This window comes from Schistocerca serialis, chromosome 1 (genome assembly GCF_023864345.2).
Source record: "Schistocerca serialis cubense isolate TAMUIC-IGC-003099 chromosome 1, iqSchSeri2.2, whole genome shotgun sequence".
Classification (NCBI taxonomy): domain Eukaryota; kingdom Metazoa; phylum Arthropoda; class Insecta; order Orthoptera; family Acrididae; genus Schistocerca; species Schistocerca serialis.
The window spans coordinates 1265280043-1265352131 of record NC_064638.1 but is presented as its reverse complement, the minus strand read 5'-3'; positions in this window follow the sequence as shown (position 1 = coordinate 1265352131).

The window sequence follows — 72089 nt, the reverse complement described above, 5'->3', positions numbered from 1 at the left end:
TTCTCGCTTCCCACGCCCGGGTTCCCGGGTTCGATTCCCGGCGGGGCCAGGGATTTTCTCTGCCTCGTGATGGCTGGGTGTTGTGTGCTGTCCTTAGGTTAGTTAGGTTTAAGTAGTTCTAAGTTCTAGGGGACTTATGACCACAGCAGTTGAGTCCCATAGTGCTCAGAGCCATTTGAACCAATGGCTGTTTTGATACAATAACGACGTAGCAACGGTAAAGTAATACAACTACAACACATATAGGAGCACTCTCTACTCTAAACTCCGTTCTTACAGGTCTCGAAAGAATGTAACGTTTCCGACCGACCGCCATGTTGTCCTCAGCCAATAGACGTCACTGGATGCGGGTATTGAGGGACGTGAGGTCACCACACCACTCTCCCGGTCGTTGTCAATTTTCGCGACCGGAGTCGCCACTTCTCTATCAAGTACCTCCCCAATTTGCCTCAAACGGGTTGAGTGCACCCCACTTACCAACAGCATTCGGCAGATCGGACATTCACCCAACCAAGTACTGGTGCGGAACCGGTGTTACCACTGCGACAAAACCATTGGCGGGCATTTCATCATCTGACCTATAATTCCAGTATATTTCATTATGGTTAAATCGATGTGTTCAGTAGTTTCTTGGCTGCCTTTCTCACTTATGACTTGAATATGTATAGCTCATGTATTTTATTCTTTCGTTCATTGGGTCCTTCACGACGAAAACAAATTGCATATGAATGACAAAATATTAACGTAGTATAATTGTGTTTGTGAGTGTCACTATGAATTAAATTCTACAATGCAAGGCGTCTATAACGAGTGTGCATTAGTTTATTCCCCTCAGCACATAGAAATTGTTTAAAATATACGACACTTACTATTAGAGCGTGTATTTGACTCAGTGTAAGTCCTGAAGTGATATAAGAATTTTGCAGGTAGAGACACCCATATTACCTGGTGATGCACTGGTGCACCACCATTGTACCATCTACTACTACCCTGCAATGCACTGAAACACTAACGTACGTCGCCTGTTGTTTCACGTAATAGGAAAAAGCTTATCACAGCACTGACTTCCAGTAAGGGAGCGTCCACGTAGATTCGTCAGCGATTGTGAACTTGATCTTGCACAGGAATACAAGAAATGCACTTATAGAGTGCATTTCTTCTAGAGTATTGGATGATGAGTTTTCAACTACTTATTAAGAGTGATGTACATCAAGATCAGTGTTACCGCTCATTATTCAGGTTCCTCCTGTTACTAAGTGCGACACTCACATTACGGTTCTAAACCATCTTTGAGGTATACCACGTTATTCCAGCAGGAACTGTGCAGAATATTCGACTGGGGTAGCTTGCAGTTCTGTAAACTAAAACACAATACGGTATTTGCAGTGTAAGCGACACAACTATATTTGGGATAATCGAGGACGACAATGTACCAGAATGCTGCTACAATTGTTAATTGCTAGATGTTTTGCCTTAACAATAGGTCTGTGTCGGCATTGTCGCTATCTTCAGGCTATCTACGGCCAAATACGCTTTGCTAATGTAAAAGTCTAGGAATTAACAATTATAGCAGCGTTCTGGTAGACTTCTGTCTTTTATTTTATTATACCGTTAGAAGACTTCACCGTGCTGCGGGCCCAAGTGAAAATAAATTATATTTGGTTTCCATGATACTGGCCTCTATGTAACATAATTGTTCTGACAGATGTATCCAAGACCACTGACGCTGATTTGAGGTACTGACACTGGATAGTAAGACAGGAAGTGTCTGTTATTCGAAACAATGTGAGCAAGAAGTGGTGCGCTTTTTTAAAGATGACTTGCTTTGTTGATGGAGTAAACTTGAAAACAATGTAATACAGACAAGAACTGTTGTAGCAGACTAATAGTTTCACAAAACGGTTTAATTAGCGGCTTAGTTTCGATAAATTACTGACTTTGCCAGGTAAGCGATTATTCCAACTTGCAGCAATGTTTATTGTGGCGAGACAAAGCGGAATGCGGCTGTGACCGAGATCCGCACGTGTCGCTTTGTACGTGCCTGACTCTCGTATATCGTGTTGTAGTGGGCTTTGATGCAGCGAGACCAGAATTCCGCTCTTTGTCAAATGACGCGCAGTAATTTGATTTGCTGTTCGTCGTGTCGAATGTACTGCTGAACATGGATTGACATGGAGAGCTATTGCAGCAGCATGCACAGCGCTAAATCATTCCTCTCTGTGTTCTGGTCTGTGCGAATCTGCTCCACCAATAGTCCTAATCCCTTACCATTTCCTTCCAACTACCGTCAGTATTTTACTTCCTATTACGGATCTTTGGGCATGTTTCATGTGGTAAGCATAATATACATCATTTTTCCAATTAGACCTTCTGCAGTTTTTGACAGTTTTCCAAGAGACAGATTTTCAAATGGCATTTCATTAGTAATTAGGATTATAGCAGGAAGTTTCATTTCAGTTAAAAATCAATGAAGAAGTAAATGTGAAATAAGGTCATTGAACCAAACGAAATATGAAACTTCTTAAAAAATTCTGAATGTTCTGCGTTAATAATATATTTTTGTACGCCATTCACACTGTCAGTGAAAAAACGCAAGAGAAACCCATTACTAAATGTTGTCATAGACACGAAATAACTATTCGGCAGTAAGTACCGTTTTATTCTTCCATCTGAACTGGCAAACTTTTGATAACAATTTGACTGGTTACCTCAAGTGTAATGCCTGTGATTATAATGAGGAAGAGTCCTATATTACAATAAATATTTCTCTGGAACGCCATGAAAAGATTCAACCATGTGTCACCATCAGAAAAAATATGTTCTGTGAGAGTAACACACTGTTACCACTTGAATGAGACGTTGGACGAGTCCGTTTACTACGACGAGAACATTACTGAGCTACAACGGACACAATTATACAGACTTTGAAAGTGATGTACAGTGTCGCTGTTAAATATGTATAGTGTTCATTTGCATGGCTGTTCACTGTGCACTACAGAATACAACAAACAGTAGACCACCTACAAAAAGATATTCTCAGGCTTACAGCCTCGTCACGTAGTTAAAATGCTACTTTGTTAAAGTAAACGACAATTAATGCTAAGGTTAAACCCCTGCGAGGAACTTTTGAGAAAGTTCTTACTGTAGGATAACCTAATGCGAACAGAACAATCAGACTAGGATTCGTTTCCGAAACCCTCCAGCGGAGCATAACCAACAATAAACAGGTGGATGAGGAACAGACGTTCTCCCAGCAAGAGGGCAAGTTGTAGTATTACGTATTAATATCGGTCGGCGCCTGAATAGTAATTCTTTTGCAGCAATGTAATAAAGCAGAAGGCAGTGCTAAGTCCAACCTAATCTTGCTTGACACACACTAAACTCTTTTCTTTGTACCTGTTCACACTACACACAGTAGCCTAACCTTGCAGATGAATGTACTACTAACTTGGAAGTCAGACAATCAAATGGCCAATAAGATAGCAAGCAGTAACATATGCCTCCCAATAACATGTACCTTAAATGAACTAGATGCAGCATTTTATAGAATAAATCACTAACACATATGAAACTAATAGCAATACGAAACAGAGAAGAGCATGGAATGATTCTGACTTAAATCAGGAGGCTATTAGTGATTATAATAACATCACTGCTTGATGCAGGTTCTCTATGCCTGTGCATTAACCAACTTGCAATGGAATAGTAACACAGCAAACACTTATTTCATAAGCTCAGTTTGAAGCAATTAAACAGAATGCAAATCTAACTACACTGGCTCTGAAGGAGCCCTTGCTTTGCTTCATTAACTAACTAGCCTAGCACACGAGGTCCCTTAAACTTTCATGCTTTGAAGAACTATGCTCATTAACAAAACTACACTAGTATGTATAAGAATTGATAAGTATTCTCATCAATAATTATTAATGAAGCACAAGAAAGTATAACTCTTTGAAATACAAATGTGGTTTGATAGGCAGTCTTTTAACCTCCCCAAAATATTGTTGGCTGTGCAAATGCCAACACAACTTTAAATTCAAGTTGGCGCACTTCCTCATGAAATTAAAACTGAGAAAACTTTGTAATTCTGATCAAAGTGCATAAATGCAGCTCTTAATAATCTTTTTCACTTCAGATCAATATCATAGTGGTTTTAACTTACAGCTTTGCAATTTAGGCAGCTTTTCAAATAAGGCAAATTATTTATGAAAGTGACTGCAGATTGATTTAAAAATGCACTGGAAGTGGAGTATTTCTCAAACAATAAAATTGAACTTTAAACACTCCACTTAAATAACTCCACACATTAGAAAGCAATCACAACTATTCTTACAGCTGCCGAATACTTCTTTCCGACCGGCCGGAGTGGCTGCGCGGTTAAAGGCGCTTCAGTCTGGAACCGCACGACCGCTACGGTCGCAGGTTCGAATCCTGCCTCGGTCATGGATGTGTGTGATGTCCTTAGGTTAGTTAGGTTTAAGTAGTTCTAAGTTCTAGGGGACTTATGACCGCAGCAGTTGAGTCCCATAGTGGTCAGAGCCATTTGAACCATTTGAACGTCTTTCCGTAATAATTAGGACACTCGGAATTAAATTCACTAGGATAGGATTCCTGTCCGGGTTTGTGATTTGGTATGATCACGGGTGTAAGATAGGAACACTACGATTTTTATTAAAATCGATCAAATTTCACAAATACCTGATCCATTTACAGAGTGCCAAATATAAAAAATTTAGTGGAGGGCTGGTGGCACTGGTGGCGAAATTTGCAGTGTCTGGTAACATGGCGGCGATGCACTGATGGCAGTACTGTTGGCCCCGCACTGCTACAGACCTTCTTCACGTCGGAATTATACTTTTATAGGGCCAAAAACCATGCCATGATAATAGTATCAACAAATGCAGCATGCAAGGCCTATAAATACTGCTCTTAAGTTCCTCTGGCCTCAACACTCATAGAATATGAGCCACAATGATTCGCTACTACTAGCAAAATATTAACCGCAGCATTGCTCAGCTAGACTTCTTACCCGTCATAAAGGACTAGTTGCCATTTGTGCTCCAACCGCAGCTTTTCCTCTCCGGCAGGCTACTTCCGTACCTGTAGGGCTTCCCCCCCCCCCCCCCCCCCCCCTACGTTCCCTGACTCTGGACTGTCATTTACATTACATTATATAACAATATTTTCAGTAGTTATTTAAATCCACAAGTACAGTTTAAACAAAATAGTTCAAAAAGTTCACATAACTGAAATATGTATACATAGTCAAAGAGTTTCCATGGCAGACACAACACTCTACGTAAGCAACACTACAAATTAACATAGAAATATCGATACATATACGAAAATAGGTCTTACAACTTGACGCGACTATAAGGCCGAAAGCATTTTATTCAGTGTTACCGCCGCAAATATTTCAGCTACTGGAAAATCTCGCCACTGAGTGTCGCATTGTGCTCGTTGAGTGATGTGTGACATCTGTTTCAGTCTCCCAGATGCACGCCGACCGTTGGTTTCTGACGAAAGCATGGAGTGAGATCGATGTTTCGAGCCGCGTATGAATTCAGTAGCTTAGCACGCTCGCTCATGAGAGGCGTGGCAGTCGAGTTGATTGAGATGAATTCGGATACGTGATTGGTTTCGTGAGATCGCGCCAATGCATTTTATTTGTGACAGGAAGGAATTTAGATTGCAATTTTCTATCTTTTACATTTAGAAATCTGCTCCACTGCAATTCAGTATTTTAATTTCTTTTTCCAAATTAAATGACTGCAAACATCACAGACAAAATTTACCTTTTGAGAGTCACATTGACGTCAGCCAAACGAACAGTGATGTGTGAGAGCCCATTCGTCTCTTTATTAACATTACTCATTGTGAAATCACTGTATTTTTTATGTTCCTTGTCTTTAATGCAGTGAAAAGCTACGGCATATATTGCATTTGACTTGGAAGCTCTTACTGAGTTTCTTTGTATCGATTCATGATGTCCTTGTCTCGCATCTACGGGTACTGCGACTACACATACTGTCATGTGTTACACAGCGTGCAGACAACAATAGATATGAGCATGAAATGTGTGTGATAAACTCCGCTTACCTCTCGAACGTAAATTCGCATCAGGGGGGTGGGGGGGGGGGGGGGGGGGGAAGTATTCACACTCATGTATTCTACTTACTTTCCGCTTGCAAGAAAGTTTTCAGTGAAATCGGAGGTCGAAGATTGCGAACACACCTAGACCTCGATACGGATAGAGAGAGATATATTGTCTATGCGCGCGACTGCTTATCTTATTAGGCGCAGTTATATTTTAATGAAATACGCAACATTAAGAATCGAAACTTCCAGGACTTTCTTACACCCTAAGATCATCGGTTTCTAATGAATCGGAATCTCTTGGTGGAATGATAATTACAAATTGTTTCTGAATCACCACATAAATACACAACCGTCGTAACATACTACTAATTCTGTTGCGGAATTTAGGTGCTTTCAGTAATCATGTGAAAGTGGATACAAATTATATGATAAAAATTGAAATAAAGAAATAAGTAGGAAAGGAGTACACTACATATGTATAGAATCGTAATCACTGTTATATTTAGGCAATGAAGATTGAGCAGAAATAGAACGGTGTTCGCAGTGGCTTAAAATTTGTGAAACTGGGAAAGCTTTAATTTTGTAATAAATTATTTATTCAGTGATTATTGTTGCAACATAGAGCAGGAGAATCTATTTCACGCACTGGAACTGTAAAAAATTGTTGCATCTAACAAGGGTCCATATTACTTCTTACAGTGTTTTGCTAAAAGGTATAACTGAAACCGCCGAATTAAGAAGTGGCGGTTATTTGTGCCAAGACCTAACCCATGACAAAAATCGACACTAAATAACGAAATTATTTTAAAGTAATTATGAGTTCATTTTGTTGTTGACTAGACGTGAAATGTCGCTAAACTTGTGCGTCTAAAATCATTTAAATCAATTGTAGGTTCATCGATCACATATATATTCAAAGACAATTGCTACAGGTCACAGAAAACACCTACTCAGAATCAATATCCCTAGTAGAAAAAATATAGATGAACTACTTACTGCTTGGTTCTGAACACTGAAGAAATTGCGATAGTTGTATTACATGTAACGATATGGCTAGAACTTCGATGATAACATTGTATATTCCGGTGCGAGGATCACATAACACACTATGTGATCAAAAGTATCCGGACACCTGGCTGAAAATTACTTACAAGTTCGTGCTTCCCTCCATCGATAATGCTGGAATTCAGTATGGTGTTGGCCTACCCTTGGCCCTGATGACAGCTTCCACTCCCGCAGGCATACATTCAATCAGATGCTGGAAGATTTCTAGGGGAATAGCAGCCCATTCTCAACGGAGTGCTGCACTGAGAACAGGTATCGATATCGCTCGGTGAGGCATGACACAAAGTCAGCATCCAAAAAAAACTAAAGGTGTTCTATAGAATTCAGGTCAGGTCTCTGTGCACGCCAGTCCATTACAGAAATCTTATTGTCGTGTAACCACTCCGCCACAGGCAGCGCATTATGAACAGATGCTCGTGTTGAAAGATGCAATCGCCATTACCGAACTGCTCTTCAACAGTGGGAAGCAAAAAGGTGCTTAAAACATCAGTGCATGCCTATGCTACGACAGTGCAACAGTTCCACGCAAAAAAACAACAATGAGTGCAAGCCCCCTTCATGAAAAACACGACCACAACGTAACACAACCTCCTCCGAATTTAACTGTTGTCACTACAGACGCTGGCAGAGGACGTTCACCGGGCATTCGCCATATCCACACCCTTCAATGGGATCGCCACGTTGTGTACCGTGATTCGTTACTCCACACAACGTTTTTCCACTTTTCAACTGTCCAATGTTTACGCTCCTTACACTAAGCGAGGCGTCGTTTGGCATTTACCGGCGTGATATGTCGCTTATCAGCAGCCGCTCGACCATGAAATTCAAGTTTTCTCACCTCCCGCTTAACTGTCATAGTACTTGAAGTAGATCCTGATGCAGTTTCGATAGATCTCTGCCTACTACGCATTACGACCCTCTTCAACTGTCGGCGGTCTCTGTCAATCAACAGATGAGGTCGGCCTGTACGCTTTTGTGCTGTACGTGTCTCTTCACGGTTCCACTTCACTGTCACATCGGAAACAGTGTGCCTGGGGATGTCTAGTAATGTGGAAATCTCGTGTACAGACGTATGACACTACTGACACCCAATCACCTGACCAAGTTCGAAGTCCGTGATTTCCGCGGAGCACCCCATCTGCTCTCTCACGATATCAAATGACTACTGAGGTCGCTGATATGGAGTACCTGGCATTAGGTGGCAGCACAATGCACCTAATATGAAAAACGCATGTTTTTGTATGTGTCCGGATACTTTTGATCACATAGTGTGTGTTCAAGCACCAGAGGACGTAAATTTTGTGACACACACTGCGCTGACTAAATCGTGTCAGACCTTCTTTTGCCCGGTATAGCGCTGCTGTAAATTGGCCATGTGGCAGACACGGAACTCCATCACCCATTGCGGAATTCGAATGTGGCTCTCTGCTGTGCGTGGGGAAGAGGATGGTGGAGGTGTGTCCACGGATGTCCCCTGATGACAAATTATCATTTATTCTTCAACTGCGATACATTGGTCGTGGGCCCTCAGGGCGAGCTTTGCTTGCGGTCGTAATATTCTCGGCGGCGACGGAGGTGGTCGGCACAGGCTCACCCAGGCGCCCGCTGCTGCGATTGTAGCTGCAGAGGAGTTAACTGGAATCTGTTGCCCCGTTGGCAGCGCTACGGCCTTGTCGGCTCGTATTGCGGCTGCTGGAACCACGCGCCGCGGGGTTCTGTGATGGCGGCTGCTTGGGGGCGTGGCAGCGCAACAGGTCAGCGCACCGCCGCAGGGACCATTTCCTGCTGCGGCTGTCTCGCGTCGGCCGGCCACCGGCCCTAGCTCCGACCCCGGTCATAGCGTTTGTGGAGGCAGCGACGAAGGACTATTGCGACAGTGCGTTACAACAACGCACTCCAGGCGACTACTCCAGTGACAGGCGGCTGCCTGTTGACGATAATTTCTGTGGAGATATTCAACCTATATATAGGATGTTACTAAAAGGTAGGCCAAACTTAAAGGAAACATTCCTCACACACAAATAAAGAAGAGATGTTATGTGGACATGTGTCCGGAAACGCTTACTTTCCATGTTAGAGCTCATTTTAGTTTCGTCAGTACGTAATGTACTTCCTCGATTCACCGCCAGTTGGCCCAATTGAAGTAAGGTAATGTTGACTTCGGTGCTTGTGTTGACATGCTACTCATTGCTCTACAGTACTAGCATCAAGCACATCAGTACGTAGCATCAACAGGTTAGTAATCATCACGGACGTGGTTTTGCAGTCAGTGCAATGTTTACAATTGCGGAGTTGGCAGATGCCCATTTGATGTATGGATTAGCACGGGGCAATAGCCGTGGTGCGGTACGTTTGTATCGAGACAGATTTCCAGAACGAAGCTGTCCCGACAGGAAGACGTTCGAAGCAATTGATCGGCGTCTTACGGAGCACGGAACATTCCAGCCTATGACTCGCGACTGGGGAAGAACTAGAACAACGAGAACAGCTGCAATGGACGAGGCAATTCTTCGTGCAGTTGACGATAACCCTAATGTCGGCGTCAGAGAAGTTGCTGCTGTACAAGGTACCGTTGACCACGTCACTGTATGGAGAGTGCTACGGGAGAACCAGTTGTTTCCGTACCATGTACAGAGTGTGCAGGCACTATCAGCAGCTGATTGGCCTCCACGGGTACACTTCTGCGAATGGTTCATCAAACAATGTGCCAATCCTCATTTCAGTGCAAATGTTCTCTTTACGGGTGAGGCTTCATTCCAACGTGATCAAATTGTAAATTTTCACAATCAACATGTGTGGGCTGACGAGAATCCGCACGCATTTGTGCAATCACGTCATCGACACAGATTTTCTGTGAACGTTTGGGCAGCCATTGTTGGTGATGTCTTGATTGGGCCCGTGTTCTTCCACCTACGCTCAATGGAGCATGTTATCATGATTTCATACGGGATACTCTACCTGTGCTGCTACAACATGTGCCTTTACAAGTACGACACAACATGTGGTTCATGCACGATGGAGCTCCTGCACATTACAGTCGAAGTGTTCGTACGCTTCTCAACAACAGATTCGGTGACCGATGGATTGGTAGAGGCGGACCAATTCCATTGCCTCCACGCTCTCCTGACCTGAACCCTCTTGACTTTCATTTATGGTGGCATTTGAAAGCTCTTGTCTACGTAAACCCGGTACCAAATGTAGAGACTCTTCGTGCTCGAATTGTGGACGGCTGTGATACAATACACCATTCTCCAGGGCTGCATCAGCGCATCAGGGATTCCATGTGACGGAGGGTGGATGCATGTATTCTCGCAAACGGAGGACATTTTGAACATTTCCAGTAACAAAGTGTTTTAAGTCACGCTGGTACGTTCTGTTGCTGTGTGTTTCCATTCCATGATTAATGTGATTTGAAGAGAAGTAATAAAATGAGATCTAACATGGAGAAAATGGTTCAAGGGGCTCTGAGCACTATGGGACTTAACAGCTGAGGTCATCAGTCCCCTAGAACTTAGAACTTCTTAAACCTAACTAACCTACGGACATCACACAACACCCAGTCATCATGAGGTGAGAAAATCCCTGATCCCGCCGGGAATCGATCCCGGGAACCCGGGCGCGGGAAGCCAGAACGCTACCGCACGACCACGAGTTTCGGACTAACATGGAAAGTAAGCGTTTCCGGACACATGTCCACATAACATATTTTCTTTCTTTGTGTGTGAGGAATGTTTCCAGAAAGTTTGGCCGTACCTTTTTGTAACACCCTGTATATATCTGATCTACCTGACACTTCGTCCAGAAAAGACTGCTATGCCGCTGACCTGGCTCTAGCCGTAAAACACGAGGAAATGAAGACAACAGAAGAGATTCTAGCCAATGACCTATCTGATTTGATGATTACTTCAAAATCTGGAGACTCCAACCCAATGTGAGTAAAACAGAAGTGTGTTGCTTCCATCTAAGTAAAACTGGAAGTAAGTTTCAGAGGCAAAATTATTCGTCGTAATTGGAATCCAAAATATCTTGGTGTCATCCTGGATCGTACACTATGCTTCAAACAACACCTTCTTAACTTAGCTCAAAAGTTGAGGACTGGAAACAACATCCTCCATAAACTATGCGAAATTACCTGGGGATCTTCAGCAACCACCCTGCGATCTTCAGCTCTGGGCTCGGTGTACTAAAGTGCTGAGTATTCTGCACCTGTTTGGACGAACAGTCATCATACAAAGTTTTTTGGTACCCAGCTGAATACGACAATGCGCATAAAATCTGGCGCAATCAGATCTACTCCAGTTTATTGGCTTCCACTCTTAACCGGTATAATGCCTCCTGATCTACGCAGATGTACTGCCCTTATGAGAGAATTCCACAAGATCTCCAGGAATCTTAGCCTACACGTGCATAGCGACCTGCCACTTTTAAATCGCAAGAGACTGAAATCACGCCATCCAACTCTGTGCGATGCTGCTGACATGGTTGCTAAGGATTTCAAACCTCTCGAAGAATCGAAAGGTCGCTGGCAAGCAGTGACAGATGTGCACCTGCATAACACCTTCTCAGGTGCTAAACTTCCAAGTGGATTCGACCTACCACGCAAGACCTGGACTACTCTCAACAGAATCCGTACCTGCCATGGTCGATGCAGGGATGCTCTCTTTAAGTGGAAGAAGCTGCCTGATCCAGCCTGTAACTGCGGGGCTCCATACAAGACTGTTCACCACATTGTCAGTGAATGCAGGATTCGAGCCTATCACGGCGCCAAAGAGGACTTCCTGCTAGCAACTCCAGATGCAGTGCGCTGGATTGAAGGACTGGATATTCAGTTGTAAAGACAAACTTACGTTTCTTGTGTGCCAATATGTACATAATATCTATATGTAATTTAATTTCATGATATTAACCATACGCTAAATAAATAATACTGTGGCGAGGTACTGCTGGCGCGTCCTAGGCAACGAACTGGCATTAAGACGGCGACTATTACGATGACTGGGATGGCAGTGACGTTTCCGAACTAGTGGCGGCAATGAGTGACAGAGGCTCCGCGTCACTCCAACACCTCACGATGGATGATGTTGACGAGTTGGTTGTCGGTCCTCCAATACGAATTTCTGCCGCTGACGTCTTCCCTAGTAGATCAGTTCAAATGGTTCTGAGCACTATGGGACTTACCATCTGTGGTCATCAGTCCTCTAGAACTTAGAACTACTTAAACCTAACTAACCTAAGGACATCACACACATCCATGCCCGAGGCAGGATTCGAACTTGCGACCGTAGCGGTAACGCGGCTCGGGATCGAAGCGCCTAGAACCGCACGGCCACACCAGCCGGCAGTAGATCAGTGGAATATTCAATATTGTTCGGCTGGCGTAACTGACTCGATCACCGCCATCGATGTTGACATTCTCGCGTGCGACGAGTTGCTTCTTGTCAAGTCCTCTGCAGGCTGGTGCGACGGGGCGGTAAATACGAGTAATAAAGAAGTTCGGCTGCAGAGAGTTCACATGAATGTGCGTATACAAATGTTGGCTAAAAATGTTATTGCAAATTTTGGCTCTCACGTAAGTCTCAGGGGATGATTTCCACACTTGGTGCATTAGTACACTTCCACACCCGCGCATTTGTTATAGTTCTTGAATTAATTATTCACTCAGACATAAATACAGTTTATGCTAGGGAACAAGAATTAGGCGATTATTATACTAAAATCAGTTTTTCACGACACAGTTCAATCACTATTTATTGGCGTTGCTCTTTTCTTTCACACAATGAAATTAGCACTGGCGACACGGTTTAATGTTTTACTTTAATAATAATTTGACTCTGAGCACCCAATAGTAATAATGTAGGCTGTTATAAACTAAAATTACTCAATGAATTAGAACTGAACCACCACACCCACTGTCCTTTTTGTTCTAACAGTTTTGGCGCGAAATCACAGTTCGCCACATGTTCACTTACGCCGATGTATACCTCGTAAATCGTACTCACACAAATAATCGTAGCACTTCTAGTTCACCAAATATACGCTTGCAGATTCGCACTCCTAAACAATATTCTTTGTCGAAATAAATCGGGGCGAAAAAGAATTCTCAAACGACCACATGGGCCACCCTCAAGTGGAGCTTGCTCGCCACCCACCCTCCAAAACGACTGACCAACGACTGACCCCTGGCCAAGATGGGCGCTCGCTTATATAGGCCGGCCAGTGTGGTCGTGCGGTTCTAGGCGCTTCAGTCTGGAATGGTGTGACCGCTACGGTCGCAGGTTCGAATCCTGCCTCGGGCATGGGTGTGTGTGATGTCCTTAGGTTAGTTAGGTTTAAGTAGTTCTAAGTTCTAGGGGACTGATGACCACAGATGTTAAATCCCATAGTGCTCAGGGCTATTTGAACCATTTGAATCGCTCATATAGGCTAGGACGTCAACCCCCCGGCTATGTAAGTACCAGTCTCACCACTTAAGGTTGCAAATTTTGATACATCCATCCTTTGACAGAAATAAGTACACCATCGGAACCGTGCTAAAATGTACATCCTATTTACCATGTTACATTAATTACTAGGATTATTCTATCACCCGTAAATCAAGTTTTAATTTTTGCGAATATTCGCCACTCAGCGCAAATTTCTTTGTTGACATCTGTGCTGCAAAGTTTTAACATTTAAATGCATATATCACTGTTTTTAGACGTAATCTGTAGCGATCTACACTGTGCGCTGCTCAAAATCTTCATATCTATAATAATTACTTAATTATGTGCGATAAATGTTAATAATAAAAACTGTTGCAAGTTAAATGTATGGTATAACTTAACGAGTTTAAAATACGTGTGATGCCACCCAAAATATTATATAGTGGCTTTCTTTAAGTCATGAATTTTCTATTGAATTTTATAAACAATTTCCCCTCCAACTTTGTTTATTGCTCTTTACAGGCTTAATTATTTATGAATCTTAACATATGACTACGGCACTCGATCCGCTATGACGAGACGTTTTTAATTAGTGCTCGCTCATCTCTGTAAGTTGTTACTTACTATTTTTATTAATCTTTCAGTATTCATGATATTAACCGATTTTGAGTTTACTATAACTTTTGCGTCTCGTGAGTTGAAATAAAGGTACATATTGCAATCTTTCAGAAGGTGCATATTGCTGACCACAATCCACTGCCGCATCGCTCTTCACCGTAAGTTACATAGTTTCGCGTAATGCGCGAGAAACCAAAGACATCCCACCGACCGTTGCAAATCTCGCGCGGGTGGGCCACGCGCTTCCGCTAATCACGCACCATGTAGCACGTTCGCTCTCTACAAAGCAATCCTTGCATACTAGAAAACATCCATCTAGTAACGGGGGTTTGAACCGTCACACTGGTTACACAGCCTTCATTTTGCTTATCTAACACGAAGTTAGTTAAAATGTGATGAACTACTGGGAGGCAGAAGCGGCATGTGTGTTACATTCTCCTACCTCTAGCTAACTTAATCGTTCGCACCATTCGACCCTCTATGCAGGAACGAGATGTTGCGTAGACCCAACAAGTCGTTGCAAGCCCCTGCCGAAATACTGAGCCTTGATGGCCCTACAGCCTTCCATAATTACGAAAGTGTTGCAGGTGCAGACTTTCCTGCAAGAGCTGACCTCCAGACTATGTCAAACTAATGTTTGATGATATTCACGTTTGTCGATCTGAGGGGCCTAATCATTCGCTCGAATTGTTCAGAACGTTCCTAAAACCAATTGTGAACAGCTGTGACTTGGTGATATGACTCATTGTCATCCACAAAAAGTCGATTGTTGTTTGGTAACATGGAGTCTTTGAATGGCTGCAAATGGTCGCCAAGTAACAGTTGTACCAGAGGACTCAGTCCATTCTATGTAAATACAGACCACAGCATTATAGAGCCGCTACCAGTTTGCGTGGTGCATCTTTGACAACTTCTTTCCATGGCTTTGTACAGAGTTCGCCACACTCGAACCATACCATCAGCTCTTGCCAACTGAATTTGGGACTCATCGGCCCAGGTCAGGGTTTGGCAGTCGTCTAGGGTCCAAACGATATTGTTTAGAGAGCACGAGAGTCGCTGCAGACAAAGGCACTCACGTTGGTCGTCTGCTACCATAGCCCACTAACGATAATTTTCACCGTACTGTCCTAACTGATACGTCCGTCTTACGTCCCACATTATTTGTGCTGTTATTCCACGCAGTTCATATATGGCTCTAGGCACTACGGGACTCAAAATTTGAGGTTTTCAGTTCCCTAAGACTCAGAACTACTTAAACCTAACTAACATAAGGACATCACACACAACCATGCCCGAATGCCCGAGGCAGGATTCGAACCTGCGACCGTAGCAGCAGCACGGTTCCGGACTGAAGCGCCTAGAACCACTCGGCCACAGCGGCCGCCCTTTCAGCAGTGTTAGTTGTTCGTTAGCACTGATAACTTTAAGCAAACGCCAAACGCCACTGCTCTTGGTAGTTAAGTGAAGGCCGTCGGTAATGGCATTGTCCATGGTGAGAGGTGATGCCTACAATTTCGTGTTCTCGGCACACAATTGACACTATGGATCTCGGAATATCGAATTCCCTAACAATTTTCGGTATGGAACTGTCCAATACTACTTCTTCGAACCGCTATTCCGTGCTCAAAGTGTGTTAACTCCCGTCGTGGCGTCCATAATCACGTCGGAAACCTTTTTTGCACGAATCACCTGAGTACAAATGATAGCTCTGTCAATGCGCTACCCTTTTATACCTAGTGTAGGTGATAGTACTGCCATCTATAAATGTGCATATCGCTATCCTCAGACTTATGTCACCTCAGTGTATACTGGTTTCGAGTCCCAGTTCAGCGCAATTTATCATGTGTCACTAATGAATCGCACAAGTGATACCTTTCGACTGACAATAATAATAATAATTATAATAATCAGTTGCATTGGGCAGCTACCCGACTCCTGTACACTTAAAATAAATATTATCTACTGAAACCTGTGAAATAAAGACCGTTTAATATGAGACATTACTCTTCATTTGCTGTTGTCTCAACTGAATTTAAGTTCCGTTACTTGCGGCAATAGTCGGACCTCAAAGTTTTGAATCCGGCTCTATAGGAGCGAGTGCGATCTGTTGAAAAGTAATTAAAGTGGGAACAATGAGGTCGAGTGTGTGCTCATTAACGTCATAGAACAGTTTCCACTTGAGCTGCATGTTTTCAGCCGGCCGAAGTGGCCGTGCGGTTAAAGGCGCTGCAGTCTGGAACCGCAAGACCGCTACGGTCGCAGGTTCGAATCCTGCCTCGGGCATGGATGTTTGTGATGTCCTTAGGTTAGTTAGGTTTAATTAGTTCTAAGTTCTAGGGGACTAATGACCTCAGCAGTTGAGTCCCATAGTGCTCAGAGCCATTTGAACCATTTTTTTGCATGTTTTCTTACCGTCGTACCCAGTCCTCCCCCCAGATTTCGATGAACTGGTTCCGAGCCGTTCTAGTTTAGAGGCTGCATCTGCAGCAGTAGCAGAAAGGAACTGCCTACTTATGCTATAGGTAAATGTTTATGTTGCGGTGTAAAGTCACGCGCCGGCACGCCAGTCAGGAAGGACAGGGAAGAGAAGGCTGTGAGAAGTCAGCCCATTACACGCTGACCGTACCTCCCTCCAGGATGACCACACGACAACAGCGGCCCCTATGTGAAAAGGACATAAGCATCGCAACCGAGTGGTGACGACCCAGTTCAATATCAGCTTCCAGATTAGCGACTTCGGCAGCAGCCTCAACGCTAGACGCTTCGGTTGTGCGGCTGGTCCCGGCGGAGGTTCGAGTCCTCCCTTGGGCATGGGTGTGTGTGTTTGTCCTTAGGATAACTTAGGTTAAGTAGATTGTAAGCTTAGGGACTGATCACCTTAGCAGTTAAGTCCCATAAGATTTCACACACATTTGAACATTTTTATACTGAAGACGATCGATTATTTTGTATGTTGCCCTTTTCTTGCGAGACATCTGTGTAATTGCCATAGTTAAGTATTGTAACTATCTTATTCTAATAGAACTCCTTAAACTTGTGTGTTTGTGTAGCGAACCGAGTATGCAGGCTTCCTAGACACTGTACTTTACGCGCACCGCCCTGAAAAATCTGACACAGGCTAGTGAATGGAAAGTGAGCCGTCTTGTCTCCTTTTAGATGCACGGCCGCTTACGGGCAATGTAGCTAGGCAGCATTGCACGCTGAAAGACGTCTACCAGCAACAAACAAAGGCCTAAATCTGGAAACGTGGCTATTGGCAATGTACGCCTGGCTAACAGAATTGTATCGATGTTAATCATGAGCTGAGAGAAAACAGGGAAGGAATGTTTGATATATGTTGTTATAGAAGGTTGCTGAATATTAACTGCACTGATTACATAATAAAAAAAACAGGAAAACTTAATCTTCGCCAGAGGAGTTATGTTTGGCCAGATAGCAATAAAGTATATATAAAGATAATTATCTTCCGCATTTTAAATTGCGGTCTTGAGATCATCTACATACATCAGCCATGGTGGCACACAATGTAGTGCACTGTCAACTACTCATAAACATATCGGTTAGCAACTCGTTAAAGAAGACGCCGCTAATACACCACATTGTGACCATCTACCCAATAGCAGGTGTGATATTGCAGTGCCTGTTGATCTCAGTGGACGCCCCAGGACATGGCAACTACTTAACGGGCGGGAGGAAGATGCACGGTGAATTTACGGAAGCCATTTCTTGCTTCACAACAGTTGTTAATCTTTTATGTAACAACATATACTTAAAACATCGATAACATATAAATCAGTAGTAACTATTTGAGATCGATTTGAGGACGACAAATCAAAAAGACGAAATATACAATTTTTTTTCTCTTTTTCAGGAGAAGTAATGGCTTTTTAAAATAACGATTTCAACAACCACAAAAATACAAGTCGAGAGCCCTTTAGGCACCCGTAAAATATCAACGAGGCAAATGTTACTTCTGTACAGTTACAGATACAGCATTACCACAATTTTTGAGAACCACTCATTAGATAGTAAACCTCAAACAAGGAAGGGGTCCTTATTTACAAAAAATTTACATGATCAGGATTATGATTAAAATAACTTCACGGCGCTTTTTGGGCTTGCAATATAGAAACCGAATGATAACCCCATTACAAAAATGTTACAGGTTGAGCGTTTCGAAAAACTGAATGAGCTCTTTGACATTAGCAACTTTCCAAACAAGAAGGTGACAATATTCAAAATTTTATGATTTCAGCATTTGACAACATTTTAAAATTCACCGGTTCAGGATTTCGTAAAAGACTTAGAGCACTCTTTCGACACTATCAATTTTGGAACAGATAGGTTACAACGATTTTGAAATTGAAAGATCTTCAGATCAGTCAAACGTTAAGACAGGAATAAGAAGACAAGGTCGGGCTGACGGAGGCAAGGCAGGGCTTGGCTAGGACAGCTAAGCGTAGAGGTCGCTTTGATTTAAAAGGAAGTCCGGATGCCATAAAGATTAAGAACTTCATTTACAGAGAGTTGTAGTAGGAATCGAGGAGGCGGCGCCACCTCAGTCGCAACCCCAAGACATGAGGCGGAACACCACGCAGCACACACGTTCACAGTGGACGTGGTCCAGCCAAGCCCCCTGAACTGGAGGGTGGTGGATAACACGCCGGGGGCAACGGCTCCAACAGTAAGAATAACCGAGAGCAAACAGACTGCAAGACTGAGCATCAAGATAAGTAGATTGTCAAGGCCCGACACAGCAATACAAAATGACAAACCCCTCCCCGGACACCAACCAACATGACCGCATACCTGAAACAAAGGTGATTAACCGGTTAATCGTTTAACAGCAATGACCAAACATAAGAATTAACTTTATTTAACAGCTAACTCTTAACAAGAATACAACAAAAAAAATTCACTAAAGTAAACTTAAAAGGAGCAAGAAATGCTAGAGCGCTAATACCTTAGGACGGGATCACAATAGTAATAAAATAAACAACAGTAAACAATAAATTCCTTCTTTTGCGGTAAGTGCTGGATCTCTCCAAGACCTTCCAACTTCAGTACAAAAAAATGAGCCAACATTCATCGCACCGCTGGCGTTTGTGCATCACGACCATGCCCGATGTTGCATTTTGTGCACAAGTCGGCCAAACAGAACCAACCACTTTAAACGTCAAGCTCGATATTCGATCTCATAAGTCACTAGTATGTGATGTCCTAGAACATGTTACAACCAAATTACACACTCAAGCAATAATGGCAATAATCACTGAAATGCTCAACAAATTGCAATAAAAAGAGAAAACACAGTTTAAATACATTCAGGGGCATTTATTTATACAAATAGGGGGCGAATTTAGTAGCTTGAGTGCAGAGTGACTGAGAACAGCGGGCAAACCAGCCAAACGGGTGCAAGTCCAGCACCGCACCACATGTGCCGAAATCCATAAACAGAAGCATCTTACCCGAAAATAAGGTAGGAGGGGGCGGTTACCAGAAAAAAATCAACGTGATAACGACGCACACATCAGCAGACGTCACTCCCCAATCTAGACAGTCAATCGGGCGCAAAAGCATATAGCCCAACACTCCACACCAACACGGCTCCGTACAAGTAGCGGCCCACTTGGACGAGTGACCTTTCGTAGCACGTTTCTCTCTCTCACCGCCGCACCGACCGTCAACAACTTACCTCCAAGCTCCTCTAACCAAAGATCCAACTACTAAAAGACCGAAGCGCCACCTCGTGGCAACAAAACAGATTGCGCAGTAAGTAAAGATATAAAAGCATGGAAAACGAGCCGACAATGCTCATCTGTGTTTTCCGAATTACTGAGCAAAGTTCCTTTTGGGCATGCATGTACACTATGTGATCGAAAGTATCCGGACACCTGGCTGAAACTGACTTACGAGTTAGTGGTGCCCTGCATCGGTAATGCTGGAATTCAGTACGGTGTTGGTCCACCCTCAGCTGGATGGCAGCTTCCACTCTCGCAGGCATACGTTCAGTTAGGTGCTCGAATGTTTCTTGGGGAATGGCAGCCCATTCTTCACAGAATACTGCACTCTGTAGAAGTATCGATGGCGGACGGTGACGCCTGGCACGAAGTCGGTGTTCGAAAACATCCCAAAGGCGTTCTATACAGTGCGGGTCAGGACTCTGTGCAGGTCAGCCCATTACTGGGATATTATTGTCGTGTAAACACTCCGCCACAGGCCGTGCATTATGAACACGTGCCCGATCGTATCGAAAGATGCAGTCGCCATCCCTGAAGTGATCTTCAACAGTGGGAGGCAGGAAGGTGCTTAAAACATCAATGTAGGTCTGTGCTGTGATAGTGGCACGCAAAATAACAAGGGGAGCAAGCCTCGTCCATGAGAAACACGACCACACCATAACACCACCGCCTTCGAATTTTACTGTTGGCACTACAAACGCTGGCATATGTTCACCGGGCATTCGCCCCATACCCACACCCTGCCATCGGATCGCCATATGTGTACCGTGATTCGCCACTCCACACAACTATTTCTTCTGTTCATCGTCCTATGTTTACGCTCCTTACACCAGGCGAGGCGTCGTTTGACATTCACCGGCGTGATGTGTGGCTTATGAGCAGCCGTCGACCATGAAATCCAAGTTTTCTCACCTCTCGTCTGTCATAGTACTTGCAGTGGATCCTGACGCAGTTTGGAATTCCTGTATGACGGTCTGGATAGATGTCTGTCTATTACACATTACGACCCTCTTCAACTGCCGGTGGTCTCTGTCAGTTAACAGACGAAGTCGGCCTGTACGCTTATGTGCTGTACCTGTCTCTTCACGTTTCCACTTCGCTATTACACCAGAAACAGTGGACCTAGCGATGTGTAGGAGTGTGGAAATCTCGCGTACAGACATATGACACAAGTGACACCCAATCACCTGACCACGTTGGAAGTATTTGAGTTCCGCGGAGTGCCCCATTCTGCTCTCTTACGATGTCTAACAACTACTGAGGTCGCTGACACGGAGTACCCGGCAGTAAATGTCAGCACAATGCACCTAATATGAAAAATGTATGTTTTTAGGGGTGTCCGGATACTTTTCATCACGAAGTATATGTCTTTAGGAACTCATGTCTGACGAAATAGGAAAGTTTGTGTGTTGCCTTTAAATCGTGCTCGGATAGCGAATTGGTAAGGTAACCGCTAGCGATAAGCAGGAAATCCGGGTATGAGTCCCACTCGGGCACAATTTATCCGTTTCCATTACACAGCTGGTTGTAGTCCAAAATCGTAACTGCGTATACATTTCATATATAACAGCCGATGTGTACACCTCCAGCACGTGTAACAGCGGCGAGGCGTCGTGGCATGTAACCTGTGAGGCCTTGGTAGTTCGCAGGAGGGAGTTAGCACCACATCTGCACGCACATGTCACCTAACCACCCTCAATTCCGGGAATTGGGGCTATTAACTCCTTGGCTTGTTACACGGTGCATTACCTTGTTGAAAAACACCAGTGCCTTCGGGCAGCTAGATCGTCATGAAGGGGTGTACGTGGTCTGCAACCAGTGAACGATACTCATCGGCCGTCACAGTGCCTTGCAAGAGTTCCACTGCACCCATGGATGCGCACGTTAATGTTTCCCAGAGCGTACTGGACCCGCTAAAGGCTTGTCTGCGTCCCACAGTACTTGTGTCAAGGACTGTTCACCTGGAAGACGACGGATTCGCGCCCTCCTATCGCCATGACAAAGGAGGTATCGGGAATCATCAGCCGATGAACCGCCCTGCCACAGCGCCGACATCCAGTGCCGATGTTCACGTGTAGTTGCCGGTGTCGTGGTGTTCACACTGGCACATGCACTGGCCGTCGGTTGCGGAGGCCCATCGTTACGAGTGTTCAGACACACGTGTACTCTGACTAGCATTTTAGTACCTCCACATTCGCCGCTTTTCCAGTTTTATCAGTCTCCCTACGACGTCCAACATTTGTAATGACGGATGGTCGCCCAAAACCACGACATCATGGCGAGGATTCACCTTGCTTTCGCCACGTATTGAAGACACTACAGCGCTACTCGAACACCCGACAAGTCGTGCGGTTTCTGAAATACTCTGCCCTCGGTCAAATTCATATACACTACTGGCCATTAAGTGTGCTACACCACGAAGATGACGTCCTACAGACGCGATATTTACGACAGAAAGAAGATGCTGTGATATGCAAAAGATTAGCTTCCCAGCGCATTTACAGAAAGTTGGCGCCGGTGGCGACATATGCAACGAGCTGACCTGAGCAAAGTTTCCAACCGATTTCTCATACACAAACAGCAGTTGACCGGCGTTACCTGGTGAAACGTTGTTGTGATGCTTCGTTTAAGGAGGAGAAATGCGTACCATCACGTTTCCGATATTGATAAAGGTCGGATTGTAGCCTATCGCGACTGCGGTTTATCGTATCGCGACATTGCTGCTCGCGTTGGTCGAGATCCAATGACTGTTAGCAGAATATGGAATCGGTGGGTTGAGGAGGGTAATAGGGAACGCCGTGCTGGATCCCAACGGCCTCGTATCACTAGCAGTCGAGATGACAGGCATCTTATCCGCATGGCTGTAACGCATCGTGCAGCCACGTCTCGATCCCTGAGTCAGCAGTTGGGGGCGCTAGCAAGACAACAACCATCTGCACGAACAGTTCGACGACGTTTGCAGCATCATGGACTATCAGCTCGGAGACCATGGCTCCGCTTACCCTTGATGCTGCATCACAGACAGCAGCGCCTGCGATGGAGTACTCAACGACGAACCTGGGTGCACGAATGGCAATACGTCATCTCTTCGGATGAAACCAGGTTCTGTTTACAGCATCATGATGGTCGCATCCGTGTTTGGCGACATCGTGGTGAACGCACATTGGAAGCTTGTATTCGTCATAGCCACACTGGCGTATCACCCGGCGTGATGGTATGGGGTGCCACTGGTTACGCGTCTCGGTCACTTCTTGTTTGTATTGACGACATTTTGAAGAGTGAACGTTACGTTTCAGATGTGTTACGACCCGTGGCTCTACCCTTCATTCGATAGCACCGAAACCCTACATTTCAGCAGGATAATGCACGACGGCATGTTGCAGGTCCTGTACTGGCCTTTCTGGATACAGAAAATGTTCGACTGCTGCCCTGGTCAGCACATTTTCCAGATCTCTCACGAATTGAAAACGTCTGGTCAATGATGGCCGAGTAACTGGCTCGTCACAATACGCCAGTCACTACACTTGATGAACTGTGGTATCGTGTTGAAGCTGCATGGGCAGCTGTAGCTGTACACGCCATCCAAGCTCTGTTTGACTCAATGCCCAGGCGTATCAAGGCCGTTATTACGGCCGGAGGTGGTTGTTCTGGGTACTGGTTTCTCAGGATCTATGCACCCAAATTGCGTGAAAATATACTCACATGTCAGTTGTAGTATAATATATTTGTCCAATGAATACCCATTTACCACCTGCATTTCTTCTTGGTGTAGCAGTTCTAATTGCCAGCAGTGTAGATCGCGCGCCTACCCCGTTCCACACATTTACGGCACGCTCACTGGCGCTAGGGCACCCGGCGTGTCTCTGACTGGCAGTCATTCCTCGCCAGGTGACACTGTTTCGCTTGGACCTGTTTATATCTGTAGTAGGTCAGTGGTTACAATGTTCTGGCTGATCAGTGTAATTATCTTGTTATAACTGCTACTCGTAATTTATTTATTATTTTTCGCGAGCAACTTCCCCATCTATGTGTAATAATTTATTTAATATCAGCAACTAACTATTATTATTTGCAGTAGCAATGGATCACTGCACTTTTGTATTACAATTTATAAACTGTGTAACATCTATAATGTTTTCATACTGAATATATGCATGGTATCAAAGTGCTGAAATTATTGCTTGACTGTGTGAGTGTGAGTGTGTGTGTGTGTGTGTGTGTGTGTGTGTGTGTCGGAAAATTAAAATTAGTTTCTGTCTGTGATGTCCACATTGCTTCATTTATAACTGGTGCTTTTTTCTGAACTGAAACTAGCGTTGCGGCAACCGTTCCTATGAACCATCGAATTTGTTCTCCACTAAAGATTACCTAAGAAAATACAGGGAAGATAAAAGCTTTCCCGTCACAGTAAAGTCCATGTATAGCCAGACTGAATGGAATTAATACCTCTTGTAGATGCTCCTCAGAAACTCATTTCTGTTTTCAGCGTACTGACAATTGAACACCAGGATTCGAACCTGGACTTTTTGCTTATCGCGAGCATTTACCTATTATTCCCTTCTCCTGTATAGTCTCACATTACGCTTGCCAATTGTATTTCCATAATCATGACTTACTGTGTTTAGATTTACACTACGAATTTTCCTTCGGTCCATTGGCATTAAAATAAAAAGCATATCCAGATCCAAGCGTAATGTGTGCTGCTACTGGCTTTCGATCAAACATAGTGGTTAACTAATAAAAAAAGTTGTTCTACACCCACACATATATGTGCATGTGTATAAAAGTAAGTCAGACATCGACAGAAAAAGCAATTCCTTGTATTAATTGTTATTTCCTTTCGAATTATTCCTCCACTCCACCAGCGATCACATGCAACCAAAGTACTCATAGACGATAATCAGCGTCTCAGAATCCCGGTGTCTGTATCGGCTGGATATGTATATCGCGCTTTGACTCAAACCGGGACAAATATCAAGTGATCCTCTATTTCTGTCGAGAAGCAACTACGCGATTCCTCGAATAAGGTTGAATCTGGACCTGAAGTTCTGAGCGCAAGTGACAAAAATTTTTGGATCATATGCTCTGCTTGCATCCTAACTATTTCGATGTCATCCCATATTTGATGAAATAATCTTCACAGTCTTTTATCGATGACTTGTTGTTTTTGCAGTTACAGGACACGTAATGCCCAAACAACCATACGTAACTGTTGTTTTTTGAATCAAGGAATAATCTTCAAACCGGTATTCTCATCTCTTCCTTCGAGACAGCATTTTTGATAGTTCTATTACTAAATGATAGTCTCTTCCTCGTCTAGTTCTAGACCGGATACTGTTTCTTGCAAAGAAAACTATGTGCGACTGAATCCCTGAACTGCTATTCCTTACAGTCAGGGGTGTCATCTAAGCGACTATTAATACGTTTATAGTAGTTTTCATTACATGTAACATTTTGATACCTCATAAAATAGTCTAAATTATTCTTACTGCATACGAAGCAACGTGTAGTTCCTCAGTTCCGTAGATTTTGTAAATTAAAGTCGAAATGCTAAAAATTTTTCGGCGCTTGTTTCGGAGCTTACCCATACAACATATACTTTTTTTGCCTGTTTGAGCACTTTAATGATAACAGAAACCAATATTTGTCGCTGATTTTGTGCTTGCAGTAATTAGCCTCATTTGATGGACTGCGAATTTGAAAGCACATTTTTAAAATTAATGAACATGTAATTAAATGACAGACGAGCGTTAATTGTTGATATACATACAGAGCTCACCCTTTGACAACCCAGCCGCACACACACACACACACACACACACACACACACATACGCACGCACGCACGCGTGCCCACATACACACACACACACACACACCCAACTTCACACACACACACACACAGTGAGAGGGAGGGAGAGAGAGAGAGAGAGAGAGAGAGATGCGTTGGCGTCACAGCAGTGGACCTAAGATCATCCGTCTGTATATCCTGCGATCTACATATCTTTTTCAGTCTCTTCCAGTCTTTTGTATGAATGTCTAAATTACAAGTCCTTGGCCAGCATTTTGGTAACCAACAAGCTGGCAGCAAATCAATATGATGCGCATTTCTGTAGACAGGCTGCTCTGTAAAAGTTAGCGAGGAAATAGATAAAGTAACACAACTTGTGAATCGGTCGAAACGAGTGGAAGTGCGGGAGCGTGTTGCCAGACGTCTCCTAGTCTTGAAAAGAAAGCTGTATGTCACATGGCAGGAGATCAACGCGACTGTAGCGCTAAATGGGGTTTGCTGCTCAAGACGAGGCAGTAGAGGCAACAGGAAAAGACAGTGTGTAATAATCAGGGAGCAGTTACGGTGCACTGTGGTGGTATTATTTATTACAGCAAGGTCTGGAGACAGAATTTGGATGATTCACAAGCGGAGGGATCATCGGAACACTGGAAGAAGGACGAAGTTTGTCGAGTGTGGCGTTCGCTTTGTTATTCAGTGGTTTGGTATTTAACTAATTTGTAAATGGAAATGATAATCTTATTTTATTACATTGAGTAATTACTAAATAGTTTTTCTTCCGGCTAAAGATTTGATCAAGTTGCTAAAGAGTTCCAAGTTAACGTCGTGTTAAAGTGTTGTCTGTAAGTTGTGTAAGTGTCACTAAATCACAGTTCATACAACAGATTCTATACAACTATTGATTAAGATGGAAGCAGTTATCTTCAGCAAAATGATCATTAAAACCACGGAATATCAGCCGCGCACAACACTGACGTATGTTACCTGAAACAATATTCTTCGCAACTCGTGCGTAATTAATTTCGGCTCCATACATCAGCTAGAAAAGTTTCTTATAACGATCGTGCTATGAGCACTGTTTTTAAAGAACCAATCTGATTCGAATCATTTTGATTAAAATGAGTTCGGGACCACCGGTGCACATTTATTTTTACACATTTGTATCACCTTCGGCATTTATTCTGCAGAGTTGCGTAATTAGAATTTGCCGCTGAGATAATTGTTAAGATGGCGGCAGACAATTGATAGAGACTTTCTATTGTTAGACCAAATAAGTATTTTAACTGCTTATTAAACTTTACAGAAACTCAACTTTCGTATTGTGCACTATTTAGACTTCATCAAGCAAACATTTGATTTGTTTCTAAGGAAAACACAGACAAAAACGCGATACAAATCGCTATCATCAATGGCTGCGCTCGTTGCAGCGGAAAGAAATAATTAACACAGATAATGCTTACTGAGAGAGGAATTAGAGTTACAAATAATTAATCACTCATATTTATAATAATAATGAACTCTATTTTCAAGTAATAATTAACGACTAATTACAATTTCTTAACAGACCTCAGTTTGATATGCGTCTTGCGTGCTGAACCAACAAAAGGTAAAAACAAAGGAAGACAAACGCAGATCATAAAAGCACTTTACAATTATCATTGTCTTTGTATGATACACATCGATATGTCCAATTATATCATAGAATATAATATAAATAATTAATTCATTATAAGTTTCCACTGTTTTTTCATACGTCGAATACATAATGTTTATAACTGTTAGAGGCATAATTTCCTCTCGTCCCACTGTAGCCAAAAATTTATCTCGTGGATGTTACATGAGTATAGCCTAGGAGGTTAATATAGCTTACAGCAGTACCTCACGTCCGTAGGAAGCGCTCCGAACCACAGGCACTGATGGTCGACCACGGCCAACCACAACGGCAGCGAGAAGTATCACCTAAGTCCTTCACTAAAATTAATACAATTATAAAACTCTAAAAAGCAGAAGATGTTGTGAGATTGATGGAATATCAGAGAGAATTATAAAAAATTGTTCCAACTTAACAAGTAATGTCCTTAGTGATATATGCAATGCATCACTGGCACAGGGAATTTCCCCACACGGGTTAGAATATGCAATTACTAAACCAATTCACAAGAACTAAACTATAAGTAAACTAAACTCCGTCCGAACAGGCCAACGGTACCAACCGGCCGCCGTGTCATCCTCAGCCCACAGATATCAATGGATGCGGATATGGAGTGGCATGTGGTCAGCACACCGCTCTCGCGGCCGTATGTCAGTTTCCGAGACCGGAGCCGCTACTTCTCAATCAAGTAGCTCCTCAGTTTGCCTCACAAGTGCTGAGGGCACACAGCTTACCAACAGTTCGTGGCAGACCGGATGGTCATCCATCCAAGACTTCACAAGAAAGTTGACATCTGTCTCCGAAACATTCGAAAAAGCAGTGCACTCAAGAGCTGTCGCACACTTAAGTGGAAACAATTTACTTAGTGTATCACAGCTAAATTACAAGACAAGATTATCGACTGAGAATGCTATTCATATTCTCAATCATCAAATAGTACAAGCCTTTAATAGTAATATATCGGCAGCTGGAACGTTTTGTGATCTCTCCAAGGCCTTCGTTCGTCTGGGTCACTATACTCCCTTAGAATTTGAATCATACTTGAAGAACAGAATGAAAAAGTTGCTCTGAATAATTCGGACAATGTCGGGAAGGTTGAAAATTTTAATAACTGTAGTAAGAGACATAGAGTAGTCGCACAGGATAAATTTTGGGTTCACCCCTACTCCTTATATACGTGAATGATCTTCACATTACACTCAACAAGCAAAATTGGTATTTTTCTCAGACGATACAAGTGTTACAACAAACCCCATCGGAGAGAAAGCAACAGGACAGTTAGGAAATGATATTTTACAAAGAACTACTAAGTGGTTTTCTGAAAACGAGCTCTCGCTAAACTTAGAAAAACACACTAATTGAGTTCTGTACAACAGAAAGAGTAGCGCCAACAAGTGAAGTAACATGTGAGCTGGAGTCTGTAAGTAGCACACAATTTTCCAAATCATTGGATGTGCATGTGGACGAAAACTTTAACTTGTGGCAAAGCAAGCTGGGATATTTTTTACTTCCCCTCTTGTTTTGCCATCTGCCTCCTTAAAATTAATTTCTTCAATTTTAACTAATTACCATTAACATACGCGAGTATAATCTGCATTTTCATAAAACAGCAAGGTGGGCCCCCAGTTTTAAAGAATATAACACCGGATCTAATCTTGAGCTTAGCTTCATGTATATAACTAATTATCTAATTTGTTTCGACTATTACTAGATAGTACTATTGTTGTAGGGTGAAATCAGTAATTGTTTCGTAACTTAAATGATGTTTTTGACATATAAACAAATACAAATTCTGTGCTAATTACAAACATTTGGAGGAACAACTAATAGTATTCTTAAAGGATTTATTAGGCTCTATTCGAAAACATATTAGATAAGCCAGCCCTTAATTAATTTCAAAGTAATTTCCAGTTTCGTCAAAAGTATTGGTTGCTTAACGATATTTGTTAATTTCATGATTTAAACAAATAATTCGGCTTAACCCTTCTAGTAGAAGAAACTGTTAAAAAGAATCAATTTTTCGATATATTCAGTTAATTTAATGAGTTAAGTTGTAAATGTAATTTTTGTAAATTAAACATAGGACAAAGTGAGGTTTCAGTACTTATTATTGTGAGGATATAGAAGGACCCAATTTTTGGTCCCAAGACAGTCAGTCCACAACCGAGTTTCAGTCGAGGAACCTGTGTTGGTTACAACAACAACAATGCCTGAACTTAACTGTGAAATAAATGTTTCACAAATAGGCCATGTGTTAAAACACTGAGTGACCGCTCCATTTGTACATTTCTATTCTTCAAGAACTGTGAACTTCGTGGTTAGGTTCTTACTGCTTGTAGATGTTTAGTAGTAAACTATTGTAGCAGTATGTGGAGGTTCACCTGTTAACTATTAATGAGGCTTATCGAAAGTTAAACAATAGTGCACTGGCCATATTAAACTTGTATATGGGGGGGGGGGGGGGGGGAGGTTGTGAAAAATTACACAACTGTGAAACGATAATGTGTACCTGCCGGCTACATCATTTACTGTAGACAGTACTGCACTTCCACCCCCTATTTTTTCAGCCAATACATCGACAGCGAGCACAACAAACAAAGAAATAAAAGTAGGTCAACTATCACAAACCGGAGGAAGCATATGACTGAACTTCTCAATTAAATTCAGCTACTTTTGCTCTTTATATAATTGCTAATCTTGGAAACGAATGTTCAGAATGGGTTCAAATGGCTCTGAGCACTATGGGACTTAACTTCTGAGGTCATCAGTCCCCTAGAACTTAGAACTACTTAAACCTAACTAACCTAAGGACATCACACACATCCATGCCCGAGGCAGGATTCGAACCTGCGACCGTAGTAGTCGCGTGGTTCCAGACCGTAGCGCCTAGAACCGCTCGGCCGCCCCATGAATGTACAAATCTCCCAACATAATTTGGATATTTCCACTCAATAATGCCGTCCGGAATGATATTCTGCTGTAACTCAACACTTATAAATAAAGTACTGATTGCACAAAGTGACAGAACTTCTACAAGGAGCTAGGCATTTTAACCGCGCGGTCACAATGGATATTTTCGCTAGTGAAATTTCTCGTAAATGATCTATCACAATTTGAGAAAAACAGTGTCGTACATACCTATGACACTAGAGCGAAAAATGACCCTTCCATTATTATAGCTGTCCGTGACTCAGAAAAAATGTTCAAATGTGTGTGAATTCCCAGGGGACCAAACTGATGAGGTCATCGGTCCCTAGACTTACACAATACTTAAACTAACTTATACTAACATGATAAGAACAACAAACACACCCATGCCCGAGGCAGGACTCAAACCTCCGGCGGGAGTGGCCGCGCAATCCGTGGCATGGTGCCTTAAACCACGCGGCCACTCCACCTGGCTCAGTGGCTCAGAGAGTAGTTCAATATGCAGAAATAAAAATGTTTGATCATTTACGCAATAAGATAAAAGTTTTGACAGGTAGCGAAGCTAGGTTTTATTCTAATTTAAAATCATTTCTCCTGAACAACTTCTCCTATTGCACTGAAGTATTTCTGCGCAAGAACTGGTAACCAGTCCAAGAAATGCAGAAACCTGTTTTTAAATGTAGTTGGACGAGTAAGAATAAAACGGTAATGTTTTATTAATAGATCTAATAATTAAATTTTCCCCGAGGCATTTATCTCATCCAGATATAAATTGAAGTTTATCTTGGGGAGGAAATTTGACTTGTGTAGTTCATGCAGGAATGTTGGCGGCTGTCTAATAGTCAGCATTTTTGTCTAGTAGAAAAGAAGAACTGGGTTCGAGTCACAGCTGTGACATATTTTAATTCATTTCTTCGGCTTCCAGCACTATCTTGTTTATTAATGTGAACACCAATCATGTATACATCTCCTCTAAACTATCTCGTTCCACATTATTTCGATAAAAGAATCGCTCAAAGGAGCTGTGGAGCATGTAACTAACTACCTAACTATAGTTTTGATAATATTCATGTACAATAAATATATATGCGTATTGAAGTTCTACTGGTTTATTATTTTTGCGGGTAGTAATGGGAGATTCTAATGCTGTCACAAGAAAAGGCCGCGAATAAAATGTCGTAGGAGAACATGAACTGGGTAAATGAAAAGAAGGAGAAGAATGTTTAAACGGATTTTTTCAGGTAAACAAAATGCTCCTTGCTAATTCGCCTGAACCACAATGATGGTGGCAGCGATGGTATCAGGTACCCGACAACAGGCAGAATACCTAATGATGATGATGATGGTATGGTATCGTATTACATTGCATTTCAGAGCTATCATCCTACGGAAAACAATGCAGGACGTCAAAATACACTATTGTTGGTAACTTAATGCAAGTAAGAGTGGTACGTTAACAAAAACGTTTGAACTAATTTGCGCTCATAAAAAAGCAAGTATTTCATTACGGTTTATGTAAGTTAAGTAAAATACATACATAAACAAATTGTGGCCACCACTAGCAGCACCAAGCTAGCAGATAGTGTATGTGTTCAATTTAAGAGCTGCTAAGCAAAAGCAAAACTCATTTAAGTTTACCTAGGTACTTTTTTTGTGTGATCGTAAATTTCTTGCACGTTTGTATGCTTATGAGGCATAATGCTCAATTTCAGTATCTGTGCAGTGTCTACGTACGCATTCTGAGTCGCCACTGTCGTTTGTTTTCGCTTTGCCACCCAGTGGCTGTTGTGGAACTGTCAGGCGCCTGACTTCTATACTAGGAGCAGCAGGCCAGTAGATAACTTATGTGTTCATTTTACGAGGTTTTAAATACGAGCGAGTTACTCATTTAGAATTTTTTGTGTTGCGTTTGTTTTTTAATAGTAATTTCTGGAATTTTGTTTCGCATAGTTTCCCACCGCTATTAATATGGATGGTTACTGTGAATGTTGTTTTTGGATGCGAACTCAGTTGGTAACCCTTCGCTCACAGCTCCTGATGGTACTGGCTTCACTCACGCAGCTTGATGCTGGTGCCAATGGACATCGTGGTGGGTCACCAGACGCAGGGATCCAAGGGACGTCCATCGGCCCGGTTACTGCAAGCACTGATGTTGACCACTCACTCGTGATGAAGCGGGAAGCCATTACAGCGTGTGGGAGACAGCGGAAGACTTTCTGGGTGACCTATTGAAAGACCTCCCCTCTGTATCAGACAAACAGTTTTCAGGCACCACCTGTGAATGGTAAAGATAACGAGCAATATGCAGTCGCCTAACTCGTTACACAGGAAGCCTCTCGGCCTGCAAGGTCCAGGCACTCGCAGAGGTTGGGATTCTGGTAGTTGGGAGCTTCAATGTTAAGGTCATGGTGGAGACCATTGGCAGATGTTTGCCATGGCGTTGGGGGAGGGGTGGCTGTCAGTGGGTGGAATAAATTCTATGTGCACTCAGTGTGCATACTGGTGGGAGTCACCTCATTTGTAGATGGTTCCTTCCAGAAGCGATGAAGTGCATAGGGTCCAACCAACAACACGTGTTGGCTCACGCCGATACTAACCATGTGTGTCACTGCTGATGAGAACTGATTCTCCGTAGTTCCGGCGGCTATATGAAGTGGTAAAGACAGAAAGTCTTGTTAACAACATGAAGGCAAAACTCAGCATCTGTGACATTGTTGACAGGAGCAGCTGTGGACCCTTGGTACAGAGCCGACTGGAGGCTCTGAACCATTGGCTCAGACACTTCTGCGACTGTGTAGGCTGCAGGTTCCTCGACTTGTTTCATTTTGGGGCGGGGTATCGAGTGCCACATAGTAGGTCAGAAATACATTACACACAGTAGGTGGATAGATAGGCAGCACATGCTGCGTGTAGTGGGCTGGACACCTTTTTCGTATTAGAATGTTTCTAAAGTGCAAAAATCAGGTGTTCCGTCTCAAATGGCCTAGGTTCTACATGAGGCGACGGTAGATATAAAAAATATTTGTATTATACGTTGTTGTAAATTGTCGTAGCTGTACTGGAAAAGAGGTAGAGCTCTAAGTGCTCATAGAAGGAAACGAAGCGGAAATATTTATATGCACTGAAATCTGGCAAAACAGGAACGTAAGTTAAGCTGAAGTTCGTACCAAGGGCCTGATGGTGTTCGGAAGGAAGAGACTAAAATCAGTTGCTGGTAATGTGTTCGTTGCAGTAAGAAATCATCTTGAAGTGAAGTTGAAATAGGTAGCTAAGGTGAGGTTACACTCGACAACAAAAATAAACTAATAATAAGTTCCTTTTACTGACTCCACGACTCAGGTAATACAATTTCTGAAGGGTTCAAACAACGGTTATTCTGATAAGAGGATTCGAATTACATTTCAACCAGCATGCACTGAACCTCAAGAGCAGCGAGAGAAAATGGAGAACCCTCCGAGGATGGTTTTTATATCTTATGTTGGTGACTTGTCTTTTAAGGCCAACAGGCCACTCAAGAAATATCAAATAAAGGGTTTCTTCCGCCACCTAGTGCAAGTGCAAACAATGTCACGTTATGTTGAAAATAACCTAGGTTTAAGGAGACCAGGAGTATACGCTGTAGCACACGGACCATGTTCAGCCAGAAATGCGGCAAGCAGGAACTGCCACAGGCCCAGCACAGACGAGCGCGGATGTTGTTCCTGACAATATAACACAGCTGTTGCAACCTTGCGAGGCGAGCTGGCCTGGCGAGATCTCAGAACAGTTGACAGAGTAGTGCCTGAACAGGAGAATTCGAAAGCTTTACCACGACGGCAGCCTTAATGTTTAATATCTGTGCAACAAGGCATAGCAAAGTCCAAGAAAATACGTAGAAATATCTAGCCACTTCGTACTACGGTCATTTGCGTCTGTATCGCAGATCTACCACGTCAGGAGCCATGACGTTTGAGGCGCCATCCAGAACTCTGATCTGGGGTCACAGTTCGACTCTGCATTAAGGCAGCACGTCCTGAGATCACTGGGCTCAGAACCGTGACCACAATTGGCCCGACCGGCCCAGGAACCAGCATGCCGGCCTGAGGCAATGGGTCAGGGCCATTACGACACCTGTCATTGCCTGCTGGCAGTCTGAGAGATGCAAAACGTGTCGCCGCACGTGCGGCCACAGCCAGCTAAAGTCGCCAGAACCCGGAGTCGTCACAGGCAGAAGCCATTGGGAAACAAACCACTTCCACAAGCATACGCCACAATCTGTCAACACTACTGGACGACAGACACACACACACACACACACACACACACACACACACACACACACAGGAGGCCACGGAATGCCGCAGCAGCCACACAACCACTGCCTCTATCGAACCATGACAGGAAGCCACAATAGAGTAACTTGGAACTCTGTGCTGTTTGACTGGTGTTGTACAGCGTCCTCATGCACCACTTTCACTCCAGATATCTTCAGTGGCATTCTGTGCCAGTGTGGGAAACCATACATCCCCATACGTGATGCACTGTTAGAGGTAGATGCAATGGATAAAGACATCGCGCCTCATTACGTCAGGTAATTTTAACTGTTCGTGTCAGTCTTGAGATTGGTAAGTCAAACACTGCATTCATTGATCGTTCTTTCAACTGATTAATTGCGTATTTTCTTTACGACATGTCCGAAAGATCAGACACTATTTTAGTCCCGCAACAATTATCGATTAAGACACAAAGGAATCACAGAAATCAGCTGCGAGATGGCATTGACTGAAATAATTTGACAAAGTTTAAATTTTGTGTCGAGACTGAATTATAACGCGGGTATCTGGCTTACTAGGCAGATGTTGCTGAACAACTTGAGGTCGAGTCCTTTCCAACAAATTCCTGTGTGAAGTTACCGGCCCATTTCACCTCCACGTACTGACACTCCATCATTAAACATATGTTGGCGAAAATAAATGTATAAAGTCGGTAGTAGTCACAGGGAATTGTCCGAAATGGTACTAAACACTTTCTCTGACAATTACACTACTGGCCATTAAAATTGCTACACCAAGAAGAAATGAGGATCATAAACGGGTATTCAATGGACAAATATATTATAATAGAACTGACATGTGATTACATTTCCACGCAATTTGGGTGCATAGATCATGAGAAATCAGTAAGCATAACAACCACTTCTGGCCGTAATAAGGGCCTTGATACGCCTGGGCATTGAGTCAAACAGACCTTGGATGGCGTGTACAGGTACACCTGCCCATGCAGCTTCAACACGATACCACAGTTCATCAAGAGTAGTGACTGGCGTATTGTGACGAGCCTGTTGGTCGGCCACTATTGACTAGACGTTTTCAATTGGTGAGAGGTCTAGGGCATGTGCTGGTCAGGGCAGCAGTCGAACATTTTCTGTATCCAGAAAGGCCCGTACAAGACCTGCAACCTGCGGTCCTGCTGAAATGTATGGTTTCGCAGGGACAGAATGAAGGGTACAGCCACGGGTCGTCACACATCTGAAATGTAGCGTCCACTGTTCAAAGTGCCGTCAATGCGAAGAAGAGGTGACCGAGACGTTTAACGAATGGCACCCCATACCAACATGCTGGGTGATACGCCAGTATGGCGATGAAGAATACACGCTTCCAATGTGCGTTCAACACGATGTCGCCAAACACGAATGTGACCATCATGATGCTGTAAACAGAACCTGGATCCATCCGGAAAAATGAAGCTTTGCCATTCGTGCACCCAGGTTCGTCGTTGAGTACACCATCGCCGTCGCAGCGTCAAGGGTAACCGCAGCCATGGTCTCCAAGCTGATAGTCCATGCTGCTGCAAACGACGTCGAACTGTTCATGCAGATGGTTGTTGCCTTGCAAACGTCCCCATCTGTTTACTCATGGATCGAGACGTGGCTGCGTGATGCGTTACAGCCACGCGGATAAGATGCCTGTCATCTCGACTGCTAGTGATACCAGGCCGTTGGGATCCTGCACGGCGTTCCGTATTACCCTCCTGAACCCACCGATTCCATGCTCTTCTAACAGTCATTGGATCTCGATCAACGCGAGCAGCAATGTCGTGATACGATAAACCACAATCGCGATAGGATCAAAGTCGGAAACGTGATGGTACGCATTTCTCCTCCTTACACGAGGCATCACAACAACGTCTCACCAGGCAACGCCGATCAACTGCTGTTTGTGTATGAGAAATCGGTTGGAAACTTTCCTCATGGCAGCACGTTGTAGGTGTCGCCACCGGCGCCAACATAATGTTAATGCTCTGAAAAGCTAATCATCTGCATATCACAGCATCTTTTTCCTGTCGGTTAAATTTCGCGTCTGTAGCACGTCATCTTCGTGGTGTAGCACTTTTAATGGCCAGTAGTGTATTTTGAGCAATTAATTCAGGTGCCCACTAGAAGTGTAACAGATTGTGATAACACACTTGACCTCTTTGCAACAAGTAATCCTCACCAAACTGAAAGCAATATAGCGATGCAGGGACTTTTGACAACAATGTACCTGTAGCGAGATTAAATACTGTACCATCCAAATCGTCCAGTTCAGCGTGGACTCAATACATCACGCTTTTAATGGTTTTCGCAATGAAACTCTGTCTCGAGATATGGCAAAAATCCGAATATTTTCTGGTCCTACGTAAAGTGCACCTGTATGACGACACGATCATTCCTTCTCAGCGTGCTAACAATGTGGTAGTGTTACCACTGAAAGTGCCTCTAAAGCGCTGTTACTAAGCAAGGTTTTTTTTCTTTTTATATTCCCTAACCAAACACGACGAAGTAAATATTCCTGAATTCGAATAAAGAATGGCTGATAACATGAGTAACTAGGAAGTTTATATCCTGGGTGTAGCGAAGCAACTCAAGTCCCTCAATAGAGGCAAGTTTTTCGGTCCAGATTGCAACCAATTAGGTTCCTTTTTCCTTCAGAGTACGCGCATGTAATAGCTTAACAATCACATACGAAAGACCCTCATCTATGGACTAGAAATTGCACGGGTCACAACAACATACGAGAAAAGAAACAAAAGTGCAGACGTCGATCTGCAACAGTATTCTGTGTTCGTACATTATGAATTACTCCAAGAAAATGGTCTGTTGATATGTACTAACTGTGTGTTCAGAAACCATCTTTCTTGTGAAACACAGCTCATTCTTTATCGACAGGAACTACTTAGTGGTACTGACAGTGAGTCTCAAATTTATTTCATGTTTCAAGACTCATAGAACGCTTTTATCGCCCTTCCTCAAAAGCGATTTTTAACGGACTGTGTGCTTATGGAATACCTTGCGACTGGATTCGAGATTTCATGTCAGAAAAGTTACAGTTCGTAGTAAGTGATTTCTGCCGTTCGAAAAGGCAGTGTCCCCAATCTACGTAAACCATTTAGGAGACAATCTGAACTGCCGTGATAGAAAGTTTGCAGATGGTATTGCAGTTTACAGTCTTGTAAAGTCATCGGATGATCAAAACCAACTGCAAAGTGTTTTAGGCTAGTATCTGTAAGGTGTGAAAAGTGCCAATTTAATCTAAATAAGTAAAACCTAATGTCATCCATGTGAGTACTAATTCGATTGCACTATAAATCCCACTCATTTAAAGGGTGTCATTACAAGTAAATATCTAAAAATAACAATTACGAATACCTTAAATAGTAACGATGAAGTAAACAATGCTGTGGTTCAGGCGAACCAAAGACTGCTTTTTATTGGCAGAACACTTAGAATATGCAACAGATCTACAAAAAGAGACTATTGTTGTAACGCCCCAAGGACAAAAAACGCCAATTAACAAACTTTGTGGAAGCTTAAAGTAGGGAAGTGAGCCATCTTGACAGTGACGGCAACTATTGACCACAAAATCTACACTGGTAATTGATTAACACCTATATCACTCAAATACTGAGAATAGCATACAAAAAAGGGAGATAAAAGGAAAGAATTATCATAGATTCATTATTAAACATCTGTAGAATAAATTCAAAATAATGTGAACGAAGGTTAAATCCAAGAAAGTAATTCAGTCAAAGATAACATTTACCATGGAAGAGAGTTGTAGCCGCATAGAAACGGAAATTCAATGCGACTACAATGCAACTCGGATATGGAAATGCTCAGTTAGTTAGTTGCTCTTGAGTCTCTGTAGAGTACATTTGCGATAGTAGTCTGGACGCAAACGCTATGAGATTGTTTCAGTTTTGGAAGTTTGGTAATTCGTAAGGTAGAGACGGAAGTATTGCTCATTCATTCGACTGAAGGAAGTTAATCTTTACCGTTCTCAACTCGACGGTATAGTGAGATGAGTGTTAGACTTCAATTGAGTGATATTGGTTTATCGGACTTAGTCTTCGTGGTGATGAAGTTACAAGCCTTGAGAGCAATGGATCAACGACAGAAAAACAGTTCGTAGTCTTGAGTAGAACACAATAAAACGAAGACTCAAAGAAAGACAAGTACTCCGATCAGTCAAAAGTTGTCGTCAGCGTCGCGATTACTGAACAGAAGTTAATCTTGAATGATACACCGGTGTGCGTTTGTTGCAGGGAGAAACAGTTAATTACTGAAAGAACAATAAAATCTGAGTCAGAAGATAAATATTACGTGTCGCCTAATTCTTAAATGGGCAATACAATGTGTATTAATGCAAGTTGATCAACTCTTTAAACATTTTAAGTGACTAAGTGAGTACATGAATAATGTACAGGGAAAAGTGATTAGTTTAAACCGGTATTACGGCGTATTAAAAACCATTTACTGCAACATAAGTCATATCTGGAGTTGCGTCGGACCGTTGTTAACAACTTGACGTAGCCATGGCATAGCAACGGAATAGTAGACAGCAAATTTTCATCCTCGGTATGCATGATGTTGAAAACGAGCGTAATAATGAAACCAAGAATCAAGATTTTATTTCATCACGGAACTAACCGGGCATTAAAATAAAAATAAACGATTGAAGTTTACCAGTTCGCACAAGCTGAGAAGACAGATAACAGAATATTTCTAAGCCACGCGAGAAGTTGTGTTCTTACGAGAGTTACAGGTGCTGTTTGACGTCATACCGACGGGGACGGACATCGTTACGAGTCGCGTCTCCTCCCGGCGAGTGAAGGAGGGAAGGGACTTCACACTATACTACCCTTGTCCGTCCTGCACTTTATGGGGTTTCTGCCAGATAAGGTTAACAGAGGACATCAAAAAAGATCAAAGAAGGACAGCTCGTGTTGTATTATCGCGAAATATTGTAGAGAGTATCACGGATATGCTACGGGAGTTGTGGTCTCAACCATTAAAACAAAGGCGTTTCCGTTGCGGTGACACGTCTTCAAGAACTATCAATCACCACGTTTCTCCTTCCAATGTTCTAACATTTTATTGACGCCCACCAACGCAGTGAGAAATGATCTTTATGACAAAATAAGAGGTACTGAACTCTCATGGAAAGATTTACATGTTCGTTTTTTCTACGTGCTATTCGAGATTCGGATTAATGCGAAGAAGGATAGAGAAATAGCGTGAAGGAGGTTAGCGCCTTTGTTAGAACAAATGGGGATAAATACCTGCTTTTCATTCGGCCATCCGAGCATATTAGGGACTTACCACATTACTTTCCTACTCATTGAATAATATTACGGGAACAAACATGGGGTTAGTTTTCCGTCGTTGCCAAAGGTGTGGTTCTGAACACCCAAGTGGTCCGTTATTTGGCTTTGTGTGTGCTGTTTATGAGCTTTTGCCTACTTCTTGAATAGTAGCTGAGTTTAAATTCAACTCTCTCTTGAACTCATTCCCCCGAAATCATTTTCCTTTCCTCTCATCCTTGATGCTCACCCACTCCCGTAATCATTCAAGTTTTGTTTATGAAAGCACGACGCTTGCTTGCAATGTGTTTCGAACAGTTTTTGAAATACCTTCAGCAGAGGCAACATTTCTTAACTGTCTTCCTCGGAAATAGAGTTTCCTGATTTTCTAAGTTCTAGGGGACTAATGACCTCAGCAGTTGAGTCCCATAGTGCTCAGAGCCATTTGAACCATTTGAACCTGATTTTCTATGCGGTTTTAGCTATCTAAGGTGAGTGCTAGTTGTAGTTATTTTCAAGACATATGCTGCAGAAAGAATAGGTCAAGATTTTGCTTTCAAAATAGTCAGGTTCCGTTTGTTGTATGTTATATGCTACGTCTACACGGGACGTGTCGCTTCTACAAGGAGTGTTACATGAGCATTGATAGATTGTAGTAGTTGAAGATTTTGGTAGCAATTTATGTTAAGCTAAATTACGTTATAGCCTCTTTGTTTTTCCGTTAGCTTTAAAATTTGGTTCTCTGCTACATATTTCGCTGAAGTTGGCAGATAGTGTTGCTATTCATTCACAGATCAAGTTTCATGCACAGAGAAATGTCTTCAGGACGTTACAACCGAAGATATAATATGCTATGTTTTCATATATCTAATTTAGATGGTAATTGCAACTTCCGTCTTTTCACAACAATGTGATTGTCATGGCTTCTGCATGATGAAGAAATAAAATTATCCTACGGCATTGATGGTCAGGAGTCGCCATCTGAGCAAGTTCGGCCCCCCGATTTGCAAGTTTTCTGAGCTACTGTAGCACTGGAAGACTTACGTATCGATAATGATGAAATGATAATAACGGCAGCATAACACCCTGTTACACAGCGAAGAAAATCTCCGAGCAGGCCAGCAATCGATCCCGGGCCTGCTGCGTAGCACTCAAACGCGCTGACCATTGAGTTAATGGGGTGGACCCTCATGACGAAGCGATAAGAGCTTAGAAATGGATCGTAACATACGAAAATCATCCAATAAAACATATTAAATTAGTTTTAGAATACAGAGAGGAAATATTTATTCTTCGCAATAACTCTATGGTTAGATTCTGATAGCGACATAGATAGCTATAGGTTTGTCTTGACGCTATTGATTGCAGACGATTTTGAAGGCATACTGCACGATATACGTAAGAAAAGAATATAGTAATTTAGAAATTATAGAAATTTCGCTTGATAAAAAAGAATCTATGACATTTTATGGTCCATTTAAAGTTAGTTGTAAGTTGGTATGAAGTAATAAGTACATTAAAGTAGTCGTCCAGTTCGCTTTCCTGGGATCCATTCAATCATCATTGGATGAGTTGATAGAGCACACAAAGTTGAAAATTTTAGCATAAAGTGTGGCACATTGCACAGAAGAGTAAAACACAAAGTAAAGAAGGTACCAATGCCTAAGCCCCACAAGATTATGGTGGTGTCAACAGTCTTACATGTGGCTAAAACTTGAGTCCTCGCAAGTCAGTTAAAGCTTCCTAAATGCCACTTGAACCATCAAGAGTGGGGATGCGAAAGAGGTACAGGAAGCAAATCGAAAAGATAAGGCGATCACTGAAAATTTAGAGCTTAAACAACAAAATGTTGGAATACCGTCAAACCAGGAAATGTCATATAGAACGGTTGACCGATGAACGTTTGCCCAACACGGTCCACAGGTGAAAGCATAGCCGCAGAGTGGGGAGTTAAGAGAGAACATGTAAAAGAGCGAGTGTGAGGCTGCAACTAGTGCGATGGTGAAATGCATAAAAATTATGCAGTTAAGACGGTTGCAGGTCAACACGGAGCCTGAATTACGCAGGGGAATCTGTTAAAATTCTGTTAGGATATCAGGTGGAGTGTGTGTTTAAGACTGATGTTTCAAGATTTGACGATAACCCTAAGAATAAGCAGTGTTATGATCGCTTCGTTACAGATGTAATTTTGTGAGTTGTGAAGATAAAGACGTTATTGGTGGGAAATTTCTTCTGTTTTTTCTGTCACCGCTTTCGCTTTCTTAGACCAAGCATTCACATCTTTGATGGCGTAGCATAGCTGTGTTTGGCAATGATGTTAAAACGTAACTGAAATTTATTTCCTTTTCCCTAATGGATAAGTAAACATGTTTCTTATCAGATGAAAGGACAGCTTTACTGAGTGAGAGTTCGCGCTCGCAGTAGTCATATGCAAATGTGACAAACATTTCAATTGCAGTCGGAAATTATCATGGTGTATAAAGAACTGAAACGAGTAGTAGGTACGTATACCGAGTAACAAACATCCATATTCTAAACCTGCGATCGTCACTAACAGTTATGTCTCCAGTGGGTGTTAGCACACTGGACTCGCATTCGGAAGGACGACGGTTCGATGCCGTCTCCGGCCATCCTGATTTAGGTTTTCCGTGATTTCCCTAAATCGCTTCAGGCAAATGCCAGGATGGTTCCTTTGAAAGGGCACGGCCGATTTCCTTCCCCATCCTTCCCTCACCCGAGCCTGCGCTCCGTCTCTAATGACGTCGTTGTCGACGGGACGTTAAACACTAATCTCCTCCTCCTCCTCCAGTGGGTGTTAAACGCCACTGCAGATGACTTCGCAGCTAACCGAGAAGAGACTTCACTAACATATTTCACCGTGGAAATACGACAAACAGAGTTGCTGTAATAACTTTGTCTGCAACATCACGAGCTATCACCGTCCTCTCAACACACCGTCACGCCTCTCCAACAACAAACAGATTAACCACATTGCTGTGCGCTCTCCACAGTCAACGACTAACAGAATTTAACAGTTCCTACAGTCAACCGTTTCTTTCATTACAAAATTGCTTTCTTCCTTATCCTTTTCCTAACTTTTTCTATGTGAACTGTTAACTACCAATGTACTTTCGTTTTTATTTAAACTATCTCTTTCTTTTAAATTAACTCTACCACAGATGAAGGTTTGTGTGCCTTTCGGAGGGGGAAGTGTTATAAGCGCGTGTGAACTATTAACTTTCAGAGCAAGTTCGCGTACCTCAATGTTTGAGACGGTAGTGCATGTATACCGCGACGTCTGTAATTGGTTTCTGGGAAACGACCAATAAAATTATAGTTGCTTGTTTGTTACGGGTGTAAGCTTCGCGGCGAGGGTAAACTGAATGTGGCAGCTGTCAAACGTACCTAGCCGTTACCACACTTGCACGAATAATAACTTGATTGTTGACGGTTGCAGGGCTAAGTGAACAAATGTATAGCTAAATCCTACAATTTTTATGGGATTAGTAACGGGATTGTGTGCGATTAAATAATTTAGTGTCTGGGTGGAACCACATTCTCCACGTCCACAGAATTCGGATGACAAATAAGTATTTCAGAAATAATACACAACATCAGGCATCTGAGAACAGGAAGTACTGTTTCCAAGTAAATTTGTTAAATCGTCTGTGAAGCAATACCCTTTACACCCATGTTACCGAAAAAAACTATCATGACATGTAACACTACCTAACTGTTTAAAATATGTAAAATGAATTACAGTGATAAACTGAATCTTACTTTATAAGACACTTCAAACTTTAAACATTAATTATCATGTGTATTCAGTTACATATTCTAACACTCTGTGATAGTGGTTTTCTGTGAGAATTTTCTCACCGTGCCTGAAAGTACGAGGACCGTACAAAAAGTATGGTAAAAAGCTCTTTTATTCAGGAACTAGAAGTGATGCACGAAGCTACTAAGACACTGTAAGGTATTACTTTTCCACATAGTCAACATGATTGTATTTGCCATTTGCTTCATTGCTAAACCAAACTTTCCAAACCGGCATGACAGAAATGAGCGTCCAAGTGACTAAACCACAACCTCATCAATGTCCACTAGACAACCAATGCAGCTGTTGATTGTGTGCAGCCTGCCTCCAATGAATACGATAGACTTAAATGGAGTTCGACACGACGAAGCCACCTGAGGTAAACTTGATTGTCCGCCCTGATCTTTGCCCGTATCGCAACTCTACCTACATCTACATCTACATACATACTCCGCAAGCCACCTGACGGTGAGTGGCGGAGGGTACCTTGAGTACCTCTATCGGTTCTCCCGTCTATTACAGTCTCGTATTGCTCGTGGAAACAAGGATTGTCGCTATGCCTCTGTGTGGGCTCTAATCTCTCTGATTTTATCCTCATGGTCTCTTCGCGAGATATACGTAGGAGGGAGCAATAAACTGCTTGACTACAGGTGAAGGTATGTTCTCGAAACTTCAACAAAAGCCCGTACCTAGCTACTGAGTGTCTCTCCTGCAGAGTCTTCCACTGGAGTTTATCTATCATCTCCGTAACGCTTTCGCGTTTACTAAATGATCCTGTAACGAAGCGCGCTGCTATCCGTTGGATATTTTCTATCTCTTCTATCAACCCTATCTGGTACGGATCCCACACTGAAGAGCAGTATTCAAGCAGTGGGCGAGCAAGCGTACTGTAACCTACTTCCTTTGTTTTCGGATTGCATTTCCTTAGGATTCTTCCAATGAATCTCAGTATGGCATCTGCTTTACCAACGATCAACTTTATATGGTCATTCCATTTTAAATCACTCCTGCTATTTTGTAGTTAAATGATAAGGGATCTATCTTTCTATGTATTCGCAGCACATTACACTTGTCTACATTGAGATTCAATTGCCATTCCCTGCACCATGCGTCAATTCGCTGCAGATCCTCCTGCATTTCAGTACAATTTTTCATTGTTACAACCTCTCGATATACCACAGCATCATCCGCAAAAAGTCTCAGTGAACTTCCGATGTTATCCACAAGGTCATTTATGTATATTGTGAACTGCAACGGTCCCACGACACTCCCCTGCGGCACACCTGAAATCACTCTTACTTCGGAAGACTTCTCTCCATTGAGATTGACATGCTGTGTTCTGTTATCTAGGAAATCTTCAATCCAATCACACAATCGGTCTGATAGTCCATATACTCTTACTTTGTTCATTAAACGACTGTGGGGAGCTATATCGAACGCCTTGCGGAAGTCGAGAAACACGGCATCTACCTGGGAACCCGTGTCTATGGCCCTTTTCCAATCCTTTGGAACGCTACGCTCTTCTAGAGACCTACGGTACACCGCTGTAAGAAGGGGGGCAAGTTCCTTCACGTACTCTGTGTAAAATCGAACGGGTATCCCATCAGGTCGAGCGGCCTTTCCTCTTTTGAGTATTTTAATTGTTTCTATATCTCTCTTTATTTCGATATCTACCATTTTGTCATCTGCGCGACAATCTAGAGAACTAACTACCTGCGTTTATTGAAATCCTGGCACATAAACCACGCCTGTTCTCGTGATACTACACTCGCACCGTAAAAGTCCAGTAGCTGGTGATGAATTTGGGCTGGGGACGTTTCCTCTAAACGCAGGAACCTTATTACATTTCGCACTTCAATCGCCGATCGTGAAACTCGGGAGCACAGCTGGCTTCAATCGGCGTCGTGTAAAAACTTTAACCGCCTCTTCTGCTTAGACTTGGAATTTAATTGGAAGGAGTTACTTACACGTCTGTGAGAACTTTTTATCTCATTTACTGAACCAATCTCTTAAACGGGAAATAAGTACAGTTAATTATTAATTTCACTTTATACATTACATTAGTATATGGACCAAGATGAATCGTAATGACAGAGGAATGGAGCACTAAACCAATCAGATGACTATAACATAAATAGTAATAAATCGAAAGCGATAAAACCACACCGTCAGAAAGGAAAAATGTTACGACTTAATCCTCTTTACCGAAAGTCACCAAAGCGATATTCCCCTTTTCCTCTCCTGTGGAATGGAATATGTTGATCAAAATTTCATTCCTATTCGAGATTACTTTCAAGATTTTCCGTGCAGAGAAAGGCGGTCCTATAGCTGAAAAATTGCGTACGTTCGTGACTGCTGTTGGATGTGTCTAACGTAACGGCACCTTTCATGTGGATGTCGCGTCAGACAGTGGCCAGAGGATGAACAGATGCAGCTTTTCGCCATATTTCGACCTCTGAAAAATGGCGTTGAATACTAATGAAAGCAAAAAAGTGACCTAACAGGTTAACCTAGAAACATTTGTGCAAGACCACATAGGCAGTTAATTGGTCATAGTGCAATAATTGCACAATGAGTGCGCACAAAACGGACTAAGGACAATAATATGGCTGGTGGCTGTGGCCGAGCGTTTCTAGACGCTTCTGTCTGGAACCGCACAACCGCCACAGTCGCATGTTCGAATCCTGCCTCGGGCATGAATGTGTGTGATGTCTTTACGTCAGTTAGGTTTAAGTAGCTCTAAGTTCTAGGGGACTGATGACCTCAGATGTTAAGTCCCATAGAGCTCAGAGCCATTTGAACCATTTGAACAATAATGTGGCGAGAACAGTAGGTAAGGACTCTCCCAGTAGGGCTACACCACCGGAAAACTATACAGTTGTTCGGTGGGTTTTGACTGACAGATGCCACTAACTGAACCCCGGGCAGTGGTTATTGGTACCGTGTCACAACGAACAGTCGGGAAAATGTTGCTTAAAGCTGCTTTCTGATCTCTAGTTGCCACGATTCACATATGGTTGTCACGTTTCCACAAACAACAGCGACTTACGTGGTATAGAGTAATATCGTGGGGTGCTTAACTATGTCGTTTCTGTTTATGTCTTTCAGACGGACGCCCATCGCTCTTTAATTTACGCAGTCTGCAATATCCTGAGTTGGTCGCAGATGAAGAAATTGTAATGGACAGAAACTAGAAACCAGTATGTCTTTGTTTATTAATCCATTCCTTAAGCATTCCGGTTTTAGCCATGATCAGAATTTTGCTTTAGATAAAAAGTAGAGGATGACATTTGTTGACTTGCGATGAACATGAAGAGTCTGACTGGTGACTTTCAACGAGCATGAGTAGGGTGACAGTCTGTTCGCTGTAAGTCAACATTGTAACTATGTAATCCTCTGTTTTTATATGAACCAGCATTCTGATGACAGCTAGTTCCAAAACACGTAAATTGTGGAATAATAAACGGAGGAATACTGGTTTAGAGCTTCTTTACAATTCCTTTATCTGGGACCAATTCAGGAAATTGCAGAGTAGGTGAATTATTCCATCTTCGCCTACCTCCTGCGTGACTTAATGGCACACCTTTGTTACCATCCGCTCCGTAGACCATATGATGAGACGTCAAAGTGTAAGTAGGCCGAGGACTACAGTGGGTCTGCTCTGTGATGACCTACCTACCAATATTCTTCAGACTTTCGACTGACTCTGCTGTGGGTTTGCTCTGTTGTGGACCATTACCTGTCTGCATGTCCGGAGTCAGCATTATCTTTCTGTTGGAAGGACAACACCACTTCTTCAAGACTGCATGGAAATCCATTACTTCCGTGTGCATTTTCTTTTACTGCTCAGACTTTGAGAGAAAGAAAACACTGCAATTTTATTGTGATGAATGATCAAATGGCTCTGAGCACTATGGGACTTAACATCTATCGTCATCAGTCCCCTAGAACTTAGAACTACTTAAACCTAACTAACCTAAGGACATCACACAACACCCAGCCATCACGAGGCAGAGAAAATCCCCGACCCCGCCGGGAATCGAGCCCGGGAACCCGCGCGTTGGAAGCGAGAACGCTACCGCACGACCACGAGGTGCGGGCATGAATGATCAGTCTTTATGGACTGTGAGAAAATCATATTTTTTGGCCAACATTGTATCAATAAGTGTGTGCATTTGATTTCTTTCTTATTTTAACTGTAAAAAATTTTTTAACAAATATGTATTGGCCAGTGCCCAAGACAATTTGTAAAATTTTTTGTGGGTAGCATGGGGGCTATGTATGTAGGCTGTTTAGGTTTTTATATTGGTAACCTCACGTAGCGCTCTGTATGAAAATCACTGGCTGTGCTGTGTGCAGTCTGTGGATGGGCGGCATTGTTGCAATAGTCGCTATTGTAGTTTGACAGCGCGTAGCGTTGCGCAGTTGGAGGTGAGCCGCCAGCAGTGGTGGATGTGGGGCAGTGAGATGGCGGATTTTTGAGAGAGGATGATCTGGACGTGTGTCCATCAGAAACAGTGCATTTGTAAGAATGGATGTCATGATCTGCTATATATATTATGACTTTTGAACACTATTAAGGTAAATACATTGTTTGTTCTCTATCAAAATCTTTCATTTGCTAACTATGCCTATCAGTATTTAGTGCCTTCAGTAGTTTGAATCTTTTATTTAGCTGGCAGTAGTGGCACTCGCTGAAGTTCGAGTAACCAAGATTTTTGTGAGGTTAGTGATTTGTGAAAGGTATAGGTTAATGTTAGTCAGAGCCATTCTTTTGTAGGGATTTTTGAAAGTCAGAATGCGTTGCGCTAAAAATATTGTGTGTCAGTTTAGTGTTGATCAGAATAGGTAAAGAGCGAAATGTCTGAGTACGTTCAGTTCTGCTCAGCTGTTTGAAAATGAAATAATGTAACAGATTTATCAGCACAGTAATTCATTAAGTTTTCTAAGGGGACGTTTCAAAAGGAGGCAGTGACTCCTAAAACCCATACAGTTTCAACTTCCAGAATCACAGTGTGGGGAGTCATTGGTTACGAAAACAGGACTGATTTGATTGCTTTGAAGGGAGGTTCGACGTTCACCAGTATACGTCAAGAATGGTAAACCTGATTGTCATACCTTTCATGACCAATGTACCAAGTAGCGAACTCGATATGATAAAAATTGTATATCTTCCTACCAGCACCCAGACGGTGATCCACATGAACTGATATAGCACGTGTTTCAAACGTAGCAAGAAATTCCTCTGGTTGTTACTCGGAGGCCGTTTGATTCCATGACACAACTAATATAAAAACGTATTTGTGCAGAGGGTGGGGGCGGTCACATCTGATATTAAGAGGACATCAGTTCTCAAAGTAATAAACGTATAATTATATCCATTGCGTGTTAAACATCTCAAAAAAGATTGATAAATACGGAACTTGTGCTTCATGATGTAATAATTTTGATTCCCATCTGTGTTATCCATCTCAGTGGAGTCTTTATTACGCAGAAGTGCGAATGCCGTTTGATGATGATACGCGAAAGAAAGGGCATGAAGCTTGGATCTGAAAACTCTGTGTGACAGAGGTAAGGCAACAGTAATGAGGTGATTCCGAGGACGGCAGTTCATGACGTCAGCGGGCTGCTTATTTTCTACGCTTAGACATGAGTGCATCCGGTTCGGTGCGCAGGTCGTTCCATCTAACAGCGGCCTGTGTCAGGTTCCATACCGTTCCGGCAACGCCTGCTCCAGTTACTCGTTTTCCGGCGCTGCCGCGCTTGTGGCTGCAGTAAATTCCTATAGACCCCTGTCCATGCTGGGTGTGGTGCAGCAGTAGTTAACAACCCAGTAACGAGAAATTATTCTCACATGAAGGCAAATAGCTGGGCAATAACCATCGGAACACGGGTGCTCCGGCGGTAGTTGCATATCTCAAATTCTTCTGTACCGTCCACCGAAATGGAGATGCGGACAGTGTATTCCAATTTAATGACTCTCCCTGTTAATAACTTCACATTCGGCATCATGTCAGTGGTTTTACAGCAACAGAAAAGACTTATTACCATCACCTTGCTGCCATAGAAAGAAATGCATAAAGGAATATTTCTAGGGCTCAGTTACTGGAGAGCTATAAAATTGTTTTTTATTTCTTTACTGTTTATCTTATTTATTTGCACGGTCAGCGTGGTTACAGAAGCCTCGTACACGCTTTTCAACGTGCATGTTTCCTAATTTTTATTTGGTGCTCTGTGTTGAGTCCATGTAACTGTTCACTGAATGCGCAGTCCCAGTAAATCTGATTATCACTAATATCTCAAAGATATGACGCGCAAACGTATACAGAAAATGACTGCATCGCAGTCGATCTACCACGGTCAACAGGATTTTTTTCAGAGGGGGGGGGGGATCTGGTTTATCGTGTAAATTCTTTTTACTTTCACTTTACTCTCATTGAATATGGAACTTGCTGATGATGAATATCCTTCCGCGTCTTCCACACTGTTAAGATTGACGGGCCGCTTTTTAACTTTAAAAGGGGATGAAATTACCGTTCAATTTTTTTTTCACCCCCGTTTTACTCGCGTTAAATATGGAAGCTGCAGTTTGGTGAACATCCTTCCACACAGTTAGGAGCTAAGCACCACTTTAAACTTTTCTTTTTTTTCAAATGGAAGTCTGTGTGAACTACACTTTGTCGTAGCCAAACATACTACAGCGCAAACTCACCGAGAGGAAGGGAATACGTTAATGATAAGTCGTGCTTGGACAGCGCAGTCGGCAGCCGTGGAAGGCAGAGGTCTGAGGTTCGAGTACGGATATGGCAAACACTTTTCTTCACAGTAGCTATTCTGGAAGCCTCGCTGGATACCTTTCCTTCGTTTCATGCTGGTGTCCCGGTTCGGCACACTGTTTTAGCCTGATGGGGAATTTCAAACCAGCACACAATCCTGTGAAAACTGACATTTTCATTCGGAATGGAACCGCAAGGTTCTGACCAACCACTCTAACCTTCCTATTCCGAGAGCACTAACCTCTGTGCGTTAGGAGCAGGGCTTCTGTCATGTTTGGAACGTAGCAGGGTGCTATTTACGTAAATTACTGTGACGCCGCGTCGTGAATTATGTCTGAATATGTTAGCTGATTAGACCGTCAAAGGCAAGGTTTTATGTTCACGTCACAGGTACTGGTGATATTTTCAGTTTCGTGTCGCTAACCATAAATCTTAGAAGCAAGCAGATGCATTACGATATCAGTGTAAGAATATCACCGTGTTAGAGATAAACCCCGTCAGTCCAAACAATTTCGAGATTAGATTAATAAAAATAGAGAAAAGCTAAGATTTTAATTTTAATGTTTCCGGTATTCTCCACAGTCTCCTTTCACTTGAGAAAGACGTTCATACTATCGTGTGAGAAAGAGAAAAGTACTTGATGTTGGACGGCCGAAGTGGCCGTGCGGTTAAGGGGGCTGCAGCCTGGAACCGCAAGACCGCTACGGTCGCAGGTTCGAATCCTGCCTCGGGCATGGAAGTTTGTGATGTCCTTAGGTTAGTTAGGTTTAACTAGTTCTAAGTTCTAGGGGACTAATGACCTCAGCAGTTGAGTCCCACAGTGCTCAGAGCCATTTGAACCATTTGAACTTGATGTTGTATAGAATACACTTGTGTATGTGATGGGAGCGACCTGGCAAATTAATGGGAAGTGGTTTCTTCTGAAATCAATATCTCCAAACATTATTTTGTTTCACGATGACCGGTTTTGACAGAAACTTGTAGTCATCTTCTGATCTTCGGAAATTTTCGAAGATCAGAAGATGACAGCAGGTCTCTCAAGAAACTGATCACGTGAAACTAATAACATTTAGAGATATTAAATTCAGAAGAAATTTCTTTCTGCCGTTGATGTTCTTCAACTCACACGTCACGTTGGCTTGAACGTCGGTTATGTCATAAAAGCGTCGACTGTACCATACCAACCACCGCACATTGTCGTTTTATGGTAGGTCGTATTGATAACAAGTCCAGTCACCCGTGATATTTTCCAGGAAAGAATTGTATTTCATTAAAATCACGACAGCCGTACACGTGTCATTGTTCCTGTTTCGAGAGTCGAGGTGTGCCTGACAAACTTTGTACACACTTTTCCTCATCTTCAAAACATTCCAGAGGCTGTTTGGAATACTTGATTTAGAGATATTGCCCAACTGAGGTTTATGATACAACGTTGACACACTACGTCTACCAGTTAACTACTGAACACTGGCAGTCCGCCTCGGTTACATAGTCAGCGTACCGGATTGCTAACCGAAGGAGCTCGGATTGCTAACCGAAGGCGCTGAGTCGAAAATTTTCTGGCTCAGGGACTAAGTGTTCTGTTGTCATCACTTTGATATCGTCGTAATTGATATTCAACAATTGAGATACCTGCATCGGCACTTCCCGAAAGCCAATAAAAAGACAAGTAAAATAAAATAAGAAATAGAAGAGACTACTTTGTCACAATTGGTAGGTCGAATGTACATCTGTTGTTGCTAGGTGTTAAATCAAGCTGCAACTGTAGTTACTGCGCTGAAGTCGCTTCTATGCCAGGAGTAAAATCAGTTTAAAAATTTCTTGGGTGAACAATGTCTTTATTATCATGGTAAACAACGGATGCAATATGAAATTAGTAAAAAGTGTAAAACCAATTGTTTTAGGGAGATGGTTGAAAGATTTTATACAAAACTAATTTTAATGATGGTAACCAACGACTGTAAGACGAAATTTGCAAAAGGTAAACAATAAGTTCTGTTTTCAACCACCCATCACTTCCTGCATTATATTTGAAAGCAAATTCGAATTTTTCCTAGACAAAATCCCTCATTCCGAATCTTTGATGAATTCAAAATTCCTAAAATTATAGTCCTAAGTAACAAGAAAATTTTTTGTCTAAAATATAATGAATTTTGCATCAGAACTACATACTATCCCCGTGGTTTCATTTCGATGATATTCAGCACTATAAACTCAAATTTAGTTATAATAATAGTATATCTCATGGCGGTTTCAGGCAGTATCCACTGGGGCTCTAGGGTTTAACGGCACAGTGCTTCGTAGACGAGAGAGCATTAAGTACCTTGCAGTCCCTTCTCGCCCAACACCGCGTCTCGCACGAAGCCATACCATCTGTACACCAGAGAATGCGCATAATCGTGGAACCTTGGTAGGAGCAAGCTTTTGTACCAACACCAGACACGGACAACACTATGGTCTAGGCACTGAAAGGAAGATCGCATAGCCAAAGATCTACATCTACATAGACACTCCGCGGTGCGTGGCGATGGGTACCCTGTAAAAATATTAGACATTTCATTTCCTGTTCCACTCACAAATACAGCGAGGGGAAAATGAGTGTCTACAGGGTGACAATTACTGAACTATACGAAATAAAATAGTCTTAGCTTCTGAACGGTTTGCGTTAGGACGTTCTAACTGCACGGTTGTCCGTGGGCGTGATGGGAACTAGTATGCGCAACGAAACCCACTTTCATTTGGATGGGTGTCATCAATAACCAAAACTGGCGCATTTCGTGGACTCAGAATCCGCATTTCGCAATGGATTAGTCTCTTCGCCCTCAACGGGTGACCGTGTGATTTGCAATGTCCGGTCACGGAATAATCCATGCGATATTCCGTGATGGTATGGTGACTAGCAAACAGTACGTGAAGGATTTAGAAGATGATTTCATCCCCATTATCCAACTTATTTCACAAATTGTGGCTCAAGCAAGACGGAGCTCGAACCCACTGAAGCAGGAAAGTGTTTGATGTCCCCGGGATGTACTTCGGGAACCGCATTCTGGCTCTGGGGTACCCAGAGGCCACTGGCATGGGTCTCAGTGGGTCTCCATATTCTCCGGATCTCAACACATGTGCATTCTCTTTGTGAGACTATATTAAAGACAAGGTGTACAGCAATAACCCCAAAAGCATTGCTGGGCTGAAATCAGCCGTTCAGTAGGTCATCGACAGCATCGATATTCCTACACTTCTGCGGTTCGTGCAGAATTTCGCTATTCGTCTGCGCCGCATCATCGCCAATAATGGCAGACATATCGAACTAGTCGTAACCTGAATCCAAATGTCTGTAGTGACGTTACATATTGAATAAAGTGCGTGCACACGGTAGTTTGTAACTAACTTACCTTTTTTTCACATAGTTCAATAATTGTCACCTAATATGTGCCTCCACATGAGCCTTAATTTCTCTATCCTTCGTGGTCCTTACGTGAAACGTATTTTGGCGGAAGTGGTATCGTTCTTCACTCAGCTTCGAATGACGGTTCTCTAAACGTTCTCAACCCTGTTCCTCGAAAAGAATACCGCCTCCCTTCCAGGGATTCTTATTTCCGTTCCCGAAGCCCTACTTAATTAACTTGAGTGTTGTTCCAATCTACAGGTAATAAATCTAGTATCACGTTTCTGAATTGCTTCGATGTCTTCCATTAGTCCTACTTGTTGCGGATTTCAAACACTCGAGCTGTACTCAAGAACACGTCGGACTAGCGTCTAATACGCTGTCTCCTTTACAGATGAACCACACTGTACCAAAATTTTCCCAGTGAACCGAAGTCTACCATTCACCTTTCCTATCACAATAGTCAGACGCTCGTTCCCTATCATATCGCTTTGCAACGTCACGCTCAGATACTTCAACGAAGTGACGGTGTCAAGCATGATATTACTAATGGTGTATCGGAGCGTTACAAGTTTGTTTCTCCTACGCATCCGCAGAACTAATTTTTTTTTTTTTTTCGTTTCGATCTAGCTGCCGTTCATAACACCGTATTACTACTGGACGTAGGCACATACGCTGTAAGTGCTGACAGCCCGACGTCTACAACTAACACTTGTGTCGGCGAAAACCAAGGGTGCTGACGAGCTAACACATTAACGGAATGGGAATATTAAATTTTTCCCACTCGGTCTGTTCATAACATTATCTTCTTGTATGGTTCGGGAACGTGAAAAATTTTCTTGTATAGCTGGATAGTATTAACGGAATGGGAATATTAAATTTCGCCCTATTCATAACTTTATTTTCTTCTATGGTTCGGGAATGTGAAATATTTTGTTGTGTAGCTGGATAGGTCTGATGATGATGATGATGATGATGATGATGATGATGATGATTGGGTTGTGGGTCGCTCAACTGCGCGGTTATCAGCGCCCTTACAAATTCCCAACTTCTGCTCAGTCCAATCTCGCCACTTTCACGGATCATGATGAAACGTTGAGGACAACACAAACATCCAGTCATCTCGAGGCAGGTGAAAATCCTTGACCCCGCCGGGAATCGAACTCGGTATTCCGCACTGGCTAAGTGGGAACGCGACCGCGAGACCACGACCTGTGGACTGGATAGTTCTGCATACGCAGTAAAATTTATTTTATGAACGAGTGGAAGTTGTAGCCGCCACACGAACCTGAGTGCCGTCTCTGACGCACGAAGTGATTCTGATAAGATGTTTATGTGATGGATACCATTTTTTGTGTTGCGTTGTCGTCTTCAGACAGTAGTGACGTAAGTGCAAGATTATATGGTGTATACCGATGACACTACGCTTAATAATGTGACGACGAAGCGGATTTGTATTGAACAATGTGGTTGTGTAGTTGTAGGTAAGGAAATACAGTCTTTGTCATACGTAGCGACATTTCTACATCTACATCTACATCCATACTCCGCAAGCCACTTGACGGTGTGTGGCGGAGGGTACCTTGAGTACCTCTATCGGTTCTCCCTTCTATTCCAGTCTCGTATTGTTCCTGGAAAGAAGGATTGTCGGTATGCCTCTGTGTGGGCTCTGATCTCTTTGATTTTATCCTCATGGTCTCGTCGCGAGATACACGTAGGAGGGAGCAATATACTGCTTAACTCCTCGGTGAAGGTATGTTCTCGAAACTTCAACAAAAGCCCGTACCGAGCTACTGAGCGTCTCTCCTGCAGAGTCTTCCACTGGATTTTATCTATCAACTTCGTAACGCTTTCGCGATTACTAAATTATCCTGTAACGAAGCGCGCTGCTCTCCGTTGGATCTCCTCTATCTCTTCTACCAACCCTATCTGGTACGGATCCCACACTGCTGAGCAGTATTCAAGTAGCAGGCAAACAAGTGTACTGTAACCTGCTTCCTTTGTTTTCGGATTGCATTTCCTTAGGATTCTTCCTATGAATCTCAGTCTGGCATCTGCTTTACCGACGATCAACTTTACATGATCATTCGATTTTAAATCACTCCTAATGCGTGCTCCCAGATAATTTATGGAATTGTTTCCAGTTGCTGACCTGCTATATTGTAGCTAAATGATAAGGGATCTTTCTTTCTATGTATTCGCAGCGCATTACACTTGCCTACATTGAGATTCAATTGTCATTCCCTGCACCATGTGTCAATTCGCTGCAGATCCTCCTGCATTCCAGTAGAAACTAAAGTTTTGGGTGACTACGTGGGCCATATTACCTGTGAACGCTGCGCTGCTGGCAGACCAGGCGCAGAAAATGCACGGGCTTACGCACGGCTATCGCGTACACGATTAGCACATCTGGCCAAAGACGCACCGTCACCACTTATTCCCCTCCTCATGCATCGCCATGTGCATGGCAGTTATTACCGCCCATGATATCACCAACTCAGCATTCGCAACTCCTACACACGTTTCGCCACTGCCAAGTTGAAGAAAGACAGCGGCATAGGTGCGATATCAGCCTCGTGCCTCATGCCTGTTGCCTCATTCTCGTCGCAGTAGACACTAGGGTGAGTGTTTGTCACTAAGACCTTAGGACACGTTTGCTTTTGTCACTGTATTATATGAAACTTCAATTATCTCAGCTGAATGTGCTACAAGTGAAGTGGTTACCTAGAAATCTTTAATGTGCGTTTGATGTAACTGGACTACAGGGTTTGTAAGAATATTTCTTTAAATTTTATGAGTGATGCAGTACTGCTTAACTCTTGCTCCATTTTCTTCCCCTCTGTTTCAAGGCAGCTGAAGATAGAATTATATTTACATGAACCAATAGAATAGTGTTCTCTATATTTTCCGGATAATGTCCATTACAATTACCTTGTTAACAGTGCTACATTTCTTGTTTTGCTATTTGAATTTTTGTAGTTTTAAGCTACCTTAGTTCATATGAAAATGTTTACTGCCAGGCAGTTATCTTAGTGGCACATGTTTCTTTTCATAAATATTGAATTATTTTGCTTGATGTTCAACTACTAATGTTATTAGGCTACACAGTTCAGTAGACTCAGTAGACAGTTCAGTAGACAGAATCCCTTAGTGGGATTTCAGACATAATGTTTATAGAATTGTAGCTTCACTTTTATTGTAATTCCAAGTTCTTATTCACGTGACGAGTGTGGACCAGTTTTGAACATTGTATTCAGGTCTACGATTGCTTCATACTGCCGGAAGCGACCGGACTGCCGATCAGTGTTGTGACTTGAGATCGGTGGGCAGCTGTTGACTGACAACGTCCATTGCCATTTTTTGCCCCCCTCATTCTATATTGTTATCCTTTTGTTTTTCCTCCTCTGCTGAAGAAGAAAAGTTGACACTGAAGCCATCTGGCAGTGCCGATTTTTCTATCACACCTTTCCACTATTCCACTGAAGCACTGAGCTTCCCTTTGTATAAAACTTCAACTAGTATGAGTTCCGGGACTCTTTCTCAATCTTATGGACTGGACCGAGACATTTTATTCCACAGCCACATATTTAAACCCAGTGCTACTATGTGTCAAAGTAGTACCTACTTAATTTATTCTTCAGTTGTTATTTTAGTGTTGCTGCATACAGTTATTTACCTTATCTTCTCATAAATGGAACCGTCGCTTTTCGTTACAAGTCACCATTTACCACATCTGCTAATTATTAAATACTTCATAGATATAGAAAGTGATACATTCACCGTTACTGTGATTTCCATGTGCTCCGTCAACTAGCACTTTTTAGTCACTGAAAGTAAATATTGTCTTAGTAGTGATGAAAACGAGACTGAAGTTCAAGAGATTAGTAAGGAAGAACCAACACACAAAGAAGTGGGATCCGGAAGTACTAAGGAATGACGAGATACGCTAGAAGATCTGTATGGCTCTAGATGCAGCAATACGCAGTAGTTGCGTAGGCAGTACAGTTGAAGAAGGATTGACATCACTAAAAAGGGCAATCACAGAAGTTGCGAAAAAAACATTGGTACAAAGAAGGTAACCGTGGATAACAGAAAAATGTTTCAGTTGATCGCTGAAAGAAGTAAGAACAAAAAATTTCAGGGAAATTAAGGACTACAGAAATAGAAGTCGCTGAGGGATGAAATAAATAGAAAGTGCAGGGAAGCTAAGACGAAATGGCTGCATGAAAAATGTGAAGAAATCGAAAACGAAATGATTGTCGGAAGGACTGAATCATCATACAGGAAAGTCAAAACAAACTTCGCTGAAATTAAAAGTAAGACGGGTAACTTAAGAGCGCAACGGGAATTCCACTGTTAAATGCAGAGAAGAGAGAGGGTATGTGGAAAGAATTCACCGAAGGCCTCTATGAGTAGGGTGGAATGGGAGGGAAGAGGGTGATTTGTCTCATGTTATAGAAGGAGGAACAGGAATCGATTTAGAAGACATAGAGGGTCCAGTATTACAATCAGAATTTCAAAGAGAGTTGGAAATTTTAAGATCAGCTAAGGCAAAAGTGAAAGGTAACACTCCATCACAATTCCTAAAATCGTTGGGGAAACTAGCAACAAAACAACTATTCATGTTTGTGTGTAGAATATATGAGTCTGGACACATAGAATCTGACTTTCTGAAAAATCTCATGCACACAATACCTACGTCTGAAAGAGCTGGCTGGTGCAAGATTGTCGTACTATCAACTTAACAGCTCATGCATCCAAGTTGGTGATGAGAATAACATACATAAGAATGGAAAAGGAAACTGACGACATGTTAGATGACGGTCAGTTCAGCTTTAGGAAAGGTAAAAGCACCTGAAAGGCAATTCTGACGTTGCGGTTGACAATGGAAGCAGACCCCCTCCCCCCCCCCCCCCCCCGTAAAAAAAGGAACAGAATCATTCATTGGATTTGCGACTTGGAAAAAGGGTTGGACAGTGTAAAATGGTACAAGATGTTCGAAATTCTGAGAAAAGTAGGATAAGCTATAAGATGAGATGCGTAATAAACAATATACAGTGTGTTACAAAAAGGTACGGCCAAACTTTCAGGAAACATACCTCACACACAAAGAAAGAAAATATGTTGTGTGGGCATGTGTACGGAAACGCTTACTTTCCATGTTAGAGCTCATTTTATTACTTCTCTTCAAATCACATTAATCATAGAATGGAAACACACAGCAACAGAACGTACCAGCGTGACTTCAAACACTTTGTTACAGGAAATGTTCTGAATGTCCTTCGTTAGCGAGGATACATGCATCCACCCTCCGTCGCATGGAATCCTTGATGCACTGATGCAGCCCTGGAGAATGGCGTATTGTATCACAGCCGTCCACAATACGAGCACGAAGAGTCTCTACATTTGGTACCGGGGTTACGTAGACAAGAGCTTTCAAATGCCCCCATAAATGAAAGTCATGAGGGCTGAGGTCAGGAGAGCGTGGAGGCCATGGAATTGGTCCGCCTCTACCAATCCATCGGTCACCGAATCTGTTGTTGAGAAGCGTACTAACACTTCGACTGAAATGTACAGGAGCTCCATCGTGCATGAACCACGTGTTGTGACGTACTTGTAAAGGCACATGTTCTAGCAGCACAGGTAGAGTATCCCGTATGAAATCATGGCGGTGAATCGAGGAAGTACAGTACATACTGATGAAACTAAAATGAGCTCTAACATGGAAATTAAGCGTTTCCATACACATATCCACATAACATCTTTTCTTTATTTGTGTGTGAGGAATGTTTCCTGAAAGTTTGGCACTACCTTTTCGTAACACCCTGTATACAAGAAACAAGACAAAATAATTTGAGTGGACGACCCAGAACGAAGTGCTCAGATTAAAAAGGGTGTAAGACAGGGATGTAGTCTTTCGCCCTACTGTTCAGTCTGTACATCTAACAGGCAATGGTGGAAATAAAGGAAAGGTCAGAAGTGGAATTAAAATTCAGGGTGAAAATATATCAATGACGCGATTCGCTGATGACATTGCTATCCTGAGTGAAAGTGAAGAAGAATTACATGATCTGGTGAACGGAATGAACAGTCTGATGAGTACAGAGTATGTATTGAAATTAAATTGAAGAAGGACAAAGGTAATGAGAAGTTGCAGAAATGAGAACAGCGAGAAACTTGACATCAGTATTGACGGTCATGATGTAGATGAAGTTAAGGAATTCTGCTACTGAGACAGCAAAATAACCAATGACGGACGGAGTAAGGGAGACATCTAAAGCAGACTAGCCAAGGTAAAAAAGGCATTTCTGCCTAAGGGAAGTCTACCAGTATCTAACATAGGCCTTGATCTGAGTCAACAATTTCTGAGAATGCACGTCTGGATCATAGCATTGTATGCTAGTGAAAACTCTATTGTGGGAACACCGAAAAAAGAAGAGAATCCAAGCATTTGAGATGTGCTACAGACGAATGTTGAAAATTACGTGGACTAATAGGATAAGAAATGAGGAGATTCTGCACAGAATCGGAGAGGGAAGGAATATTTGGAAAATACTGTCAAGGGAAGGACAGTATGATAGGACATCTGTTAATACATCAGGGAATGACTTCCATGGTACCAGAGGAGCTATATATGGTAAAACTACAGAGGAAGACAGAGATTGGAATGCTTCCGGCAAATAGTAGAACACGTAGGTCGCAAGTGTTACTCTGAGATGAAGAGTTGGCGCAGGAGAGGTATTTGCGGCAGGTCACATCAAACCAGTCAGGTAAATGATGACTCAAATAAAAATTTTTGTAGGAAATAGACGCATTTTAATGGTTCAAATGGCTCTGAGCACTATGGGACTCAACTGCTGTGGTCATAAGTCCCCTAGAACTTAGAACTACTTAAACCTAACTAACCTAAGGACAGCACACAACACCCAGCCATCACGAGGCAGAGAAAATCCCTGACCCCGCCGGGAATCGAACCCGGGAACCCGGGCGTGGGAAGCGAGAACGCTACCGCACGACCACGAGATGCGGGCCATTTCAATGGTTTTAAGCGATTTTCCGTATCAGCTAGGGAGCTGCACATGGTCAGAATTAGTTGTGATACGTATATTACATACAAGGTTTATTATATTTGTTACGGTGCTCGCTTATTTCCAAGTTCGTATCGATCTTAGTGCTGAGCTTTCACTCAGACGGCGCTTTGGCGTTAGGCGGTTGTTCCCGTGTGTGATCACTGGCAGCAGCTTAGCTGCAGGCGTGTGAGGAGGAAAGAGGTGGCTGCCTTGGCGTGGGGACAGTTCGGCTCGCTGGGGTTGTTTGCGTCTGGACGCCGAGTGGGGCCCGATGAGAAAACCAGACCGTGATTTTACGGTTAAAAGTGTGGACAGCGGCGTGGTGTGCCGTTTAACTTGATTCGCAAGGGGAGCAAAATCTCGCCTGTTGTAGTTTGTCGAGCCTGAGTTTGAAATACCTTCTATGTGCGGCGGGATGCCATTTCATCCTCCTGCCTCTCCGTCGCTGGGACTGCTATCCTCGTTGGTGATGGAAGTGCGTCGTTCAGCGGCACGTTAGCCTGGGTGCTTTATGTTTGATCTTCTAGTGCATAGTCTTCGAGTGGCACTCCTTAGAGTTTGCCTTGCGCAGTTAGATTGGAGTTTATTTTGTCTTGTGGTGCTTCCGCTTCCCGTTAACGAAGGTTAAGCTTGATTCGGAACTCCGTACGACGCTTGGAACCTCAGCAGGCGGGTGGGAGCCACCTTCGCGACTAAACGGAAGCCTTTGGACTGAGAGGTCTTGTGTTTTGCATATTTTTCATAAATTGTTGTTTTGTTATTAAGTTGGCTGAGGTTTCTTATGGATTTTCTAGGATTTGGTCTGTTGTCAGGCCCGGGCTAGGTCTCGTTATTTTAAAGGTCGGTCCTTGTTTCAGCTTAGTACGATTTTGGTTCACTGCCTGGTGGTTCTGGTAGTACGCCGGGTCGCTGTGGTTGTGTTGCATTTTGTATGGGGCTGTGCGCTCGGAGCCGTGGAGTACCATTTGTGTGAACTGCTTCACTGGGGAGGACTGATCGGGCCATTGTGGGTCCTCTGCTGTATCAGATGATTTCATTATTATTTTAAAGTAACATTATCACTTAAATGATTTAATTCTTGTTGCGTTAATTGCAACTTGGGCACTGAGAAATATAGTAGTGTAATTACGGAAGATTTAATAGTGGCACATGCCCCTTTACCTGTTTCGTAATCTGTTAATTACCGAAAGACCTCAACCTCGCAGTCATATGATGTGATTTTATTAAATTTTTGTATTTTTATGTCATGTTATTGTTTTTTTAATCTGCTGCATTTTAGTTAATTTTATGCTGGTATTATTTTAATTTCTTACATTGGTAAAGTTCTGCGGCCGTCATTATGCACACTGTTTGTCATAGCGGAGTTGATGTGCCATTGTAATTTCTTAAACTCCATTGTGTGCGCCCTTGGTGATACATATTTTTTGTCATAGTAGATTTGAGTATGCCAATTGTAATGTCTCATATATCATGATGTGGGTGTGTAACGGTGCAATAAATGGATGATTGTTATTTCTGTTTTTGGCGCCCTTCATGCCTCCTTTCTTGTCCCTATTGGTACGCTATCCCTGCACTTGTGTTGGTAAGCCACATCAATTTTAGTTAATATCAATTTGTTAATGTATCAGTTGTGCCTATTTAGGCAGTAGCAATTTTTTTGGCTTTTCTTAACATGTTAAAACTGTTGTCTTTCGTATCTCTATTCTAAATAGTGAAAGAAATCACTGACTTTTAATGCAATTCAAAGTAAACTAAGATTAAGATCCAAGAAAGATGTTAATGTATCATAATTCTTGCAGTGTCTTTGGCATTAGTCCCCTAGCCGGCCAAGCTGTCTTCCTAAGTAAGTGGATGTCTTTCCTGTAAATATTATTGTCATCGCTTCTATGAAAGGGGAAGGGCTGGGCACGGTTTCATTCGTTCACGCAGATTGTATGGAAGTAGTTTATTGATACTTTATTGACTATCTAAATTTTCTTCCACATTTGAAGCTATGAACCTGCTACTATCGTGAGTTCGTCACAAGCCTTCGTGCCAAGTCAGTCTGTCTTTCACGACTGAAGCAACTCATTCTCACAGAAAAGGGTTCGATTTTCCACGCGGCGCCCGTAGATAATACGCGAGCAAAATCAAGTGCCATAAGCAGAGACGTGTCCAAAGAAGCATCCGGTGGATCCCCGTACTCTGACCTTGGTTTTCCGACTGGCATGACATGTTTCTCCTTTCTCCTGCTTCTTTCCTACTTTCTGCACTTCGGTGCAACTCAGTTCAACAGAGCCGCGCTGGTTCCCCCAATGGTTGGTGGTTGGGACGCACTTCTCAGGGTGCACCCTGTTTACCCCATGTACGAAATACACTAGGTGCGTTCAACAAGTAGTGCAACACTTTTTTTTTCGCCAAATTTCGGTTAAAACAATACGGCATTTGCTGTGGTACATCATGGAATATTTCCACTCCAGAACCCCGTAGTTTCATGACGCTCTAGTAAGTGCTGGGCTATACGAGGTGCATTCAAGTTCTAAGGCATCCGATTTTTTTTCTCCGGACTGGAAAGAGATAGAAACATGCGCATTGTTTTAAAATGAGGCCGCGTTCATTGTCAATACGTCCCAGACATGGCAGCACCGTACGGCAGACGGAATTTTACCGCCAGCGGCGAGAATGAGAACTGTTTTAAATACTTAAAATGGCGACGTTTTCCTTACTCGAACAGCGTGCAATCATTCGTTTTCAGAATTTGCGTGGTGTGAAACCAATTGAAATTCATCGACAGTTGAAGGAGACATGTGGTGATGGAGTTACGGATGTGTCGAAAGTGCATTCAGTTTAATGAAAGCAGAATATCGTTTGACAACAACCGAAACAACCTCGGGCTCACACAAGCCGGTCTGACGACACGATCGAGAAAGTGGAGAGAATTGTTTTAGGGGATCGCCGAATGACTGTTGAACAGATCGCCTCCACAGTTGGCATTTCTGTAGGTTCTGTGCACACAATCCTGCATGACGACCTGAAAATGCGAAAAGTGTCATCCAGGTGGGTGCCACGAATGCTGACGGACGACCACACGGCTGCCCGTGTGGCATGTTGCCGAGCAATGTTGACGCGCAAAGACAGCACGAATGGGACTTTCTTTTCGTCAGTTGTGACAATGGATGAGACGTGGATGCCATTTTTCAATCCAGAAACAAAGCGCCAGTCAGCTCAATGGAAGCACACAGATTCACCGCCACCAAAATAATTTCGGGTAACCGCCAGTGGCGAAAAAATGATGGTGTCCATGTTCTGCGACAGCGAGGGCGTAATCCTTACCCATTGCGTTCCAATGGGCACTACGGTAACAGGTGCATCCTACGAAAATGTTTTGAAGAACAAATTCCTTCCTGCACTGCAACGAAAACGTCCGGGAAGGGCTGCGCGTGTGCTGTTTCACCGAGACAGCGCACCCGCACATCGAGCTAACGTTACGCAACAGTTTCTTCGTGATAACAACTTTGGAGTGATTCCTCGTGCTCCCTACTCACCTGACCTGGCTCCTAGTGACTTTTGGCTTTTTCCAACAATGAAAGACACTCTCCGTGGCCGCACATTCACCAGCCGTGCTGCTATTGCCTCAACGATTTTCCAGTGGTCAAACCAGTCTCCTAAAGAAGCCTTCGCCGCTGCCATGGAATCATGGCGTCAGCGTTGTGAAAAATGTGTACGTCTGCAGTGCGATTACGTCGAGAAGTAACGCCAGTTTCATCGATTTTGGGTGAGTAGTTAATTAGAAAAAAATCGGAGGCCTTAGAACTTAAATGCACCTCGTACTTAGCCTTCAAAATGTGTTAGAAGCAGAAAGCCGTCATTGAGTTTCTTTTGGCGGTAAATCAGGGCGTTGCAGATGTTTACAGGCGTTAGCTGACTATCTACGGAGGCCTGGGAAGGAACAAAACCACAGTGAGTCGGTGAGTGAGGCGTCTGTCTTTATGGCAACAAGGTCACGCAAACATGTCCGACCTCCCGCTTGCTCGACGATCGCACGAAGCTGTGAGTCCTGTAATGCTGAAACCTGCGGACAATCTTATTCGAAGTGATCGATGGATCAAAATCAAACATCTCGCTGCACAACTCAAAGTCTTATTGCTGGTAGTCATCCAAGCATTTAGGGTGCTCAAAGGTGTGTGTTTGTCGGGTTCCTCGCCGGCCAACGGAAGACCTTAAAGAGTAATGAAGGACAATATGTGCGGAACTGCTTGCGCATTACAAGGGTGACCGCGAAATGTTTTGTCCGACGTCGTCAAAGACGATGAGACGTGGATTCATCACTTCGAACCGGAAAGAAAACAGCAATCTATTGAGTGGCGCCACACCACCTATCCTCTGAAGGACAAGTTCAAAACCACGTCAACAGCCGGGAAAGTCGTTACTACGGACTTCTGGGACTCTCACGGGGTTATTCTGTTTGACGTCCTCCGTTACGCAGCAACGATCCACTCTGAAGTGTATTGCCCTATCCTCAGGAAATTGAAGAAACGACTTCAATGTGTTCGTCGTCACAAAAATGAAAAGGAACTTATGTTTCTTCATGACAACGCAAGCCTTACACAAGTCTTCGCACAAAACTTTATTTGGCTTTTCTACCTCATACAACCTTCAGTCTCGATCTCGAACATTACGACTTCCATATGTTTGCCCCAATGAAGGATGTACTCCACGGGAAGCAGTACGTGATTGTTGGGGAGATTACTGATGCAGGAAGACGTTGGATCCGACGTCACCAATAGTGTGGTATCGTGCGGATATACAAGACCTCTCCAGGAAAATGGCGAAAGGCCGTCGCAATGAACGGAGATGAAGTTGTAAAATAGGGCTTTGTATCCAAAAGAGTTGGGAATAGTATGGTGTATTGGTATCCAGCAAAACCAACCTGCTTTCAGTAAAGAAACCTCGAAGCTTTCATATATATCTCCCAAATCTCCTGTGTTCATTATACTCTTATCAGATGCCCATTCTCTCATTAATCCCTGCACCCGTGCAGTCCTCACTCCAATAAATCTGATGTTCGTTTTTTACATTTTCTACGCGATACACTGCACTACAAATCGTAATGACGTAAAACTGTAAATGAAAACATAGTCCATCTACACATCAATGTTCTTTACTTCATTTGTGCAACTATCTAATTTCGACTTTGCATCATTTTCAACCACATGCATTATATCACCTTATGTACAACACGTTTTACATTGTGTTGTATTTAAGTTGATCTTATGCCTGTGCTTAGAATTGACGCAAAGTCGAAATTAGCTAATCACACAGATTAGATGAAGTACGAACTATTTTTATTTTAAAATATTTAGAGGCTGTAGACCAACGCAGAAACCAATCTTTTTATGTATAACTAATTAATTTAGAAAATATTAACATGACTGATATTTACATGTGACCTCACTCCGGCGCCGGCCGGAGTGGCCGTGCGGTTCTAGACGCTACAGTCTGGAGCCGGGCGACCGCTACGGTCGCAGGTTCGAATCCTGCCTCGGGCATAGATGTGTCTGATGTCCTTAGGTTAGTTCGGTTTAATTAGTTCTAAGTTCTAGGCGACTGGTGACCTCAGAAGTTAAGTCGCATACTGCTCAGAGCCATTTTACACCTCACTCTGGCCATATGTTGTTGATTTCACACTTCAAGAGCTAAACTACTCGTTTGTAATATACGTATACATATATGCAATGGAACACAATAATTTTCTGAGAAGGAAATTTTTCACCTTATATTCACATTTATCTTTCTTAACTGTTACACTTCTCTGCTTCTAGAATTTCCCACTTTTCGCTGGATTTTTGACGTCTCGGGTCCAGCCATTCTTATTCTCGCAAAGCTCACGCTACACCAAGCGTACGTGCTCCGTGGCCCTTGCTGCAGCCCACGTGGCGTGTTTAAGGGCCGGTAGGGGCGCCCTTTGTCGGGGGCCGTAATTAATGAAGGGCCCGCTCCGCCCTAGTGTGCTGCGACACTCTATTGTTCGGCGTCACTTAAAGCGCCGGGAGAAAAATTTAATATCGCCAAGGCGTGAGGCCCCCAAACAAAACGCTGTCTACCCATATATCAAGGAACCATTTTTTCTGGTAACTTGCGCGGAAAAGCAATTTATAGTCATTATTAACGCATACACAGCATGTTTTCTGCCTCTTTCTTCCTTGTTTTATTCGTGACAGTAGCATGCAGTGACTTTATTCAAAGCTATAACATAATTGGTCAATATATCTTGTTCACAACAACGCAAATTGAAAATACATTTCTTGCATAAAAACGCTATGTAAATGTTAAAAACAGTGTACACAAACTACAGTTGTTAAACTGTAGTCAGTTTGTCTCCTCTACCGCCTCTTACAACACTATTCGTGCCTGTTTTCCTCATGGGAGGTGGATTCAGTAAGACAGTCACGCATCACATTTTTTCTGAAAGAAGGTTGGTTTGATTGAGGAGTTTAGTACACCATATTATTCGTCTACATCTACATTTACATCCATACTCCGAAAGCCACTTGATGGTGTGTGGCGGAAGGTACCATGAGTACCTCTATCGGTTCTCCCTTCTATTCCAGTCTCGTATTGTTCCTGGAAAGAAGGATTGTCGGTATGCCTCTGTGTGGGCTCTAATCTCTTTGATTTTATCCTCATAGTCTCGTCGCGAGATATATGTAGGAGGGAGCAATATACTGCTTGACACCTCGGTGAAGGTATGTTCTCGAAACTTCAACAAAAGCCCGTACGGAGCTACTGAGCGACTCTCCTGCAGAGTCTTCCACTGGAGTTTATCTATCATCTCCGTAACGCTTTCGCTGTTACTAAATGATCCTGTAACGAAGCGCGCTACTCTCCGTTGGATCTTCTCTATCTCTTCTATCAACCCTATCTGGTACAGATCCCACACTGCTGAGCAGTATTCAAGCAGTGGGCGAACAAGCGCACTGTAACTTACTTCCTTTTTTTTAGATTGCATTTCCTTAGGATTCTTCCAATGAATCACAGTCTGGCATCTGCTTTCCCGACGACCAACTTTATATGATTATTGCATTTTAAATCACTCCTAATGCGTACTCCCAGATAATTTATGGAATTGTTTCCAGTTGCTGACCTGCTATATTGTAGCTAAATGATAAGGGATCTTTCTTTCTATGGATTCGCAGCACATTACACTTGTCTACATTGAGATTCAATTGCCATTCCCTGCACCATGCATCAATTTCTCCGCAGATCCTCCTGCATTTCAGTGCAATTTTCCATTGTTACAACCTCTCGATATACCACAGCATCATCCGCAAAAAGCCTCAGTGAACTTCCGATGTTATTCACAAAGTCTTTTATGTATATTGTGAATAGCAACGGTCCTACGACACTCCCCTGCGGCGCACCAGAAATCACTCTTACTTCGGAAGACATGCTGCGTTCAGTTATCTAGAAACTCTTCAATCCAATCAGACAATTGGTCTGATAGTCCATATATTCTTACTTTGTTCATTAAACGACTGTGGGGAACTGTATTGAACGCCTTGCGGAAGTCAAGAAAGACGGCATCTACCTGGGAACCCGTGTCTGTGGCCCTCTGAGCCTTGTGGAGGAATAGCGCGAGCTGGGTTTCACACGATCGTCTGTTTCGAAAGCCGTGCCGATTCCTACAGATTCGTGACTCGATTCGTTATAAAAGCCAGTTTTTCAGCATAATCCTCGCTCAATACTACGGCCTTACGCTACTTTACTGGAAGAACCTGCATGCCTGAGTGGTACCACTCCACTGGTCGACGTCGGATCCAACGCATTGCATCATCAACAACCAACAACCTGCCTATCAAGCACGAACTGCTTCCCGCGGAGTGCATCTCTAATTGGGCTAAGCAGTTGGCAAGTGTGAGATCGGGGCTGTAGAGTAAATGAGGGAGAACAGACCTGTGAAGTTTAGAGGGTTCCTCTTGTTTGCTCAGACTTGAGTTAGGCCTTGTGTTTCATGGGCAAGGAGACGTTTGTTTGAAGTCGCTTCCTCAGTATCCTGAGGACAGCACAGTTAACTTCAGAGTTGATCGTCGCACCGTGGGAGAGTACATCAAACAGATTTTCTACTTCAGAGCCTCAGAAGATGGTCGCCATGACTTCACATGCTGAGGGTGTGGCTTTGAAAGTTTTCTTCGGAGGAAATGTCGTATGGCGGCACTCTATGCATTACTGACTTGTTTCCGGTTAGAAGTAATGAATCCATGTTTCATGGCCTGTGAAGATCTAGACAAAAAATGTCACGATTAGCCTCGCAACGATCAAAAAATTCTTCTCATACCATCCTTCAATGCTCATTATGGTCGTCTGTTTGACGTCCAGGAACCCAGACGTCATATACCTTTGAGTACTCCAACTGGTGGATGATTGTGTCAGCGCTACTGACAGATACGACCAGTTATGCAGTGAGGTGTTTGGTTGTGAACCATCGGTCACCTCTAATGAGTGTTCGTCCGTTCCGGCATTGCAGGAGACACAGCTGTGTGCGGCCGAACGGCACACGGGATATCTAACAGGTCTGCGCGGCCTTGTTGTGTGATGTCAGACGTCTCGCACAAAGACTCATCGTGCTTTTGTTAATTTATAGGTCTCTGTAGACATTCTATAAGCGTATATGAATATCTGTGATGGTCTGGTTCTCCATCAGAAGAATCAGCTGCCTGCTTGGAACGCCCCTCCGTTCAAATGTTCAAATGTGTATGGATTCCTAAGGGACCAAACTGTTGAGGTCATTGGTCCCAATACCTACACACAACTTAAGCTAACTTAAACTAACTTACGCTGACAACAACACACACCCATGCTCGAGGGAGGACTCGAACCTCCGGTGGGAGGAGCCGCGCAACCCGTGACATGCCGCCTCAAGCTGTGCGGCCAATCAGTATTGCACCTCCGTTACAGTTGTCATTTAGAAGGCTATGTAGAGAGGCACCACCTATCGCAGCTTAATGAAACAATAGGTGCTAAAGCGGGAATATTCCACGGATGTTTTTGTGGTCTGCAGTCCAGAGACTGGTTTGAGCAGCTCTCCATGCGACGCTAGCCTATGCAAGCTTCTTCATCTCTATCTACTGCCACCTACATCCTTCTGAATCTGCTTAGTGTCTTCATCTCTTGGTCTCCCTCTACGACTTTTACCCTCCACGCTGCCCTCCAATACAAAATGGTGATGCTGTAATGCCTCAGAACATGTCCTACCAACCGATCCCATTTTCTAGTCAAGTTGTGCCACAACTTCCTCTTCTCCCAATTCTATTCACTACCTCCTCATTAGTTACGTGATCTACCCATCTAATCTTCAGCATTCTTCTGTAGCACCACATTTCTAAACCTTCTATTCTCTTCTCGTCTAATCTATTTATCGTCCATGTTTCACATCCATATATTACACACAAATAATTCCAAAAAAGACTTCTTAACACTTAAATATATACTCGATGTTAACAAATTTCTCTTCTCCAGATTGTGGCCGAGCGGTTCTAGGCGCTTCAGTCTGGTACCGCGCGCCCGCTACGGTCGCAGGTTCGAATCCTGCTTCTGGCATGGATATGTGTGATGTTCTTAGATTAGTTAGGTTTAAGTGGTTCTAAGTTCTAGGAGACTGGTGAGGTCAGTTGTTAAGTCCCATACCGTTCAGAGCCATTTTTTTTCTTCTTCAGAAATGCTTTCCTTACCATTATCAATCTACATTTTATATCCTCTCTACTTCGACCTTCATCAGCTATTTTGCTCCCCAAATAGTAAAACTCATCCGCTACACTAAGTCTCTGATTTACTAATTTAATTCCCTCAGCATCAACGAATTTTATTTGACTACATTCCATTATAATCGTTTTGCTTTTTTTTAATATTCATCTTATATCCTCCTTTCAAGACAATGTCCATTATGTTCAACTGCTCTTCCAGATCCTTTGCTGTCTCTCACAGAATTACAATGTCATCGGCAAACCTCAGTTTTTATTTCTTCTCCGTGGATTTTAGTTCCTACTCTCAATTCTTTTTTAGTTTCCTTTACTGCTTGCTCAGTATACAGATTGAATAATATCGGGGATAGGCTACAGCCCTGTCTCACTCCCTTCCCAACCACTGCTTCCCTTTCATGCCCCTTGACTGTTATAACTGCCATCTGGTTTCTGTAACAGTTGTAAATAGCCTTTCGCTCCCTGTATTTTTCCCCTGCCACCTTCAGAATTTGAAAGATAGTATTCCAGTCAACATTGTCAAAAGCGTTCTCTAAGTCTACAAATGCTAGAAACGTAGGTTGGCCGTTCCTTAATATATGTTCTAAGATAAGTCGTAGGGTCTGTATTGCCTCACGTGTTCAACATTTCTACGGAATCCAAACTGATCTTCCACGAGGTCGGCCTCTACCAGTTTTTCCTTCCATTTCCACGGTATCCCACAAAAAATTCCTAATTTTTATATTGAACTTATCCAATAAAATATGTGTTGCATTACCTATCGAACATCAGTCCAATTAGCATTTCTTCTCGTTCCATCAACCTAAAGAGTTAAGTAGAATGATTGCTTGAATGCCCCAGTGTGTGCTGTAACTAGCTTCATCCGCGACGTCTCTATAGTAAATACGTGGGGAGTTCCGGAGTTATGTGTGGTCATCATCTCCTAAACTTTTGGATCGATTTTAACCAAACTTGGTTCACATAACAATTGTTGCTATCCAGAAAGAAACACGGTGGAGTAGGAATCACCTCCAGCAAATATCGTGACTATATTTGTCCAAAATTCGAGATTGAGACTACTTACCGACTTACAATAAACTATACTCATAGTTTCATACCTTCACCAAAACATTTTTCACCGACACTCCCCACAAAATGATGAAGGGAAAGAAGTTTATAGCATACTACATATTTGCTGTTGATGCAGCAAAACAGAAGCACTGTTCATGGAGTTGTGAAGTATTCCTTCTTTACAACTAACTCTACTTTCAACACATTTTGCAGACACTATCCGAGTACGCCACTGAATCTACCAGCAAAATTACATCATTGTGCGACACAGTTCGGGGTGTATGGCGTCATAAACACAGAGATGGGCGTAACTCGAGGTTTCCTTAAAACGGAGTGGAAGTTA